General features: G+C 38.1%; 3 protein-coding genes and 1 pseudogene across 4 annotated transcripts in view; 2 read left to right on the top strand and 2 right to left on the bottom strand.

Moving 5' to 3' along the window:
* The window catches only part of ash2l (ash2 like, histone lysine methyltransferase complex subunit), a 10,229-nt gene extending 6,475 nt beyond the window's left edge, over positions 1-3,754 (top strand). For both annotated transcript variants that reach the window (XM_054612578.1, XM_054612577.1), the window contains 7 exons: positions 68-285; positions 529-696; positions 1,304-1,497; positions 1,728-1,820; positions 1,907-2,005; positions 3,071-3,130; positions 3,240-3,754. In XM_054612578.1, coding sequence (XP_054468553.1) covers positions 68-285; positions 529-696; positions 1,304-1,497; positions 1,728-1,820; positions 1,907-2,005; positions 3,071-3,130; positions 3,240-3,347 — 940 coding nt within the window. In that variant the 3' untranslated portion in view covers positions 3,348-3,754. The remainder of the gene's footprint in view (positions 1-67; positions 286-528; positions 697-1,303; positions 1,498-1,727; positions 1,821-1,906; positions 2,006-3,070; positions 3,131-3,239) is intronic.
* A 1,460-nt stretch (positions 3,755-5,214) lies between these two features.
* LOC129102366 (G protein-coupled receptor kinase 5-like) lies at positions 5,215-16,226 on the bottom strand (annotated as a pseudogene).
* A 13,144-nt stretch (positions 16,227-29,370) lies between these two features.
* scarb1 (scavenger receptor class B, member 1) lies at positions 29,371-47,553 on the top strand. The gene is given in 15 exon segments (XM_054612047.1): positions 29,371-29,680; positions 32,044-32,092; positions 32,095-32,203; positions 35,243-35,384; positions 36,150-36,353; positions 37,099-37,194; positions 37,276-37,391; positions 37,470-37,636; positions 38,617-38,735; positions 43,163-43,236; positions 43,404-43,455; positions 43,755-43,901; positions 45,002-45,046; positions 46,211-46,283; positions 47,467-47,553. Coding segments are annotated over 14 exon segments (1,512 nt in total). The 5' UTR covers positions 29,371-29,560; the 3' UTR covers position 46,283; positions 47,467-47,553.
* Positions 47,554-54,394: 6,841 nt separating this feature from the next.
* LOC129102563 (substance-P receptor-like) lies at positions 54,395-63,242 on the bottom strand. Its single transcript, XM_054612770.1, has 7 exons — positions 63,024-63,242; positions 60,338-60,513; positions 58,348-58,542; positions 56,103-56,253; positions 55,523-55,719; positions 55,283-55,379; positions 54,395-54,580 (listed from the first exon to the last, which is right to left on the bottom strand). The coding sequence occupies exons 1-7, from the start codon at positions 63,240-63,242 to the stop codon at positions 54,395-54,397; spliced, it is 1,221 nt and encodes a 406-aa protein (XP_054468745.1).
* Between the last annotated feature and the right edge of the window lie 8,847 nt (positions 63,243-72,089).

Genomic DNA, 72,089 nt, shown 5'->3' with positions numbered 1-72,089 from the left:
CACACACACACACACACACACACACAAACAAATCTAACGTGTCCTCCTCTTCCTCCCTTTATCACAGCGACCCCCTGTTCTCGGCTCAGCGCCTGCCTCCTCACGGTTACCCTCTGGAGCACCCCTTTAATAAAGACGGGTACCGCTACATCCTGGCAGAACCGGACCCTCACGCTCCGGACCCGGATAAACTGGAGCTGGACTGTTGGGCCGGCAAACCAATACCTGGTGATCTGTACAGGGCCTGTCTGTACGAGAGGGTGCTGCTGGCTCTACACGACAGAGGTACTGCAAAGTCAAAATACATGTCTGGGAAATCATAACCAGTTATAAGCAAGGAGGGTTTGTTGCGTTTAGCTTTATGTATAATTGTTTTTACAATTTCTTTCCTCACTTTTATAATACTTACGCTGTGTTCACACCAAACGCCAAGTATACAAACCCAAGAAAAACAAAATCCCCTTGGAGACAACTAAGTATATCTTATTGTTAATCTTATTTCAAAACTGACATTTTCTCTTGTTGCAGCGCCGCAGCTGAAGATCTCTGACGACCGTCTGACGGTGACCGGCGAGAAGGGCTACTCCATGGTGCGAGCCTCCCACGGTATCCGGAAGGGCTCCTGGTACTTTGAGGTCACTGTGGAGGAAATGCCTCCAGATACGGCGGCCAGACTCGGCTGGTCTCAGCCACTCGGTCAGTGGTGCTTCTCTGTTATGAAAACCTCTTTATATTAAGGAATAATATCAGGAAGAAACCTTTGGTTCCGATGAGTGAAGTCAAAGCTTCATGTGTTAAAGCTGCATTCTCTCTCCTGTCCACCAGGGGGCGACTCCTCTGGTTGAATAGAAGTCTATGAGAAAATGACTCTACTTCTCTCTTGATTTATTCCCTCAGTAAACATTGTAAACATGAGTTTATGGTCTCAATCTCTAGTTTCAAGTCTTCTTCAATACAGCATGATGTTCATTTAGTAAATGATGCTCCATTTACAGTCAAACAGACCATAAAGCAGGGGATGCTTTAGGGCGTATGTCACTTCTCCACATTACAAATATGTCTTTAATGTGTCCTAATCACCTCAGGAATCATGTGGGGACAAAATAAATTGGTCACATTACATTATTTAATTTATAACCATAAATCCTAAACATTTCTAGTAAAAAAATACATTTTCATTTCATTAAAAATATCGTTAATTGAGAGCTTTCAGGCTGAAAACTTTGACATCCTATGTTCTAAAGTATAAAGAGGGCTTCATAAGAATAATCCTTTAAACATCTTTGCCTTTTTCTTCCTGTAGGCAACCTGCAGGCGCCTCTGGGTTACGACAAGTTCAGCTACTCGTGGCGCAGCAAGAAGGGCACTCGGTTCCACCAGTCGATAGGGAAGCATTACTCCTCTGGTTACACTCAGGGAGACACGCTGGGCTTCTTCATAGAGCTGCCGGATGCCACGGAGACGGCCAAGGCTCTGCCGGACACGTACAAGGACAAGGTAACACCTGAGACGCTATTCTTGTTCCCAAAGACAACATTTTTAGCAAAGGCGTTTCCATAAACAAGCTAGTGCATTAACTCTTTGTGCAATTGAGGAAGTTTTGTATATTTCACCTTTTGCCATGCAGCTTTTCTAATGCAAGACTTCCAAAAACATGCATGAAAGTGCTTTAATGGAAACCTGCAAAACACGTGTTTATGTACATCTCAAATCTGCTCTCTTTTCAGGCGCTAATTAAGTTCAAGAGCTACCTGTACTTTGAGGAAAAGGACTACGTCGACAAAGCAGAGAAAAGCCTGAAGTCCATGAGCTCCAGCAGGGTGAGAATTCCTCGTTTAAACGTTCTACATCCCTGGCACTGTGTTTGCTGCTGTTAACTGGTGGATCCTGTTTTGTTTTTCTCCAGATGATATTCTTTAAAAACGGCGTGAGCCAAGGTGTAGCCTTTGAAAACCTGTTTGAAGGCATGTACTTCCCCGCCATCTCTCTCTACAAGAGCTGCACGGTCAGTAAGCCTGTTGTGTGAAGGTTTTTTCCCTGCTTTCTTAGGCTACATCCACACTACTACGTTTCCATTTCAAAATGCATAACTTTTGCTACGTTTACACTGAGTGTCCACACAATCCGGAGGTTTAAGGCTACGAAAGCGGAGGAGTTTTTGTTGGAGTTGACAGGCAGAACCCCATAAGTTTGGAAACGATGATGTAGAAACTAGCGTTTAGCTGCTTGATTGGGTCTTCGCAGTCACAATGTGTCCTTCCCTGATAAGTCACGCCCCTATCACATGACCCTTTTCTTGAATAAACCAAACAGCCAGGTCTACCAGTGATTCGTTTCAACATGGATAACAGATTGCAAGCGTTACTGGCCTTGTGGTCTATGCTAGCAGCTGCTGTGCAGTTAAATTCTGCTTTTTTATAATTCTGCTACTGCCGACAATCGGAGGAAGCTAGCTGTTGTCCGAGAAATTAGCAAGCAATTTCTCAGCCCCATGGAGCGGACGTCTGAAGTCACCGTTTGCGGCTTTGAGGATGGTAAAACAGAGGACTTTCCTTTTCTTAATAATGCTTATTTTGTTCTTCACAACGTATGTGTAGTTCACAAAGAAACTGTAAACAAACAAAAGCATAAATGCCCTCCGGTATGACAGGGGTTTATTGACCCATAATCTAGTAAAAGTTAGATTTGTAAGTGTTCATTTTAAAGTATATTTGATGCGTGTGAGAGAGAGATTTCCATGATATTTGTCTGTGTGAGTATGAAGAAGAAGATTAGAGAGTAAGATGTTAAGTATCAAGCACGACCTTTTACTATCAAAGTACGATAATACTCTGTCGTATTTTCTCTAACTAAGTAACCAATCAACTTCCTGTTTACTCCACCACTCGCATGCCCAGTGTACGTGAATGGTCATGTGATATTGGTTTTCAGGCGTGTTATTATGGACAGAAATCATTTCTGAAAACGATGCTGAAACACCTGTGTGGACAAAGATCATTTTAGGAAACATATTTGTGTGAATGTAGCATAGTTGTTTCTTTGTGTGCTAAACTTTACCCTCTATCTTCAGGTTTCAGTCAACTTTGGACCACATTTCAGACACCCTCCAAAAGACCTCAAGTACCAGCCGGTGAGAGCTTCTTTTAAACAACCACATCTTTTACAAAACCGCTGTCCACTGAGCCGTCGTTTCATTAATCCATCTGTCGTTGTTGTTCTTTTTTCTTCCTCCATCTCAGATGAGTGACATGGGCTCTGGAGCTGTGATCGAACACACGCTGGCCGACATGTTGTTCCACGTGGAGACGGATGTAGACGGACGACGCAGCCCCCCGTGGGAAGGTTGAACAGGGCCGTGAATTCAGTACGCACACCCCCCCTTTAAATGTCCAAACATTGTCTCACCTAAAGACAACGGTAACATAAAAAAGCACGACACGCTGCAGTCAACATGTGGCTCAGAGAAGGCCTGTCTGATTTCATTAGTTTTGCAAGACAGGAAGTTAAAAGCTAATAAAGATGATTACAGCGAGCTTGATGGCGGCTCATCATCGTTTGTTATTGAGCCATCAATAGACGTCCCCTCTGAACATTTGACGACTAAATCAACCTTTTCTTTAAAATATGTATGTTTTAAAGTTAATGTCTCACTGGTTTATCAGAGTTTAGTCTTTTTGCTAATTGTATTTGTTTTATTATGTGTGTCAGTTATTTACTGTTTTATACTCTGGGTTAAATAAATAAAAAATGCTACATGGAGAAAGTTGAGTTCTTTCATGAATTCTGGATTTGACGTTAAATGAGTTGTTCTTGACCTTTTTGGCTTTTGAGCATTTAGAATGGAGTAGAGCTGCAACTAACGATTATTTTTAATAAGTGATCAATCTGTAGATTATTTTCTCAGTTTGTTCCATAAAATTTCAGAATATATTGAAGTCCAAAGTGACTTCTTTGAAAGTCTTGTTTTGTCTGACCAGCAATCCAAAACCAAAATGTATTTAAATAGAAATTAAAAATATTCACATTTAGAGCAAAATGTAAAACCAAAACATTTTTGCATTTAAAAATATTTGAGAATTAATCAGGTACAAAATATTTTCAAAGATTATTTTCTAGTTTCTGCTCAATACTCGGCCGTCTGTCTCGAGGATTAACTGATTAGATTTTGGTGCCCAAAGGTCACTGTGGCCTCACAAGACACATTTTATGGCCATAGCTCAAGAATTCAAATGTCCTAAACAGGAAGCAACCTTCGGTTCTGAATAGTGAAGTCAAAGCTTCGTGAATGAATATCGTCTGATAATAATCGCTGGACGATCGAACGTAGCACCCAATATTTCATGAGAAATAAAGAAAAATGATCTGAACCACCACACATAAAAAATAATCTTGTTTATTCAGCCGTTTGGGCCAAAACAATGCTACTGGTGAGATTTAGTTTTCCTGTCATGAACAAGCTTCATACTGTGCTACTTGTATCAAAATTCATTAACAATTCTTCATCTCTTTTTTTACTAAGCACTGCTGGTGAAAGTGAAGCAGTGAGGAAAAGGAGAACAATACAAACACAAAAAAACATAAAAAAAATGCTGTGATTTACACGCAAGAACAGATTGTTGCTGCTCCACTGGATGTGTTAGGTGTCTTTATAGCTGTCTGTCTCTCTGTCTGTCTGTCTGTCTCTCTGTCTCTCTGTCTGTCTGTCTGTCTGTCTGTCTGTCTGTCTGTCTGTCTGTCTGTCTGTCTGTCTGTCTGTCTGTCTGTCTGTCTGTCTGTCTGTCTGTCTGTCTGTCTGTCTGTCTGTCTGTCTGTCTGTCTCTCTCTGTCTGTCTGTCTGTCTGTCTCTGTCTGTCTGTCTGTCTGTCTGTCTGTCTGTCTGTCTGTCTGTCTCTCTGTCTGTCTGTCTGTCTGTCTGTCTGTCTCTGTCTGTCTGTCTGTCTGTCTGTCTGTCTGTCTGTCTGTCTCTGTCTCTGTCTGTCTGTCTCTCTCTGTCTGTCTGTCTGTCTGTCTGTCTGTCTGTCTGTCTGTCTGTCTGTCTCTCTGTCTGTCTGTCTGTCTCTGTCTGTCTGTCTGTCTGTCTGTCTGTCTGTCTCTCTGTCTCTGTCTGTCTGTCTGTCTGTCTCTGTCTGTCTGTCTGTCTCTCTGTCTCTCTGTCTCTCTGTCTGTCTGTCTCTCTGTCTCTCTGTCTCTGCCTGTCTGTCTGCTGCGTCGTCCTCAGAGCGTCGAGCTCACCAGTCCTGACTTCGTGTAGGTTTCATTGGAAAGCAATCCATGTTTGCTTTCATCTGACGGATCTGGAGTGTGCTGTTAGAGGAAAGAAGTATTCAACCTTCAGATAAAACACAAACAGTAGAACAGTGATGAAATGTACTTATACTCAAGTACTGTGCTGAAATACTGTGCTGAGGTACCAAGTTGAGGTACTTTAGGATTTCTATTTTCTAATTTATACTTCTCCACTACATCTCAGAGGTACATATTGTACTTTTTACTGTACTACATCTCAGAGGTACATATTGTACTTTTTACTGTACTACATCTCAGAGGTACATATTGTACTTTTTACTACATTTGTCTGTCAGTTTTAGTTTCTTCTCAGGTGACAGTTTTTCATCCCCTTCCTGTCCAGGTAAAACCTCGTATCTCCAGATTTGTAGACATTGAATCTTTGTGATACACTGAAGGATGAAGTGTTTCCTTTGTGTTGAGAAAATCCTCCTACTTCTTCAGATGAATAAACTCTTTAAAAAGCCTCTTGGATCAGCTGGAAAATGTTTGTTCTTTTTAGAGATACGAGGTTCTCACAGGAACATGTGATGATCTTATAGAATATGATGATCTTATAGAATATGAAGCATTGATGGAGATTAAACCAGACAACAGGATATAAAGGAGTTAACATGAAACATACACATTAATGCAGCAGAAACATCAGATAGAATAGGAAAACATTTTACTAATGAATCAATACTTTTACTCTAACTAAGGTTTTGAATGCAGGACTTGTGCTTGTGGTGGAGTATATTCACACTGTGGTAGATTAGTGCTTTTACTGCAGTAGTAAAAACTTACGTTTCTGCGGAAGAATCGGTCCAGCAGGCTACGTTTGGGGATCTCGGGGATCTGGGACCAGTCGAGATCGGGAGATCGAGATCCCTCCGGGCCAAACACATTGAGCTCCCTGAAACATCCCGTCTCGATCATCTGCAGAGGAGGAGGAGGAGGAGGAGGGTGAGGTTTGTAGATTCTTGACGGACATCATGATGTAACGTAGATATGACTGTACCTCATTCTGCCATGTTATAGGGATGCTTCCTGTGTTGAACTTGGAGTAGAAGTCGTTGTCTTTCTGGCCCAGAATGACTCCCTTCACTGTGGAGAACTCCTCAATGTCCTGCACGTCGCTGCAGTACACCAGTCTGGGCTGCAGGAGGAAAAACACACCACACCAAACAGTAAGCACAGACAGAAACTCAGTTCCTCGTTCTTCTTATTTGTCAAATAACAACATTTGATGGTGTAAAGTAACAGAACATTTACTGGTAAACTGTTCGTACCTCAGAGAAAATTCTAAATACGAGAAAATTGGTGAATGTCCTTTGGGGTGCTATAGAGGATTTGAATATGTTCAATATCTCATGTATTTTTTTATTCCATATTCAAAATAACACTATTTGGATTTCTGTAATGGGCGTTTAATAACAATTCAGATGTAGTGTAATTAACCCCCCAAAATTTGTAACGTGACTATGCTGATGATGACATACTGTAAATTCCTATTTGTGAATGACTTTTTGGCCAACATTTAATCCAAATTTGTTCATGATTATACAGAAGGTACGAAGAGCAACTAGTACGAAGAGATTCGTTCTTAAGTGGCTAGTTCTCCTGAATCATTGGAACTACCCGCTTAAGAACGAATCTCTTCGTACGACTTTGTTCGCTCATGAGAGTTTTTAAGCGGGACATCTTGCCCCAGTTTTCCCTTCTTCTGTATTTTTACTTTGTAACAGAGTATGTTTAATCTGTCCGCGTGGGATTATGTAACGGGATAGAGCACAACAGTTAATATACACATGTACAGGGACATTATTTGTGTCTAAACCATGTTTTAGTTGGATAAATAATCAGTGCACTTGCATCTGGTTTGAATGGAGGCTTGACGAGTCCGGCCTCCAGCATCCTGAAGTTGATTTTTCTGAAGAAAGGATGCGACTGAACTTCTCTGCCCCCTGAAATCCCGCAACCCAACCTCTCTTTTGGGTCCTTGTTGAGCAGCTGCAACACAGGAAAATAAAAACTGTTAGGATTCTTGAGAAGACGAACTTTGAGTTTGATCCGGTTTCTGGACTCACCGAGGAGCAGAGGTCTTTCAGCTGTTTGCTGAAGTTTTTGCCATAATCAAGCTCTTCATTTTGGATCCTTCGCTCCATCTCGGGGGCTTTAGGATGCTCTCCTCGCTGCCGGAACGGAGGCTGCCCCGCCGTCATCTCGTAAATCAGGCAGCCGAGGCCCCACCAGTCAACGCTCATCCCGTAATGCTTGTGGCCGATCACTTCGGGAGCTGAAACAAGGATGCAAAAATCAATAAACTCTGCTGCTGCTGCAGTTTGTGATGTTGATACACGTTTCCTGTTGAATGTGGTTAATGGAGGTTTTAATCACAACTAAACACCACAGATTTAATATTTATTTATATTTTATTTATTAGTTAACAGAGACAAAAAATGCTTCATACTTCATTGCCTTTGCAAATTTAATGTAAATTGCTTATAAATCTGAAACTAATCTCATGTTACAGAACTGGTCCTTTGGAGTGCTGTAGGGGATTTTAGTATTTTCTATTTCTGCGGTATTTTTTACTCCCCCATATTCAAAATAAGAATATTTTGATTTTGGTAATTAGAGTTTTATAACGATTCAGAGGCGGTGTCATTAACCCCAAAAATTGGCAACATCACTTTGCTGATGATGACATACTGTACATTCCTATTTATGAATGACGTTTTGGCCAACAATCTTTCTAATTTTCTTTAAAAAATGTATCTGAGAAAACAGGTAAAAAACAACTGGTGTAAAGGTGATTTTGTTTGTTTGCGAAGTGTTTGTTGTTGTAATACTCATTTTAGCCACTACAGGGAGATTTGTACCACTTCCATAATGTTCTAAAAAGGACGAAAGGCATTTATATTCAGTTAATTAATGACATTAAACACGGGGTTACCAGAGAAAGCGTGAAGACGTAAGAAAAAAAGGTAAACATAGAGGACGGCACATGTATTTAGCCTGGTATATTAAATTTACTCGAAAACAGAAGGAATTAAAGCTGGAACATAAAAACACATGGAATTCTTATCATTATTATTCATCAAACATTTCTTTTACATTTTTTATTAAAGCTGTTTTCCACAAAAACGAATAAATAGATTATTAAATTATTCATATGAAATAAAACCCCGCAATTGTACATAACACTATATGAAGTTGTTATGGTGACGATTGTTCCAGCGATTGACCCTTTCGTATTTACACCATTTCGAGCCCTCACGGCCTCTCACACTGACACGATTTCGAGTGTTCAGGGTTTAGGGCTTCAGGGGGACATTTGGGATCTGGTCTTGGTCCTCTGAACATCAGTACTGTGAGGCACATACATACCCATGTATCCCAGCGTTCCCACCATGCCTCGCACCACACTCCCTTCAGACAACCTCACAGCCAGGCCCAGGTCAGAGATGCGGATGTGTCCTTGAGGGAACAAATACCAAAGAAAGAATCTGCTGTTATTATGATGTACTTTCCATTTTGCTCAATCAATTACTTAAATTCCCTTCCCATTCGGCTCCCCTGACGTGCAAAGCAGGAGTTGTTGTTGTTGTTGGAACGAATACAATAACCGTGTGACAACTTCTAACCTGTAATTTTAAATAATAAAAAGGTAAAACAAAAGGTAGTCAAAGATCTTCAAACATGTTGCCAAGAATGAAGGAACAGGTGCAGAGTGTTTCTGGAAATAGACACCACACCTGATTCTCAGAGGCCTTTCACTTCCTCAACCCGCCTTTGTTTGAACCCATGTCAAAATACCGTCAACACGATCGTCTGGCTCAACTCGAAACTGTTATCATGAGATCATTCAGACTATTTTTCCAGAGCTAAAAATAGCCGAGCTAAAAGGAGGCTGACGTCAAAAACATTTCATCATGTTCTGTCTCTGGAGTTTGGAATGTGATCTTCTCGTAGGTTATAATTGGGTTAGTTGCTGAACAAACAAACAGGAGGTGATTACTCACCGTTGTCATCCATCAGAATGTTTTCTGGTTTCAGATCCCTGGAAGATTAAAAAAACAGCATTAATTCAGAGATGGGACTTAATGTATTGATAATAATCATAACTAATAAAGTACTGTACAAATGTGAGGTACTACCCACTACATCTGTATTTATTAGACAACTTTAGTTACTTTAAAAATCAAGATGTTTATGAAATATGACGTGTTCTTATAAATTAAACATCTTGGCAGTAAAGTAAAGCTGAAAAGTTAAGTCAATTAAAATCAAACTAATGTTAAACTATTTGGATGTTTATTATATTTTTCATTTAAAATCAAGATTAAATAATGTTAAATTATTAGTAATAATGTTAAAATTGTTAATGTTTTAGTAATAATGTAAATAATGGTAATGTTTAAGTAATAATGTTAATCATGTTAATGTATTAGTAATGTTACTTATATTAATGCATAGTAATAAGTTAATCATTTTAATATATGAATGTTAATATTAGTAGTGTGAATGTATTTGTAATAATGGTAATAATGGTAATACATGAGTAATACTGTTGATAACATTAATGTATTTGGTAGTAATGTTAATAATGTTGATGTAACAGTAACAATGTTAACAATGCTAATGCATTAGTAAAAATTTAAATTATGTTAATGTATTGCTAATAATGTTAATACTATTAATGTATTAGTAATTATGTTAATACTGTTAATTTATTAGTTCTTATGTTGAAGTTTGGACAAAAGAAATATGGGTAATTGTGACGACATTTCTCTCTATTTTGACTATTTTTTACAAACAAAACAATGAATCAATTAATCATCAGATTAATCCATAATGAAAATAATCATTAATTAATAGTTAAAAATGAGCTCCAACTCAACCAACTACAACAATAAAATCCTGCTTTTACATTAATGCATGATGAATAATAATGAAATAAATTAACATTTTAAATGAACACTTATACTTAACTGAAGCATCTCAATACTTCCTTCACCACTGTTTTAAAGGCAAAAAACCCCACTGACCTATATAATATTGAGTTCTGGTGGAGGTGGATTAAACCACAGCAGACTTCTGCAGCGTAGAAGCGAGCTCTGGCTTTGTCCAGGCCGGGCTCTCCGATGTTGTGAATGTGAAACTTCAAGTCCCCGCCGTTCATCATGGTCAGAACCATACAGAGGGCGTGCTTGGTCTCGTAGGCGTACACCAGATTCACCTAAATGGAGAACGAGGAAGTGCACGTTAAGTTGTAGATCTGTTCAAAAACTATGAGACTGGATATATTTGATATAATGTTTGTTATTGTCAACAAATCCTCTAAAAAGACTCTAAAGCAAAGACATGTTAGTCCATCTCTAAATAGGTTCTGATTTCCTGTCTGTGGCCCTAAGCTCATTGTGACTCAAGACTTAAATCTTTAAATTTATCTTCTAAAATAGGAAATAGTGCATTTTTTGGGGGACTACTTTTAGCGGTGGATTAATCCACATTTGGTGCACTGGTTAGTATTTGTGGCACACTGTATTAGGAATTGGAGTCAAAATAAAACAGTGTTGTTTATACGACTTCATAAAATGGCTTAAATCTGTATATTCCGTTTGTTGACTATAGAAAAATACTTATTTTTTTGCTTTCTTAAAACAATGGAAAAGCTTAAGTATTAAACAAAAAGCATAACTGTGCAAGTCTCACCACAAATCTGCTGTCCAGCCCTTCCAGGATCTGTTTCTCGTTGAGAGCCATGGCTTCTCCTTTCCTCTTCTTCACATGAGTCTTCTCCAGCTTTTTGCAGGCGTACATCACTCCCGTGGCTCGCACCTGACAAGCCCACACCTGGGAAACCAAAACAGAACCAATCAAAGGACGAATTAAGATGGTGGCGCATGACTTAGTGTCACACTTCCATAAAGTCGGAGCACTTTTGAGATACGGAATGAAATAGAATTTGTTTATTATTAAGTATTAGTGGAGCACAGGCAGAAACCTCTGGTTCTGCTGAGTGAAGCCAAAGCTTCATGTGTTAAAGCTGCATTCTCTCTCCTGTCCACCAGGGGGCGACTCCTCTGGTTGTATAGAAGTCTATGAGAAAATGACTCTACTTCTCTCTTGATTTATTCCCTCAGTAAACATTGTAAACATGAGTTTATGGTCTCAATCTCTAGTTTCAAGTCTTCTTCAATACAGCATGATGTTCATTTAGTAAATGATGCTCCATTTAGAGTCAAACAGACCATAAAGCAGGGGATGCTTTAGGGCGGGGCTACACACTGATTGACAGGTCGACACCAGAGACGTATACGGCGTCTCTACGTCACTCCTCCTCAGTCCTAATATGGTCACTTCCTGTTCACATTTTGCAAAGAAAAACCATGGCGTCGGTCGTAATCCAAGATTGCGACGACGAAATCGGCAAACGCGGGTCTTCATAACTGCAGACCACAAACCAAAGGGTGACGTCACGATAACTACATCCACTACAATCTATGGTCGAGCTCCTAAAACACTGGTTCCCACATTTCCCATAATGCAACTAAAAAGCATCTTATTGGTAGACCTTCTCTGATTGGTAAATGCCCTCATCTTTTAAAATCCACCTGCCCTGTCTTTGGTGTAGACTGTTGGTTTTAGAATTTGTTCACCTCAAACTCGAGATATCTAAGTGACATCACTGGAGTAGCTTTTCTTGACATTGTGGCCTTGACTTGACAACACTTCTACAGATGATACCTTAAATAACACAGGCTGAATATTACTCCTTGAATGACCTTTGTCATGCAGATTTGGTGGAATGCCGCTTCAGAGTTATTTTCAGCATTTTTATCAGATGGTTGCAAGAGAGAGATATAAAAGGCATCTTTGGATTTCAGAGACGGTGTTGATTTACAGAAAGGAATGCTTTAATGCCAGACTCGTTCCTTCCACTTCCTCAAACTGCTTTTTCCACTGCTTGAAGATACCACCGACCCTCTGATTGGAGAACTACCTTGCTCTCCACTACGCCACAGCCGCCCCAGTCCAGGTCCCAAACAACCTAAGCCAAGTCCTGATGCGCCCTTTCTGAGTCCTCTAACAGTTTGCCAGAATTTCCTTGTCGGCCTACTGAAAGTCCTTCACCATCGTCTTCCTGAACAAGTACCATATCCGTGTTTTTGCTCTGGGCGATGGCTGCAGCCAATCTGGCCAACCGGTATGCGTCTGCAGTTTCTGGAGACCCATGGCCCCGACAAAGCCTGAAAGGCCTCCTTCTTCAACATTACAGCCCCTGGGTTCAGATCAACAGGCCGTTCCTCGCAATCACCCCCTTACAGGTTCTCCATCGTTGTCCTTGTGAGCGTTGGAGTCCCCAGTCGGCCTCCTCTCCAGAACACCACCCAAAGACTCCAAGGAGGTTGCATAGAGGCGACCCTCTTGTTCACCCAGTGAGAACTCCCAACACAGGGGCGCTAAGCCGGGGGTTGAACTCCAGACAAAAGGTGAAGTCCAGCCCCTCTCCAGGAGTTTGGTTCCAGAACCAGTGCTATGATTTGAGGGGATTCTGCTCCACCTCCCACATCAGCCCCGGTTCGACAATCTGCTATGCAAGGGGGTCTGCCCAGCTCACAATGCACCTGACCCTCTAGCCTATCCTTGCGAGCGGTGGGACCCCTGGGAGGCCGTGCCCAGCCGAGCATCATGTGTCAAGATCTGCCCGCCGGATGCTCCCTGGTGAGCTCCCTTGCCCAGGTCCGGCTCCAGAAAGAGGACTACTACCCCTCACTGATACTACTACTCATGAGGTGCTAAAACTCCTTTCTGCCCAATTCATACAGGATCGTTGAATCGCTCTTGATCAGACCCGTCCCCGAGACCACTTTGCCTTTTGGAGACCCTACCAGGAGCTAACGCCCCCGACAGCACAGCTCCCAAGGGTCAAACAAACTCCTCCACCACGTTAAGGTAGTAATTCCTTTTTTTGTGTTCTTAGATCGACAGATAATGTTGTTGATCCTTTAGTACATATAGGTAGACGTGTTTTTGTTTTGCTTCACTTTTCTGGTCGAGCATAACCAGATCGTCAGAATTTCAACACCATCCTCTTCTTGCATAGCTACTTAGCACATGGGAGAAGTTCGCAGACTGATTCTGGAAAAACATGCTGCTCTTGAGTTGTTCAATGACATTTTTTAAAGCTGTGAGTATCAAAAATAGAAACTTCCCCTCCTTTTTCAATCTGTTGTGGGTCAATGTAGAAACATATGTTAAAAACCTCACAAATAAAACCAAAATGATCTGATTCCATGAGAGGTAAATGACAGAGAAATATCAGGGGATGTGTCTTACCTCTCCAAACCCTCCTTTCCCCAGAAGTCTGTACTGTCTAAACATCTGCTTGGTGATGGGCTGCCTTGAGGAGAAACACAGGTTGTTGTTTTCATTCTGAATTGATCCGTTTCAACAAAAAAAACAAAAAACTGAGTTTAATGTGGGACAGAGTCAGCAGTGAGCGTAGCGGAGTGTTTTAAGTACAAGCAGATAAACCAGATAACCAACCAACCGCCACACATTGTCTTTTATTTCCTTGTTTCAGGACACACACATAAACACAAACACACACACACACTGACCTCTCCAGCATCTTCCACTGTAGGAAACGGTCAAAGAACATGCTGTCCTGGTACTGGTTGAAGGGCTCTCCACTGAGGTATTCATGTAGGTCTCTAAGACACCAAACAGAGAGGTTGGTTTTCTAAAAACAAATATATATTCACACATATGTAAACAGAGAAGGTCATGTGTGGACTTACTCCCTGCAGTCGTGGAAGACGTCCATGCAGGGATCCAGCATCAGACTCTGGATGCAGCTCTGTTCATGCTTCTGCACGACGGACACATGCTGATTGGACTGAGGAGACAAAAAGAGGGTGTGTGAAAAAAATGTAACAGGAATATTTGTTTATAAAGTATGTTTTCTGTGTTGTCGTCAGACCTCACTCCAGAGGAATCTCTGAATGATGCTGATCCCGAAGTCACTCCTCTCCTCATCCGACTTTGTCTCAAAGGCGTCCTAAAGGAGACGAAGAGGAAACAATTTCAGCTTCAGCTCCAAGATGTTCTTGATAGATAGTTGTTACCACGTCACTGACATTTTAGCAGCGATCGTTGATGTTCGAAAATTATAGATCTGACTTAATATCAAAGATATCTGACCCCAAAAGTTGTTTGGGGATGTCTGTCCAACATCATTTTCCCTCTTCTTTTCATTCCTTCTACAAACAAATGTTGGTCATCTGCAAACTTCTTCATAGTTCTTGTATCATCAAAAACTTGAGTAAATGTTTAAATACACTGATGATGCTGTCCTCACCTCCGATTTTCTCCTGGATATATATATTAAATGAATTATTGAACACTACAAATAGTTTTTTATAATTTAACTAAACTTGCAGCTGTCTTTATGTTGCATATATTTCCTCCTTTTTTTTTAGTTATTCCATAAATGTTTTAGACGGTGCAAAAACAAAAATACCCAGCTTGCACTACCCACTCAGATCAGTGTGACAGAACTTAATTAAAAAAGCTTTTCCTGCACTGCAACGATGTACGTAGTTGCACAATTTCTGGACTTTTTTCTCCCACATTCAAAACTCTGCGTTGCCATGATTTCACTTCATAAAATACAGCATTTTTGCATGTTTGAACAGTCACAGATAGAGTTCACGTGAGCAGGCATTAGTCTAAAATGTGCTCTTTCTAAATGTTTATGCTCCACGGTTTAAAGGTGTACCAGAGCATCCTGGAGGGAGATGTAGGTCAGCAGGTCGGGTTGACTCCGACAGAAGAGCTGAAACAGTTTCTTCCCGATGGGCTGCTTCACACACAGACTGTGGTAGTCTCTCTCTGATGGAGAAACAACACACGATGGGAACTCATGCAACAAACCCACAACATGTATGGACTGATGAAGCACACACACACACACACACACACACACACACACACACACACACACACACACACACACACACACACACACACACACACACACACACACACACACACACACACCTATGTCCAAGTCCACACAGTGACTTATGTGAGGGAGGCGGAGCATGTTTTTCCATTTCAAGCTTTTGCCTTTCCCGCCTCCACCTGCAGAAAATCAAAACATGATTTTTTAGGCCCTACAACTCAAGAGTGACACGTCTGTCATCCACAGTGTGTCATCAGCGGACATGCGCAGTGCAGCTCCATGCATGCCTAGCCCGTCAGGTTTCAGACAATAGAGTGCTCCACTACAGTGAATGAAGTATTTATAGCAGCGGAACAGGTAAGCAAAGCCTGTGGGACCGCATTGCTCTGCACACTTACTTTCAAAATTAGTTTACCAAGAAAAAGGTATATGCACAGAACATTCTTGTGGTGCTTTCAGGGGTGAATTTAATGCTTCACTTTGACGACAAATAACATGATTCTGTTATTAAATGTTGAACAGAAATGTTAAGGACAAGTGAAGGTAAATGACTGTAATGTAATGTAATGTAATGAAGGCAGCATTGGATCGGATTGATAAAAATCCTTATCAGTGTCGTCATATCTCATCCTTCAACACCTTGTTGTTTAGGAAGTCACCGTCATCAGCTCAACCAACCAAAACAAGCTGGAGACACCTGAGGTCCCGACAGAGAGTGTGCCATAAAGAGTGAAACAAAAGTCTGTAAATATGTCTAAAAACGTATTTATCTAAAACTAAATGCACCAGGTGTTAAAACCAGCCTCTTGTTTGATCTAATATAAATATATACAAGATCATTTTACATAAAAAAAACATGTATTTTCTGGTCATCATGAGAAAATAAGTTTTACAAACATTCTTGGACTTAGAAAAACACATTTCACTTACCTTCTCTGGCTTTAATAAGCGTATTATTTGCCATAATGCTTTCAATCTCCATGTTGGAATGAGTGTTTCCCGGTTTATTTGTCCCAGAGCTGCAGTCTAATCCGGTATTTGTGCACAGACTTTAATAAAATAAAAATAAAGAGTAATTAACAGCCACATAAATGCATATCGACAGTCCAGTTGGTTGGGTTAAGGTAATGAGGTGTGTCTGTGCTGCTGCGGTCTAACCTCGTCCCTGTCACTCACTGATGAATGGAGGTGCAGACACTTTCTGGTGCCACAGCGTTCTTCAACTTAAAACACTCCCTCAGTTCAGAGGCGGGACAAACAGATCAATTATCTGAGGCACGAGCTCCCATCAGCTGAGACTCAATACAGAGTTTAAGGTCATATAAAGGATGCATAATTCATTTAAAACAAAATGCACTGGAGGGATGGATTTATGTGCAGGTCATCAAATGTTGATTTTCCAGAGTTGGATGAAGTGCTCTGGTCTTTTACTGAATAAAGTGACTGTGAGGAGCCTTTATCTGGTCCTGATCCAGTCTCAGTTTAGTCCTGATCCTCTATAGACCTCCATCAGTAAACGAGACCATCAGAGAGAAGATCGTCTGTTTCTATAAAGTTATTCTTAAAGCTCGTCATCGGAGCCACCGGGTCGGATTCTGGAGAAACCAGATGAAATCATGAAGGTTCACCAGGAACTCCTTCAGTAAATGAAACTATAACACCAGTACTACAGTGTATAAATACTCTGTTATAAGAAAAAGTCCTGCATTGAAACGCTTGCATATGTAAAAATACAAAAGTAAAAGCATCAAAATAGACTTAAATTACCTTAAAGGACTCATTATGCAGACTATTATGTATAATATTAATGTAAAATAATTATTGATGCGTTAGACATCATCATTTATTGGTTGATATGTTTTGTTTTGATAACCAGAAACTGCAGAGTAACAAATTATCAAATAATGTTATGTTTTAGAAGTATGAAGTAGCATAAAATAGAAATACTATTGTATTTCTATAAGTAAAGCAGTAGTATCTCAAATTTAGTTTCCTCTACTGAGATTACATTTAATTATTGAATAAAGTGTTTGACATACATTTTTGTTTAATACTTATATAGTGTAGCATAAGAGAGTTGAAGAGTTTATATCCGATGTAATGAGACTGACTAATGTATCATATTATTATGTTTTCTTTTGACTTTACAGGTAATGTACTGTAAAACAGCAGTTCTCAGCCTTGATATCACATTTTATTTTGTGAAATGTTGAGGAGATTAAGATGACCCCCAAAAATATATTTTTTAGTTTAGTCTAACTATTTGGCAGTACGTCTGCGGGCCACTAGATGGCGCAGTGGTTCAGAACAGCTGCTGTTAGGAGTTCCTTTCAGTTGTTTCTTTTTTTTGGGACAAGGATGACAGAATTCAAGTTATTTTCTAGCTTGAATCTAGAGCTATAAAGATTAAAACCCAAGTTTGAAGTTCTGAGGTCTTCATCTCATATAAATAGCAAGACTTAAAGGTCTGATGTCAAGACAAGATTTAGAGAAACCGTTAACATTTTTATTACCAGCAGGGTGCACTATTGTAATAGTCTTATGTTCTTCTTGTTCTGTGAGTTAAACGCTGCTATCAGAGTTCTATCAAGAACCAGGAGAACTGAATACATAAGTTCTGTTCTTAGATATTGACACTGGCTTTTTAACGTGCTGCATTTTACAAACAAGAAACACATTTTTTGAATAGTTTTTAAGGAAACAGCAGAAACCAGCTCAGTTAAGTAGAAACTGTGATTTGCATGTGAAAAACATTCAATGGTTGATTGTCTGCAGGGAGATGGGAAGCCTTGATCACACCATCGGTTTCTCTTTCATGAGGGAGAATTTGAATGGCAACAGAGAACACCACCAACAAATCAGCCGATCACTTCTGTGTTGAATAACGGAAGTCAGAGAAGAACCTGACATTCTGTTTCTTTGTGTGGAGGCTTCCAGTCTGAAAGAAGTTCTCTGTCACATTTAGGATCCGTGTCAAACTGGTAGATTAACCACGTTAATGGTTCAGTTTCCTCGCAGCGCTTTAAAACAAAGCTCCTCCTGTCTGCTCCGAGCTCCGACCCAAACACACAACACAAGAGATCTGTGAGAGAGGGAACGTTAATTAGCTCTTGTTTAAAAACAGAACCTGAAAGATGAAAATATATATTTGAGGCTTTTTTTGTATCTTAAATTCACCCTTTATCTATTTAGAAAAGTATTTCCATTTTCTGATTTCTTTATTCTTCTCCTCCACTACATCTTAAATGTAAATATTGTACTTTTAACTGTACTACATCTCAGAGGTAGATATTGCACTTTTTACTCTACTGTACCCTTTATTTATTTAGATAAGTATTTCCATTTTCTGATACTTAATTTTCTCCTCCACTACATCTTAAATGTAAATATTGTACTTTTTACTGTACTACATCTCAGAGGTAGATATTGTACTTCTTACTCCACTACAAGTATAGTTTGAGTTTAATACTTTTGTACTTTTACTGGTAAGATTTTGTCATGTACTACTTTTACTAAAGTACTTTCCCCTCCACTGTTATCAAAGTTATTACAATTCCTCTTGAGGGAAACACGAATGTCTGAACCAAATTTCATGGCACTCTATCCAATAGTTGAGATATTTCTCTAAAAATAACAAATGTCAACTCCTCGTGGCGCCGGATAAAAAGACAGATCCTCATTAGTCATCAGGATTCATCAACTTTTCAAAAGTGTCCTGGACAAGAAAAGACAACAATAAGTAACAGACTTACAACATAAAGAGTGTCACAAAATCTTATTTTTTATTAGAATAAATAAATGACACCTTTAAGAAAACCTATATGAGTAGTTGCATGATGAATCTTGTAATGGCAAATTTAGGTTTTAGTTATACTGTGGGAATTCTATTGTTTTAGTTATACTGTGGGAATTCTATTTGTGTATGTTTGAAGATATCATATCCACAGGCCAGGTGTAGGGAGGTGTTTACTCTCCTTTTCCCAGGCGCCAGTAGCCTTGATCGCCCCACTTGTTTTGTCCTTTATATTCAGAGTGTGAAGCCTTTCTCTTCAGTGCATTACTTTGCAGGCTTGCCAGAACATACTTTGTTGTGTTCTGTGTGATCCTGTAAACCTGCCTCTTTCTTATAAGAAATAAAATATCACAAAGACACTCTTTTTCATCTGATTGTTATTTCAACGCTCACTTCGGACTCATCCCAGTCAGTATTAGTATAGTATTATTTGTTTCCAAAACAATCTGCAGGCTCAAAAGATGATTAAACATGAGATGAGACAGAAAAATTGATATTTGTTGCACTAAATTATGCATTTCTTACTCAAAAGTTTCCTTTTTTAATGAAAAATGTAATTATTTCACCTCTTCCAGCCTCTAAACATCTTTGGAATGGTTGAACAATCTTAAAACCCACATCCTGTGATGAGAAGTCACACGCAGATATTGCTTCATTTAAATGGCTCGCGTGTCAAAAACAAGAAAATGATCAAACGACTCTGACACCTGACCTTTTTCTACTTTCTTATTGGTCCTTCACTTTCAAAGTCTTTGTAAACCTAAAACTTGTGGGAACTGTTAAACATACATGATGTTTATGATGTTTATGATGCATGTGTGTTCAGAAAACATGCTTTTGGAGCTCCAGGTATTTTAGGAAATTGAAAGTGTTTTTTGTCGTGTGTGAAATGTGAAGAAAATCAGCCTCACTCTCAGAAAAGTGACAGAAAATCACCTGATGAAAAGCGTTCTTTAATGCAACGAAACATATACATCAGATCAGAATCGCATGATGCACAAGAGGAAGCTCAGGGCTTTTTATGGTTTGAACTTCCTTTTTGTTTAACACCACCATCAGCATTTAGGAAGGAAGGCATGTGAGGAAAATCTCTGTTCAGTGTGATATGTCGCAGGAGCACAATTCTGTCTTTTTAAGGCCTGTGCTGGTCTGAGGGACAGAGATTTCACAGAGCAGTCAGATGAGGGTCTGTGGTGGGCTGCTGCTCTGTGGGCCTATGTGTCTTTAATCACTATGAAGCGATCATGTGTACGCTCAGTAAGAGAGGAACTCTTCATCACCCAAATCCACCAAATCCATGAATAAAGATATGGGAGGCATTAAATGTCATCTGTGGTTCAGCATTTTGAACTTCTATTTCCCGGAGCCACAGAGGCACATTTTACCCGACAGAGAAGAAGGTTTGGCGTGACCAGAAAGGACGTCCAGAGTTCCTAATTATACATCCAATTAGCAACGATTACGACGGCACAACGTGATCACTTCATACTCAGACTGCAGTCGGCAGGTCCACCACTGGGGTCCAGACTGAAATAGTAGAATCATTTATTGTCACGCAGGGAAATTTGTCTTTGGCTTCAAGTCGCTGCATCGACCAACACGCACAGATCATAGAATATATACACTCATTCATAAACATGCTTAAATTCACAGGTTGAGTGTGAGACGGTAGCTCTTTAAAATAATAATTAAAGGTAATAAAAGACAATACATTTGAATATTAAAAAACAGGTGTAATCAAACCAGATGATCAACTCACAATATTTAATTATAATAACTCTATTTATATAGCACGTTTAAAAACTGAGTTTACAAAGTGCTTTGACAGGCAAAGTAAAGCAAAAGCGAAGCAATTTAACAATAGAAAGCTCAACATCCAGGCCAAAAAAAAGCTAAACAAACTAGGGTCAAATTAAATGTAATAACACTGTTAGAAAGAGTTTACAATAGATTAAACAATAAAACCAACCAATACAATAAGATCGACCCAATTTTAATTTTTTTAAAGATTGTATAAAATAAATTAGAATTAAATTAAATTAAATTAAATTAAAAGACAAAATCACATAAAAGCCAATACAATCATATCATAAAATACCACTTCTAGTTGCTATTACATCTATTTAATGGATTGAAATGGAATGAATTAATTGTTGTGCAGATTAAGTCAATATAACGCCCGCAGATTGTCATGTTCTTTCTTCCCAGAATTGACATACCACACATAAAAAGGATCAAACCTTCTCCTACACGCTTGCTGCCTCACCGGTAGATGTCACCAAACCCTACACACTGCATCTTTAAGAAAAAGTACATACGTATACCCCAAGGATCAATAGTCTTATGTTCACCTATTCTGCAAAGTGATGAGTAACTTTTAAGTCATCAAATAAATGTATACTAGTAGAAAGTACTAGTTTACTAGAAGTATAAAGCAGTAGTACCACAGTGTACAATCACTCTGTTACAAGTACAAGTCCTGTATTCAAAAGCATGACCAAAAGTAAAAGTAGCAGAATAATCTATATTTATTATATTATTGTATTACAGTCTTTGGTCCATTTATGTGTTCATCACCTAAATGTTGCAGCTGGTTAAATTGAGCTATTTTAATTAATGTATATACTGCTGAGTAGCTTAATCTGATAATACTTCATATAAAGTGGAGTAAAGAGTAAAAGCTACAGTATGATAATACTGACTGTAGACTGCCGTTTACTGCTCATACGTAGACCTAAATGTTAGCATGCTAACACACTAAACCAAGATGGTGAACGTGGTAAAAATCATATTTACATTATTATTAACATGCTGACGTTAGCATTTAGCCAAAGCACAACATGACTGTAGACTCTCAGTCTAGTTCATCTCAATGTGACTTTGTAATTTGTAGCTTAAATTATTCATTTAACAACAAATAAAAAATGTGATTTCGTAAACGTGCAGTTATGGCATTCACTCTAAATGACCTCCTCAGTGTGCCTCTCCAGACTCTGACCCTTTGATGACAAACAAATAGATACAATAATAATTCATTTGGCTCTGCACACCTTGAAGACCTTGTGTTCTTCTCTTCAACAATGAATCATGCAGACTGTCAACAAACATGGAGTCAGTTCTGACCTCAATCTTTCATTTACGGATATGAAATCACACCTGTTTCCTCCACTTCCTCACATCTCCAAAATGAAGCACCTCCTGTCCCGAGCTGTCCTTGAAGAACTCGTCCACGCCCGCTGTCTCAGTTTCTTCTGCTGTATCTTCTTCCTCTTCCTCTTCCTCTTCAGTGTTTACTGAGTCCTTTCCCCTGATTGTGCTCGTTGGAATCGCACCTGAGCAACATTGTTCAAAGAAATCTTTTTTCCACATCATCTTGAACACCTCATATCAATTATAACATACTAATACTTTCTTACTTGTTGCACTGCTTTTACTAGGTCAGAAGAAACCACAATACTGTAATAAACCTGATTACGACAGGACATATTTAAAAAAAAACAACAACTGGTTTATATGCAGATGATCAATAATTGTTCAACATTTTGGGAAATTAGCTTATTTGCGTTCTTGCCGAGAGTTAGATGAAAAGATTGATACCAAACTTCCATATCTGTCTGTTAATTAGAAGCTACAGTCAGCAACTGTTCAGCTTAGTTTAGCTTAGCATAGCATAAAGACAGTTAGCCTGGCTTTGTCCAGAGGTAAAGTAATCAGCCTAACAGCACCTCTAAAACTCTAATTAACAAGTTATTTCTCGTTTGTTTATACACAAAGGTAAGGGTCAGAGCCAGGCTGCCTGTTTCCAGTTTTAATGCTAAGCTAGGCTAACATCCCCTAGCTGTAGCTACATATTTTCCATATGGACGGGAGAAAAAAGGAGAACGAAAAGGAACATGTGCTTTTTTTAGGGGGAGGTTATGGGTTTAATAGTTTGTGGATCTTTGTTTTGATCATAAAATAGTTGTTTTTCTTAATATTTTAGAATTATTGTAATCCTATATTTAATTATTATTATTATTATTATTATTATTATTATTATTATTATTATTATTATTATTATTATTATTTGGTTTAGTTCCTTGGGCTGCATCCCTTTATGAAGGGTGCTTTAAAAATAAAGTAATCTATTGGCTAGACGTCTAGCTCTAATGGGATGGAAATAAACAACTAATATGAACCATTTTTAAATGTAATCACAGTCTCTATTATGTATAATCATGTTTTTTTCTGTTGCATTCATGACTTTTGAATTCCAGTTTGTTTTTGTTTTGTTCACCAGCTGGCATGAATAAGTGGAATCAGAAGCCATCTTGAATGTTTTGAACAGAACAGAAAAACACTTGATGGTGGAAACCACAGTGTTCCGGCCAACGGGCTTCAACATTAGTTAAATCTAATGTCAATGTTGGATTGTAATCATAGCCAGCTGGTCGAGGACGACCCTGATGAAGACAATAGGCGGAAATGTTTTTGACTCAACAGATGCCTACAGACCCTTCAAAGTAAAAACTAGGATTAAGGTACATACAAGGACATCTTGGCAATTAACCCTCTAACTGCCGACGTCTGGGATTATTGCAGATGTATCGTCCAGCTTCCTAATCGTATATATTCGAACACAATTTGTCTTCTTGAATGAAGACATTCGCAATTAGATTTTGTTGGAGGTTTAGGCACCATTTTTGATGGATAATTATCATTAAGGAAGTAAACTCTGGGGAACCCGATCCCCCACATCCATCGGTCCTTCTAATCCCTGAACCAGGTCACCCCCTTGTCATTTACCTGCTTTGTTCCTTTGATTGAAAAATATGAAAATGGCCGTGGTCATTATCATATTTTTTTTGCAACCAGTGATCAGGAAATTACCATATATGGACTGAGGAGGAGTGACGTAGAGACGCCGTATACGTCTCTGGTGTGGACCTGTCAATCAGTGTGTAGCCCCGCCCTAAAGCATCCCCTGCTTTATGGTCTGTTTGACTCTAAATGGAGCATCATTTACTAAATGAACATCATGCTGTATTGAAGAAGACTTGAAACTAGAGATTGAGACCATAAACTCATGTTTACAATGTTTACTGAGGGAATAAATCAAGAGAGAAGTAGAGTCATTTTCTCATAGACTTCTATACAACCAGAGGAGTCGCCCCCTGGTGGACAGCAGAGAGAATGCAATTTTTAGACATGAAGCATTGGCTTCACTCGGCAGAACCAGAGGTTTCTGCCTGAGCTCCACTAATACTTAATAACATTCTGATTTCCTTACACAACCTTCCTCCTGTAAACGTCACCGGCAGAGAAGTTGGCTGTAATCTGCATCGTGATAAGGTAATTGGAAATTGGGGCTATTTCACTGTTAGTGCAGTTGTTGTTCAAATTAAAGGTTGTAAGCAAACCTTCTATGAATCCAATAAAAATATATGGTAACTGATGCCGTGCAGATTACAGCTGGTGTATAACGGTTCCAAGAAGAAGAAAAGAGCAGAAATCTCATGACGCATAGGTCAATGTCAGGTTAATGATTGAAGGAAGAGACTTGGCGTTGGATTTTATGAAGCTATTTCAAATGTTGAAGGGAAAACTTTGGGAGTGTAAACTTCACACCACAGATTCCTGATGTGTCTAAATCATTAAAAGGACATTTAAATAATACATTTTCCAAATTTATAGATTAATTTAGAGGCTTAAAAAACACTTTTGTTCAGTTCAAACAAGTGAAACCACTGCTGAAGTTCCTTAAAACCTGCAACGAGACCTGTCAATCAGTGTAGCCCCGCCCTAAAGCATCCCCTGCTTTATGGTCTGTTTGACTCTAAATGGAGCATCATTTACTAAATGAACATCATGCTGTATTGAAGAAGACTTGAAACTAGAGATTGAGACCATAAACTCATGTTTACAATGTTTACTGAGGGAATAAATCAAGAGAGAAGTAGAGTCATTTTCTCATAGACTTCTATACAACCAGAGGAGTCGCCCCCTGGTGGACAGGAGAGAGAATGCAGCTTTAAGACATCCCTCCTGGGCTGAATGAAACGATTGGACGGGCTTCTGCAACAGACACAGATACCTGATTTTTTTTCATCATAGCATTTGATTTATTGATTACTGTCAGGATGGAAGAGAATCTCAACAAAAATATAAAAAATGTTTTTGTAGATTACCAGCCCAACCTTTAATATTGTATTAAATTACTAGTAATAGATCCCTTCAAATGTTACACACTGTACCTTTAAATAACACTTTTAAGACTTTTAACAGAGTATTTCTACACTGTGGTTATGCTAATTATCTTAAGTAAAAGAGATCTGAGTACTCCCACCACCCTCTATTATCACTGATCTATTATCACCTTAAAAAGTTACTAACCCAACATCCGACTCATTGTAAAAGCCTTTCTGCAGAGTTTCAGAGTTGCTGATACATATCTGTAGGGTCTGGCAGATTATTTGGGGGGATATCCGGGGCAAACGGCCTGTCGTCCACTTTACACAATAAGATGTTAACATTTCAGAACGTGCTTTTGTTATACGACATTCTAATTTATTCATTCAGAGTGGGCGTGACAGAGTCAATCCCTTGAATGTCCGGAATAACTGGGCAGAGAAACCAGAGGCATCAACCTGTCAAAACACCAAACTAGTAGCTTGTAGCTCTGCGGTGTAGTCACTAAGAACCAGAAAAGCATCTTTTCACAAATAAACCATCTATAGGACAACCTTTGCTTGTCACAAATATTGGGGTGTAGAGAAAACACCTTTTTGTACTTGCAGAGGTCACATATTGGGCTTCATGCAAGAACATTTTCCTGCTTAAATTGCTCTTACGTTTTACCCTAAAGTTTGGTTTTACAATAATGACTCATTGCATTTATAAGATTTAATCATGAGCATAATCAAGCTAATTGTTTAGTTCTATTTGTGGGCAAGTTTCATTCACAAAAAAATGATGCTACAGAACGTCTTGCTAAAGAAAAGCGACGGATGACTCATATTGTTTGGGGTTAAAGGGATGTGACAGTGAAGGAGATGTAGGGCTACAAGGATGTGACCTCCATAAAAACCCTGACGTCTGAGCTTTAAATGTCCTTTTGTATGTCTTTCCTTTGCACTTTGTCTTTTAATATTAAGCACTTTGAATTGTCTTTGAATTTCCTTGCTTTGAGTTTCTTTGTCTCTGTGCCGAAATCATAAAATCTAAGCAGAACAATAAGCAAGCCGTGATTCTATTGCAAATAAAGTCTTATGAAATGCATTTTATTGATATATTTAGTTAGATATTTACTCCAGATTTACTAGATAAAGACATAGAGTGTTCCAGGGATGAAGTATATTTGTAGTCCAACAGAAAGTTAGCATCAAAGTGGTTACTGACCTATTTTATGGAAGAGAACTGAACGTTAGAATCTCTTCAGCTTGTGATAAAAAAAAGACCTTATTTCAGACATAACTCCCAAAAAACATACAAAAAAACAAATTGGCTTCCAGATAAAGGAACAGAAAGTGTCAAATACAGATGTTTTTGCTTGGGTTTTGGTCTCATTCTGTTTTACTTCTTGTTTGCAGCCTTCAGCCTCAACCCGTTGGTTCCTTCTGAAGACATTCATCATTAAAAACACAAATATATATGTTTTTTGAAAAAGGCTCTGTTAATTCCTGAATCAGATGGTCAATGTAGATTTTTTGCAAAACAAACAGGAGGAAAAGGCTTAATGTTTTTTTAACTTTACCTTTGTACCTTTACAATCAATTAATTATCCACTTTATTCATTATTAGCGAATGTTACTTAAGCAGGAGGAAATTGTGCTTGTTTTTTGTTTGGGACTATTTCTAGCGGCGGATTAATCCACATTTGGTGCTCTAGTGAGTTTTTGAGACAGCAGGATATATAAAAAAACAAAAATATACAAAACGAAATCTGAATCTTAATTTGTAACTTATCCATTATGATTACTCATGCTTTTTTAAATAAATATTTATATCAGTGAACACCGTCAGCAGGATTTTGTTGCTGCTGATCAAAACTTCCCCTAATTTAAAATACAACAATATGACTTTGAAGTCATCTGACTAAAATGTGACTGTATGAATTTACATGACTTTTGGAAACATGTTTTTTTTCGCCCCGCCCTCCCTTTTCAGTGTGAGCAGGAGGGGGGGTCTGCAGAATATAAACACATAGACACCCCTGACTCCTGTGCATCCATCACTGATCATCCTCAGACCTTAAAGCACTCACACCCGTTGGCTCTGCAGAGGAAAACTGGAGATAACATTTTCTTCTTCTTCTTCTTCTTATTATTATATTTGGTGCCGATCAATAAAGATGCCGATCAATAAAGCCAAAGTGGCCATTGGATTTATAGTGGCAGGGACTGTGACGGTGGTCTTTGGAGCCATGTTTCTATTCGTGGGGCCGGCGGTGATGAAAAGCAAAGTGATTGAAGTAAGTCTTCTCACACACTTCCTAATTTCATTTCAGTTTTTATTTAATATAGAAGGTTTCTTCAGAACAATTTCCTTTTTCTTTTGCATGCAAAGCAAATTATTTAACATTGTACAATTTATTTTTTAGTTTAAATAGACTTCACTGAGGTCTTGCATGTTAATTAATCTAATATTTCATCTCATAGTCTGAATGAAACCTTATTTGAGCAGCAGTTTCTTGGCAGCACAGTGGCATGATTCTCTGCAGCTTTCACGCTGCCTGCTGCACCGTCACACGGAGGTCTTCAGTGTCGGTTTATGGCACATTAATGTATCGACCATTAAGTAAAATATAAAAGTTGCACAGCTGGTGACTTTGAGGCGCAGACAAAAATGTGTGCAGCAAATCTTTTCTTGCCAAAACAGGATGCTGAATTCATAGTTTCCCATTTTATTACTTTATTTCTTATATTTTTTACTATGTTTTTGTTTGTGGTAAAGCCAAAATCTCTTTTCTACAATTTGGATATAAACTTAACTAACTAACTAACTAACTAACTGAGTTTATTCTACATATAGCTTTGAAGTATCCTTCTGCTCCACGCAATCAAATGTTTGGAAAATAAACAAACAATATAAAAGAAAAAGAGACAATTAATTTAGGATTGATGTTCAACAGTTTTAAGATGTTAAACAAAATAAGTGTGTATAACTGTGACTCTGGACTTAATTCTGACTTAAGGTAAATACTTGGAGCATTCAAAGACTCTAATGTGTCAAAAATACATTTTAGTTTTCATCAGCAGTTGAAGTAGTTTGGAGGAACTTGTACTTGTACTTAAGTATATTCATTTTACGTTACTTATACTTATATTTCTAAGTTCTAACATTTACATTTATACATTTCGGATTAAGACTTTACATTCTAGCTTTTAAATACAGCACGTTCATAAAGATTAAACCAGTAATTCACAAAGATATTAAGTTATCCAATATTTCACAGAAAAAACGTCTGTATCAGAACTTAGTTTCTTCTTCTTCTTCTTCTTCTTCTTCTTCTTCTTCTTCTTCTTCTTCTTCTTCTTCTTCTTCTTCTTCTTCTTCTTCTTCTTCTCTCTCATTAATCATCACTCGACCCCTCAGATTTATCTAGTGACCCTTTGGAGGGCCCCGATCCCTAGATTAGGAACCCCTGAACTAAACTATCTGACAGTATATAAAGTATTTAAAGTATCTCCACCTGGAGCAGCTACAACAGTAACAAGCGGCTCTAACATTGATGCTTCAGTATTAAATATCTAATAATGTCACCGTTTTTGGTGAAAGTGCTTTTTAAAGTTTGGTGTGATTGTAATCTAGATTATTATATAAACATGCAAGATTTTAAAACGGGATTAAAGATCATTTGAGCTGTGAATGTACTTGTCTACCAGTGAATGAAAGTTGTTTAATTGATGCAATTTACTGCTTTGTTTATAAGTCTGTCGTCTCATAAACGTAAATCTATATAAAAAAAGCTGTTTTAAACTATTTTTCCTTTAGTTTTTTAAATCTATTATCTGTGTTTGTGTGAGGTGAAATATCTACTCTGCCATTTTAGCCAGAACATAAAAAGATTCCAAATCTCAATGGGTTCATAAATCATAAATAAAGGTTATAATAAAGGTAAGAATAAAAACAAAAGCTGCAAAATAAGTATCTTACTGCCGATACTTTAAGTATGTCCTGCTGATGTATGACTATTATATGCAATGGAGTATTTTTTACAGTAGTCACTTTTACATAAGTAAAGAAGGAGCAGGGACTACATTTCCCAGAGTCCTCAGCGCGGTGGAGGCGTTCCCAACAGCCTATAAATACAGCAGCAGCAGCAGCAGCAGATCAAATACATCGATCAGTCAGATCAGAAGCAGGCTGGACCCCAGACTGTCCCACAGGAGGACAGAGCAGAGGACAGGGGACAGAGCACAGAGGGGACAGAGCACAGAGGGGACAGAGTCTGGGGCTGCCACGTGTTTGTAGTCCTTCAGCAGATCAGCTGTTTATGCAACAACAAGCTGCAGGCACTGTGCGTCAGCTGTCAGTCACAAAGCATGGCAGTCAGTGCAACCAGAGCCGCAGTCGGGTTCATAGTGTCCGGGGTCCTCATGCTGGTTTTCGGGACCCTCCTGGCCTTTGTGGGACCCATAATCATCGACGACCAGGTAGTCAAGGTAAGCTGGGGACGAGGACGTTCTGCAGGAAGACACACAAAGTGCTGAGTGGACTCTGTGACCACATGAGCAAATCAATACATGATAAAAAAGGTGCATGCATGCAAATATGTGCTAATAACTGATCAATGCATGGAGTCTGGTTACAGGTGATAGAAGCTGTGTTTGAGGCTATATCTCATGTGAGTCTGGTTAGCAGGTGAGTCTGGTTACAGGTGAAGCTGTGTTTGAGGCTATATCTCATGTGAGTCTGGTTACAGGTGATAGAAGCTGTGTTTGAGGCTATATCTCATGTGAGTCTGGTTACAGGTGAAGCTGTGTTTGAGGCTATATCTCACTGGGGACAGAATGGGGATAAAGGGATGTGACAGTGAAGGAGATGTAGGGCTACAAGGATGTGACCTCCATAAAAACCCTGACGTCTGAGCTTTAAATGTCCTTTTGTATGTCTTTCCTTTGCACTTTGTCTTTTAATATTAAGCACTTTGAATTGTCTTTGAATTTCCTTGCTTTGAGTTTCTTTGTCTCTGTGCCGAAATCATAAAATCTAAGCAGAACAATAAGCAAGCCGTGATTCTATTGCAAATAAAGTCTTATGAAATGCATTTTATTGATATATTTAGTTAGATATTTACTCCAGATTTACTAGATAAAGTAATTGATCTTTAAACAGTCAGAGAATGGTGACAAATGTGCATCCCAGCTCCTCACAGTCCAGGGTGATGTTTTTTTAAATGTCTTGTTTCGTTCAAAATCAAAAGATCATGCAGTTTAATATGATGTAAAACTGAGAAAAAACATTAATTTTTGCATAAATAATCACTTGAATGACTAATTGATACCGTTGTAGAAAAATGGGTCAATGATGGAATGTAGATCATTTGCACAATAATGAAGATGCTTAATGAATTAAATAGAACACAACAGGAATACTTCACAGCAGAGGAAGGAAGCCTGAGAGCTCATTTGTACTTAAATTTAAATTAAAAACACATTATACTACAAAGAACAGAATATCTAAACATAAAAAACCACAAAAACAAGCAGAAACCGTAGTAAAAGAAAGAAATGAATAGAATAATGTGTACATTTACATAAGTACTGTACTTATGTCTTGACATATTTGTACTTTACTTTAGTTAAAACATGTGTTTTTCTATGTAAAAAGTAATCATGATGTACTTGTATGATATGATGCAGTACGATACTACTAATGTACAAAGTATTCAGAACTGTCCACATCAACAAACACGTATAATTAGAAATAAAACCTGAATAATGTATTTCATAATAATATAACTCTCTGAAAAGAAGCCCTTCTGCATAATGAGTACTTCTACTTGTAATACTTTAAGTACATTTGGCTAATAATACTTCTTTACTTGCACTTTAAGTTGTAATAGAGTATTTTTAGATTGTGGTATTTCTACTTTTACTAAGGTAAATGTGAGTACTTCTTCATATGTGTGTAGTACATGTGGAGGATTTCATGTACTACATATTCTCTTTAGCTTTTCTACAGATGTAATACTTAAGTACTTCACATTATACTGCTGTTATGGTCCAACTAGGAGTATTTTTTATTTGTAAGACAGAACTGAACCTGAAAAGGGAATATGACTAGTGCGAATTCATAATGAAATATTAAATATCATGTCACATTTTACACTATTACAGAGAAGATTTATGAGAAGAATTCAAAATAGCTACTTTTGTACTTCGAGTACTTGAGTAACTAAGTAAAATCTTCCAGCTCCAGTTTCTAGATTGTGAATATTTGTTGTTTTTCTTTCTTTTATATGGTTATAAACTGAATACTTTTTGAGTTTTTGACTGTTTGTCAGACAAAGAAAGACTTTTAAAGATGTCGCCTCGAGCGTTTTTCCACAATTTTCTGACATTTAATGAACAAAACAAGTATTTGATTAAAGGAAAATAACTAAAAATAAATCAGATTATCTTTCTACTTCTTCTTATTCATATCTGCTTCTTTCAAGATTAAAAGCTACTTGGGAACAAATATGATGCTGAATTAAGAAATGAAACCATGTTAAGTGAATATAAAGGTCACATTTTTGGTACTAAATTTAATTCTTGTCATAAAAAACGTTTTACGTGTCTTCATGTCGATTTTTCACAAAACATATTTGCTGGTTTTCTCTTCTTAAATGTAAAGATTTGATGCTTTTATGTAATGCGTATGATAATAAACGGAATATATTTTGGGTTTTTGGGGTTTGTCGTTCGCCAAAACAAGAAATTTATCACAATTTTCTGTCATTTAATGCAAAAATGTTGAATTGAGACAATAATCTGTCATTGCATACCCTCTTTTTAACGATTTTCTCTCCCTCTCTTGTCAGAACACGGTGATCGACCCGAAGAACGAGATGTCCTACACCATGTGGAAGGACGTCCCGTGCCGTTCTTCATGTCCGTCTACTTCTTCAACGTCCTCAACCCGAAGGAGATCCTGAAGGGGGAGAAGCCGATGGTGGAGCAGAGAGGACCCTTCGTCTACAGGTGCTCCCTTTAAATCTACATCTTTATAAAAATATAAAACATCATTTGTTTTAATTGCAGATTCGTACATTTTGTCCTGCAACGTGTAAATATGTTGCAAGAGGCATCATCTTTTCATCAAATTCTGCAGAAAGTTCTAAGATATTAAGACCCAAATTTCCTTTTATTTATTTGTTGCATCACCTTTAAATCCACTGTAAGCGGCTGATTTAATGAACTCCAGCTGTGTTTCTAAGTGGGCTTCGCCCACTTTTGGGAACACTCTGTACCTTATAGAACAGTATAATAATTCCACATGTTCGAGTTCAGGGGGTTTGAACGTTCTCTAGGAACTCTTTGGCTTCCTTACATTCACCAAGACGTTATGTAAAGGAGTCGGGTGGATTTTAAAAGGTTTTCTTGCAGGAAAACAAAGATTGAATTACCCTCCTTCTCGCTTACTTGTCACTTTCTGCACAAATGTGAACCTTCAGAGTGACTTTGAGTTCATTTTGCAATGTTCAAAGGGACAAAAAAGGATGCAAATAATGTCCTTAAGTGTCTAAAAGTTGCATTTAAAAAGCTTCGTTTGAAGGATGTAATGTTCTTATTGTTAAAAAATGTCATGTGAAGACTCAAAGGGACAACATGTGTCTCTATAGAAAGCTGCAGGGATGAGGCATTGTTGTTCACACTGGTTTTTTTAGGGACTATTTGCAGCAGCGGATGAATCCACATTTGGCGCTGTAGTGAGTTTTTGTATGTGGGATGGAGTCAGAATAAACTAGAGTGTGTTCACGGTGATGAAGGATCATTAATGTGTTTTTAAATGGAGATATCCGGCTCGTTAGGAGACACAGTCACGTGAGAGAAATAAAGAATAATCTTATCATCAAGTCAGAGAGTTCAAATTAACGTCCTCACATTTAGTGTTAAGTATGCTCGTCTTATCTAATCTCCTCCGTGGTTGTTTTTCGTAATGTTTGCTGTAATGGCCTCAGAGTAAGGTCAGCCGAGTCTCTGTTGGAATGTTTATGTAATCGGGAGACTTTTCTGAAGTAATATAGTTTCATAAAAGCTTCATGTTTATCTACATTCTTAGAGGAACGTAGAGAAAGGACATAAAGGATTTTTGTTTTGAAGTAGAAGACGTTAAATATAAGTGTGCATGTTAAGTTTATCCATTAAAGGAAGGCTTTTAATGAGCTTTCTTTATTTTCACCAAATTTCACTGATATTATTATTAATAACTGATACGTTTCTTTAAAATAATTTATAAATTATTTCGTAGAATTTGCAGTTAACAGTATTTTTTTTAACTTTTTCTCATAATCCTCAAATGTAACACAAGCAGCCTTACAAAACCTTCATTTAAATAATAATAAAACATTCATTTATTTGAAATAGATAATCTGTCTGATCATAGTATTGATCAAAGACACGTTTCAGACAGTGGTGACAAAAGTTTCCAGTTAATAATTGTACTTTCACTGCATTTAGTGAAATAGTTTTCCTTCCTTTTATCTATCTTATCGTGTAATTCTCTTATCCTGTCACTTTATCACATTACTAGCATTCTTTGTACAACGTGTACTTTGATCTGAAGGACGGAGGTTTGGTTTCAGACACGAGGTGAATTTAAAAAACAATAATGCAATAAAATAATGGTGGTAAATTACTAAACAATAATGCAATAAAATAATGGTGGTAAATTACTAAACAATAATGCAATAAAATAATCGTGGTAAATCACTAAAGTCAGCAACAAGGAAAAAAAAAAGTGCAGAAGAAACACATTATAAAATGGACATTTTAAATACAAAACAGTCACTAAAGAGCCAAGAGAAGAGAACATTTAAAACAAGCTGATATAGAATAAGACAGAAAAAAAACCTATTAAAAAAAGCTGTGTAAGAAATGATTTCATAAAAAAGTCTTCAGCCTTGATTTAAAAGAAGGGAGAGCTGCAGCTGACCTGCAGTTTTCTGGCAGTTTGCTCTGTAAAGTGAAGTCAAAGCTTCATGTGTTAAAGCTGCATTCTCTCTCCTGTCCACCAGGGGGCGACTCCTCTGGTTGTATAGAAGTCTATGAGAAAATGACTCTACTTCTCTCTTGATTTATTCCCTCAGTAAACATTGTAAACATGAGTTTATGGTCTCAATCTCTAGTTTCAAGTCTTCTTCAATACAGCATGATGTTCATTTAGTAAATGATGCTCCATTTAGAGTCAAACAGACCATAAAGCAGGGGATGCTTTAGGGCGGGGCTACACACTGATTGACAGGTCCACACCAGAGACGTATACGGCGTCTCTACGTCACTCCTCCTCAGTCCATATATGGTCACTTCCTGTTCACTGGTTGTTGGTAGCTTTCCCTGCAGCCTTTTACATTCCTCTCAGATCTTGGGGGGTTATCAGGCGGAGCCAACCTGTTGGAGATAATGCCGGCTGGTTGCATCACATGATAGATAATGTTGTATTTGCATCTTAACTACAAAGAGCTCTGAGCTGAGAGGAGAGGCTGTAAAAATGCAAATATCCAAATATATTTAGCATTTGGAGCCCCCTTTTATTACAATATTCATAACCTGTGTGCGCACTTAGGAAAATATTATATATATGAAATTATTTTCCCAATTTTTGTAAAATAAATCATCACAAAATATATATATATATATATATATATATATATATATATATATATATATATATTCATGCTATAATTGTTTTATACCGCACAAAATACATCCATACTTCTACCATGATTGTGCTGTTCCAATAAAGGTGCAATACTTGTATTTATTATCTGGTATATTAGTTGTATTGCAGACAAAAGCGAGGCCACAAAGAACAATGTTTGGTGTTTAGAGGGTTGAAAACAATAAGCAATAAAAAAACTGAATAAAATCACTTAAGATTGAATCAAATTGGATTTTTTAAAAATAGATAAAAAGGGAATAAAAGACATCACTAGCTGCTCTTGTTAAGCTAAATGCCGTGAGTGTATCAACATTTTTATGAACTTTAGATTTTGAATATTTTCTTGCCTTTTATTTCAGGAAACGCATCCAGAAGGACAACATCACGTTTCACTCCAACGGGACGGTTTCCTACAGAGAATACAGACGGTACTTCTTCGAGCCGTCCATGTCTTCAGGGAACGAGTCTGAAGTCGTCACCATTCCAAACATGTTGGTGCTGGTAAGAGTTCACTTCTCCTGCAGCAGCATCATCAGCATCAACAGTACACATTCTCTGGGGTTGTGGTTCTCAAAGTGGGGGTCCGGGGACCCCCAAAGGTCCGTGGCTCTCGGCCAGGGGGTCCATGAGAAGTTTTCAGATTTAATAATTGGAATTATCATGATACAATTTATTTTCTTTTTTTATTTAACAAAATGATTCATATTTCAACACATATTATTTAGATTTTTAGACCTATAACAGTTAATCGATCACATTCTTATCTAACAAATTGCATATTATTTATAATAATCTATTTATATTTACAAGGACTGTGACTCTCTGCCAGGAGATCCATTAATTTTTCATAATATATAAATGTATTTTTTTCATTAATAGTTAATTGATCACATTCTTATCCAACAAATTATGTATAATTATGTATAATTTATTTTTATTTATATTCCAAAAGTCCGTGGCTCTCGACCAGGGGGTCCATGAAAAGTTTTCAGATTTATTCATTTAAATTATCATGATATCATTTATTTAAATAATTTTAATTAAAAAGCTTAACAAATTTGTTAGTTGTGAAGTTGCAAATATATTTAATACATGTCTAATATCTTTCATATACATTTCTCTTAGGTTGTTCTTTCACATAACGCTAACTCTAGAAGAGTAACAAACCGGTCAAACTGTTCGTAAAACATTTGAGAACCTCATCAGTCGTCAATCGATCGTTCTCTTAGTGTTCTGCGTTTTCACTCACACCTGTGTTTTTTTCAGGGCGCAGCAGTGATGATGGAGAATCTTCCCTTCGCGGTGCGTTTAATGATCAGCGCCACCTTCAAGACCTTCAAAGAGGGGCCGTTCCTGACCAAGACGGTCGGGGAGCTGATGTGGGGCTACGACAGCGGACTGGTGGATTTCCTCAACAAGTACCTGCCCGGCATGCTGCCCTCCACGGGGAAGTTCGGACTCTTCGCTGAGGTGAGTGTTTATGTCAGAGACTACAAACATGGAGACGAGAAAAACATGAGAAGAAAAGTTGAAGGATGTTGTATATTCACACTGCGAACTAAATAAAGTGCATGAATACACAGTTTTGCTGCAGCGTTTATTTATAAATTGATACAAATTTAACAAAATAAAATAAGAAATAAACTATGTGAGAACACAAAAAACACAGAGACTCAATAATCAATAACAATAAGAAGCAAGACGAGACCAGACTAATAAAGTGTTATTGCTTTCACACATTGAGCAGTAAAGCCTCTGTGAGGGAGTTCCATTCCTGGAAATCCATTTATATTTGTTTAGTTCAATCAGTGAAACTTACTTTTAAATTACAGCAACTTCCTCCTCATCATCGTCATCACAGTTCAAAGGTTTTGGTTGCTTAGCAACAGTACAGCCTCCCCAAGCACCTGAGATGAAAAGGATGAAAGTAGAACAGCTGGCCTTTTCTTTTTAGACGCAACATGTGAAACTTTTCTTCTGGAGCACTCTATTGCTAAAAAAACATTATTCAATTAATCAATTAGTCATTTACTAATCCACATAACTGAACTATTGGCTCATTCCATTCTCTGAAACGTGAGGATTTGCTGTTTTTTTTCTGTTTTATGTGATTGTGGATAGAATATTTTTGAGGTTTTTGACTCATAAAAAGTCCTGTGATATTGTGCATAATAAGCTCATGCATTAAAAAGTGTTCATATGCGTCTTAATTAAGTTCAACAACTCCAACACCGGCCTGTTCACCATCCACACCGGACAGGACGACATCAGGAACGTCCACAAAGTCGACTCCTGGAACGGCCTGACGAAGGTGACGACTCCACACCTGCAGGTTTCTTTTATGTTTTCTCCTCTACATTGACCCGTTACTGACCGTCGTCTCTGTTTGCAGCTGAGCAACTGGAACTCTCCTCAATGCAACATGATCAACGGAACGGCTGGACAGATGTGGCCTCCCTTCATGACCAGAGAGAGCACGTTGCCGTTCTACAGCCCCGACGCCTGCCGGTAGAACTCTCCTCAGTTCCTTCTCACTTCCTGTCTCTCTGATTCTTTCTGCGTACTCAGATCTTGGTGTTGTTTCAGATCCCTGGAGCTGGTTTACCAGAGAGACGGCGTGATGAAGGGAATCCCTCTGTATCGATTCGTTGCACCCAAGACCATGTTCGCCAACGGGTCGGACTACGCTCCCAACGAGGGCTTCTGCCCCTGCAGACAGTCCGGTCTGCTCAACGTGAGCAGCTGCAGACACAGTGAGTGAACATCTCCCCTGTTTCCTCTTCAGACACCTGGTGTCTCATTTAAGGGGAGAACATGTGTTTTTGGACGATCTCCTAAACTACATCGTTTATCACAGCCAGAAGCTGTTAAAACTGTCATTATGGTCAGATTTTCATCGTTCTAACGGTCCTTGAACACATCATGTGTGACGAACGCTTCCGTCAGAAAAAGCAGCCAAAACTAAGCTTAAAATTGTGATATCTCATCAAAAAAAAATCTAATCTACATGTCTCATTTAAAATCTCGCCACAAATAAACCGTTTGCTTTAATCAGTTTCTGTAAAAAACATTAAATTCTGAGCTCCTCAGTGAAACTATGAAGACATGATTGATTCATCTGAGACCAACAGTCAGGTGACAACAATTCAGTGAAACTTGGACTAAACTGCTGCTGAACACAAAGCAGAGAGGAGAGGCTGGAAAACATTTGAATAATTCAATTCATATAGCCTCCATTTTTTTTTTCCAACATTGGTAACACTAAACATGTTGGACATATAGATTCCATTGTTTTCCAATTTTTGTAAAATAAATGATCAGAGAAATTCAACTTCAACTTTTTAATTTTTTACGATTCATGTCATTATAACTGTGTTATTCTGCACTAAAGACATGTTTGAGTTCTCTCTACTTCTAGTCATGATTGTTCTGTTTCCATAGAGGAGCAGAACTTTTATTTTGAAGGGGAAAATCAAGACCACAGAGAGAAAAATGTGACAATGTGTGTATATGTTGTAGTTTTAGACGCCTGAAGAAGCAAATATTAGATAAAAGTCCCAAAAAGTTTTATGTAGCAGGAAGTTTGTTTTCAACTTCTAGTTTTGACGCCTGAGATTTGGATAAAAGTCCAAAAAGTACCAACAACAAATGCTCTGAGTGAACTCTCCCATACCAACTAATCCTTTTTGTCACTATGGAAACTGGTGGAGTAATTTATTTTTCCATTTTTCAGACTCTCCGGTCTTCATCTCTCATCCTCACTTCTTTAATGCCGATCCGGTGCTGCTGGACTTCGTGCAGGGACTTAAACCGACAGAGGACGAGCACGGCCTCTTCATAGACATCCATCCAGTGAGCACACACACACACACACACACACACACACACACACACACACACACACACACACACACACACACACACACACACACACACACACACACACACACTCACTCACTCACTCTAACTTCCTGCACACATCAAAGGCATGAAATGAATGAACAGATGCAGCTCCTCTAGGTTTATCAAATCAATTTAGAAAAACTTTTGGTGATGACATAATATTTCTATCATTTACATAAATTCAGGCGCTTGTCTTTTCATAATTTGAACTCTTAAATATAAATCACTTCATGGTTTGAAATGTCTTTCCTGTCGTAGATGCATAAACATGATTTCTGTAACCATCATTTAAAAACTGTGCGTTTTCAAAACAGAAATCCTTTTAATTATAATTATACTTTATTTTTTATTCTCTATATTTATGTTGGTATTCTCCCAAATAATGCATTTTTTTTAATAAAACAAATAGGAGGCTTGACGACAATTATTTAAATTTCTAAAATCATTTTTTCCCAGAATGCAAAACCAATTAAGACTAAATGAAGCATGGTCTTCATCACATCCTCTCTAAAATGTGATGTTCTACATATGTCACCTCATTGGAGCTGTTTTATATCAATTCATATCTGATTGGTTACATTTATGCATCAAAGGTTAAGTTATCAAAAAGGTATAACAGGAAGATGAGAGCGGTATTTTGATATTAAAAAAATCAATCACAGTTAACAGTTTGTACTTTTGGTGTTAAATTATTGCAGATTTAACGAGCTGTGATATTGTTTAAAAGCCTATAAAGATACTGAACAGTTTAAAGAGTGTAAGAGGTGACATAAGATCTGATGTCGAGGTGGAGTGATCACGTATCACTGAGCTTCAATCTTTGTGTTATGTGTCACGTTTTTATCTTTTTGTAAACACAAACAGGAGAATCTCAGATGGACAGTGGGTGAAGGGTTGCATCTGATTATTACACGTTTACCTCCAGCTGTTTGTTAATGCATTCTTTAGTAATTTAAAGGTTCAAATGTAACTTATCCCCATTAAAATCACTATAAACATCTAGACATTTATTATATATTTAGTTGAGTTTTGCACATATCATTATTATTATTACATTTTTAAACCAGAAAAATCTGTAACTTAATCAAAGTAATGGTGCGTTTCATTCGGTCGCCTGTCAGTGGTGCATATCAGCGTTGTGGTTGTTAACAACAACATAATATAAAGTGACTATTTATACAGTTTTAAGGCACATTTTTTAGATCCTGGTGTTTTTTAACTCTATATTTTAGTTATCTGACGTCTGGATCTGAAGTCATCACTGCTAAAAGTTGCTTTATTTAATGTTTTACTGTTTTCATTACCGGATTTAATTGTTCAGGAGATGAGGAGACCTCTCCGTATAATTATGCTTCCGGTAAAAACCTCCATTAATGTCTGGATCTTAAGTTATCAGAGAAACAAGCTAAGCTAACGTTAGCAGCAGCTCCTCCAGGATGCTGTGCGTCCTCCAAACAGCGTCAGAGAAACTCAGATCTTTAACATGAAGCTGCTTTAAAACAGTGTTTTAATCAGAGGAGGAGGCCTCTGTAGTGAAAACCTCCTGAAACATGAAACCTGAAGGAATCCTAACGACTGCAATGGAGACAACAACTCCCATGATCCCACGCTTCTTCACCACGTCACCAAACTACACCTGTTGGTATCGTTTTGATTGAGATTCCAAATACACCTCAATACAGCCTTCCCAAACTTATGTTGATCTACGTTTATATATATATATATATATATATATATATATATATATATAATGTAAAGTGAATTAAACTATACAGTGGATTGATAGATAGATAGATTGCTAAATGTTTATATATCTCACTCGCAAGTTTTAAAGGAAGTCCCTTTGACACAGATTACTTACCCAAAGATCGTTAGCATCGTGCAATCGTGTGATTATCAGCAAGTCCAGCTGATAATCACAATCATCCTATTTGTTTGTGTTGACCTCCAGACCTCTAAATCTACCAGATTGTCTTATTTTTATTGCTGCACAGTAACAGTGAAAGTGCACTGCCTGAGAGTGGATTCTGAGAACTGATAAGTTTGATGTAATGCTGCCATGATTCAGCTCGTTCTGATTTCCTTACACAACCTTCCTCCTGTAAACGTCACCGGCAGAGAAGTTGGCTGTAATCTGCATCGTGATAAGGTAATTGGAAATTGGGGCTATTTCACTGTTAGTGCAGTTGTTGTTCAAATTAAAGGTTGTAAGCAAACCTTCTATGAATCCAATAAAAATATATGGTAACTGATGCCGTGCAGATTACAGCTGGTGTATAACGGTTCCAAGAAGAAGAAAAGAGCAGAAATCTCATGACGCATAGGTCAATGTCAGGTTAATGATTGAAGGAAGAGACTTGGCGTTGGATTTTATGAAGCTATTTCAAATGTTGAAGGGAAAACTTTGGGAGTGTAAACTTCACACCACAGATTCCTGATGTGTCTAAATCATTAAAAGGACATTTAAATAATACATTTTCCAAATTTATAGATTAATTTAGAGGCTTAAAAAACACTTTTGTTCAGTTCAAACAAGTGAAACCACTGCTGAAGTTCCTTAAAACCTGCAACGAGACCTGTCAATCAGTGTGTAGCCCCGCCCTAAAGCATCCCCTGCTTTATGGTCTGTTTGACTCTAAATGGAGCATCATTTACTAAATGAACATCATGCTGTATTGAAGAAGACTTGAAACTAGAGATTGAGACCATAAACTCATGTTTACAATGTTTACTGAGGGAATAAATCAAGAGAGAAGTAGAGTCATTTTCTCATAGACTTCTATACAACCAGAGGAGACGCCCCCTGGTGGACAGGAGAGATAATGCAGCTTTAAGACAGGAAGCTTTGACTGCAGCTTTAAGGTACTTCCACACTGGCGTTGTAGCAGGATTTGTGGGGTCCAACCGGTGGTTTAGTATGTTGACAGGTGTGTTTTACCTTTTGAAGACAAAAGCCAGATGTAAGCGGGTGTTTAGTCCACTGGGAAACACACTTCTGCTTCTTCCTGACCCCCAAAAAATGAAAGATCTGTGCTCAGGTTTGTGTGAACTGGACATGAAGCAGGAAGAGATAAGACAGGAAGTCATTAAGGTCGCTGCTTTTGATCCGAGTCACTAGAGGCTTCCAACTGTTGTGAGAAAGCCGTGTGACACAGGGTCGATTCTGAAACCCGGCTATTGTGCAGCCGTTCTTTGATAACTTCCTGTGTTTTACACGCACAGTTTGTGTTCATCTCAGGTCAAAAATATTGCTACTATTTTATAGAATTATGTGACTGCTTATTATTTGGGAGAAGGTCTTGGGGACATTTAATTTCCTGCAGATTCAAGCAGTAAATGGTTTAATTTGGTCTCTATATTTTAACATTGACTTGATCTAACATGAGAACCTAGTTTTTGTGTAGCTGAAGGCCAGAGAAAACATTGTGACTAAGCTGCAGCAGGACTTAAAAATCACACCGGAAGTAAACTGTTTATCTGCTCTTTTTTTCTATTTATTGTTCTATTTATTTTAAATTTTCTATTTATTTTTCTATTTATTTTACTAATTTTATTTATTATTATTTTTATTTTTACTTTTTATTATTTTACATATTATTTTATTATTATTTCCTTTTATTTTTTTTCATTATCATTATGCTGTTTTGGGTTTTTCTGCCTCGGATGACACCAAACTTTCCAGTTTCATTCCTCTCTATATTCTGAAGGTCTTTAATGAGGGTTTGTTCATATCTCATTCATAGCCTGATTTATACAACATATTAGTACTACAAACATGGAGAACATTGATTTTTTTATGACTGTATTTTCTGATTTAAAGACTGATACAAAGAGGTTCCCTCTGTAAAAACCTTTGACTCTAAAATGTCAACAAAATGAAACAAGAATATTGAACTTGGCTTTATCCAATGTTCACATGTATGTTCTGGAAATGTATAAAAATGAGCACATGTTTGATAAGATAATGCCTCATTTACACATTTAGACATAACATCATCCATATATCATTCATTACATTTTAGTACAAAAAATATGCAGAAAATTGATGTTTTTATGACTGTATTTTCTGTTTTTATGGAGAGGTAAAAAGATAATAGACATAACCCTGGAAAGGGCGTTTGGCAGTTAAAAGTCGGAGACAAAAGAATACAACAATGTTGTTTTCAGTGTTGCGTCTCTGGTGTGAATTTGACCCTAAAACTGGATTGTTGTCCTCAAAATCCTCCAAAAGGTGATCCCCAAAGGTTCACTCTCACACGAGGATTTCCTCCTTTTGTTTACTGTGTTTGGTAACATGGAAACATTCAATTTTCTGACAGTATACATAACATTATCGTTAAAAGAAAGTGTACATTTAAGGCTTTCCGTCGTTGCAGCTCACGGGCGTCCCTCTGAACGTGTCCATCCGCCTGCAGCTCAACCTCTACATGAAGAGAGTGTCGGCTATTACGTAAGAGACTTCTCCCCCGAGCACCGTTAACGCCATCAAACATCCGTCATGTATTGTGTTTGTGTCTATTCATCGTTCAATATGAAAGGGTGGCGCCCACTTCCTGCTTTTCTCACCGTTTCACTGTCTGACCTCGGAGTTTGACTTTTTTGTTTTTGTCCTTGTAGAGAAACTGGCAAGATGGCTGAGGTGGTGATGCCGATGATCTGGTTTGAGGAGGTAAGATATCTTTTATTAAAATATATAACTCTGCAAATAAAAGTGTATTTACCTGGTAATGTTTTAAAATAAGGCGATATTTTTTTCTTTATGTCTAATAAAAAGCACTAAAACATCAGCACTCTGCATTCTGAGGATTGAACATGTGACTTTATAAGTTCAGCACTTTGTGTTTTAAAGACAAGAATTCAACACTTCAGTTTCTCTCTTTACTTTCAAATTGAGTTGCAAAAATTGAGGCAAAGCTTTTGTATAATCCTGTAACACAATGTATTTATATTTACATTTACTTCCTGCAGAGCGGCTACATCGACGGGCCCATCCTCTCCACCTTCCACACCAACCTGGTGGTGCTTCCTGTTGTGATGGAGGCCATGCAGTACGGCTTCATCGCCCTCGGCCTGGCCACCATACTGATCGCCGCCCTGATGCACCACAGAATGAAGGTTGTGGTTGTGGTTGTGGTTGTGGTTGTGTGTGTGTGTGTGTGTGTGTGTGTGTGTGTGTGTGTGTGTGTGTGTGTGTGTGTGTGTGTGTGTGTGTGTGTGTGTGTGTGTGTGTGTGTGTGTGTGTGTGTGTGTGTGTGTGTGTGTGTGTGTGTGTGTGTGTGTGTGTGTGTGTGTGTGTGTGTGTGTGTGTGTGTGTAACTGCATGTAGCATGTTGCACAGTGACGCATGTTCTCCCACTAACAGAGGAGAAGCTGAAGGTGCTCTGATGTTTAGAGGTGTGGTTGTATGAGGTTCTTCTACATACTCAGTGTATTACTACAGTAGATGGAGCAAAACAAAGTACTGCTGTGGACGTATTTAGACACCTAAAAGAATCAATATCAGTTTAAGTGAACACTATATTTAGAATATTTTCACCTCTTTACCTTTCTGTCAGACAGACCTTTATGACGAGGAACTAAATCCGTTAAATGCACCAGACTCCATTGACAAAAACAGTCATTTAACTTTGCAGAATACAGGAGTTTCTGGTTATTGTGTGACTTTTGTGAATTAAAACTAACAGTTTAAAGTCACTCAATCCTTCTACTTTACTGAGAGTTGCATGCTAAGACCGATACCTCTCGCATGCCTGTAAATTCAAAGCTGCAGCCAGTTAGCTTAGCATCTTGCCGCTAGCCTAGCTTTAACATTAAGACATTTAACAAAGAGCTAGAACATGATAAATAGTGATCTTTAGAAGTGTTGGTAGATGGATTTGTTGACTTTGGACAGTGCAAGGCTAGCTGTTTCCAGTCTTTGCGCTAAGCTACGCTACGCCCTGGTCTATTATTATTTAAGCTATGTCCCACGTAACATTAGTTAGTGTTATGAAACGTGTTACACTGTTAATAAATCCATGAATCAGCCGGTTAATGAGTACACGGCTGTTTCCTCCTCTAATCGCCGCTGTAATGTTTTTTATGATCGGGTTTATCAGCAGCAGCAGTCAGCGGTTCTTTAAGAACAGTCACATGAACTGTTTGCTAAAAGATTCAGTGAAATAATTAGTTAATAATTTCATTAAAAGTGTTTTTTGGTTCCTTAATGTTTCCAGAGGTCTCGTGCAAATATGACTTTAACGGGAGTGGACAACCCTGGGGTTTGTAAAACCGTCCGCTAAGCAATCTGACCTCAATCATCCAAATACAAATTACATCGTCAAATTTTGAACTTCAGTTGATTAATAAACTGCAGTAATCAGCTTGATTTTTGATTTTTTTTCATTACAATGAATCAGTGCAGTAATATATTTTTTATTTCTTCCGAATTTTAGGAGTTTTTTAAATGGTATTTGATTTTCTTCTTTAGCCACACATTGCTTTTGACGTGCTTCATCAGATTTCAAGTTTTCAGGTGTTTGTTAAAAAACACCCCATTCATTTAATTTATTTAGTAAAACTTTTTATTTTGCAGCAGCAATATTGTAGAGCAACTTTGTCATCCTCTCTGCAATTGTCAGCTATTTTATTTTATTTTATTTTAATGTTAAAGTCATTTTTTGGGCGAAACTCCCAAGAAAATTCACTGGATTCAGCTTTTTACATTTTTGCTTTTCTTATTGTCTATGACATTCAACTCAATATATTTTTGCACAACTGGTTGGAAAATATGAGAATTATGAATATGTCAGCTTGGACACTGATATGCATTTTCCTACTATTTAGAAAAAAAAGAAATTACAGCCCAAACAATTATTAACAATTAAGTAAGTAAACACTAATTAGTTGCAGCTCTAACGCTCAGCTAATGAAAAGTGCAAAATGTAAATAGATTTTTAGAAACATCTCATATTCAGGTCCAGCTGCAGTTATCTTGTGATCTTTTATGAAGCAGACATTCTGACTGTCTGAACGTCACATTCACAGTTTATCGAGTATAAAAGTATAGAATGAATTTACTCCCTTCATGATGTAACATTTGTTGATCCATATCATAAGTTTCAGTTGTTTAATTTCATTGTGTTTCAGATTCTCTCATCTTTTTCTATCTCTTTAACTTTGCTGCATGATGATCAGTCCATTCAAACGGCTGATTTCACATTAAATTGTTTTTGAACTAAACAATCGCACGTTAAATTAACTGCAAGATCGAACCGATTACCAACAGAAATCTCATCCTTGCATGAATTCTAATATCTTGGCACATCCACAATCTAAAATCAAACGTAACGCTGCTGGTTTTCAACGCCGTCACAACTCCAATCAGACCAGCAGCTACGTCCTGTAATATTAAATAACAATAAGATAATGTGGTCGTCTCTTAGGTCACGGATAATGAGCGGGAAAAAGGCGCTCATGACCATGAAACAAAGGAGAAATGTATCATAAATAACTAAGGTGGGTGCACACAAATAAATGTATAAATGTTTAGTTTAGTTTTTTGCTTTGGAGGTGAGCACAGAAAAATTAGATCTACCACTTAACGTATATAAATAACATGGATTCAAAAGCAGACACGTTAAAACTACAAAAAAAAGAAAAACGGGGATGATGCAAGACATCATAAGCAGCTTTCATTTTTGTTTTCACGTCACATTTTTCCAGTTATTCACTTTGATTTGAATACTGTTTTATGACTCATGATACTACTCTTTCTTTTTAAAAAGCAGAAATGTTTGTGGAGTGAAGTTTAGTGAACGAATGATCCAGATCTCTTGCGGATTTATTGTACGTTTCTGGCACTTTACTCGTCATGTTAATGTATTTTCCAAACAGAGGTCAAACGTGGAGTTATGTTCTATTACAGCAGTTTTCTATATTCTCTATATTTATTGAAATCGATACATTTTATTTTTAGTATTATTTTATTTATATTGGTTTAAAAGCAAATTAAATGCAGGAAAAAGGTGTTCCCTTTAAATGTATGAAAGGAAAACAGGTCAGAATATGAAATACATATTTCCTGCTTCATCAGATTTCCAGTTTTCAGGCGTTTGTTAAAAAAACACCCCATTCATTTAATTTATTTAGTAAAACTTTTTATTTTGCAGCAGCAATATTGTTGTTGAGGAACTTTGACTTATTTTATTCTATTTTATTTTATTTTATTTTATTTTAATGTTCAAGTGATTTTATTTTTTTGCAAAACACCCAAGAAATGCACCAGATTCCAATTTTTAAATGTTAATTTTTGCTTTTCTTATTGTCTATGACATTCAACTCAATATATTTTGCACAGCTGGTTGGAAAATATGAGAATTATGAATATGTGTCAGCTTAGACACTAATGTGCGCTTTTGAGGAGATAAACATACTTTATGCTTAATCATGTCAAAATGTAACATTTCAGCAGTTTTTTATCATTTGAGGTTGAAAGTCTGAGGGTTGAATTCACAAAGAAAGGACTGTAGAATCCCTTCCTGCTGCTATCTGCTCCATCTCAAGGTCCATTTCACAGCAGATATTACAGCAAAACACGCCCATAAAGTTTCCATCTTTTTGTGCAAGTTGCACTTTTTTTCACAAGTAGGCATAATTTATCTTTTTCTAACGCTTCGTCTCTCTTCTGGTTCTGACACAGAGAAGTGAATGTGAAGATGACAACACGTCAGACGGAAACAACAGCACTTCAACTGAAGAGAGAGACCCTCTACTCCAAGATCATAAGAACTGACACACACACACACACACACACACACACACACACACACACACACACACACACACACACACACACACACACAGCTGGTGTCGTGGACTCTCTGAAGGTAGTCCAGTACCTTGAACTGAAACACTGATAGACATTATTTCATTGTGAAGAGAGGACATGTTTCACTATTCTGACACTTGATGACTCACTCTCACTTCATTAGATGTGTTTGGATTGATGCTGTTTTATCTGTTGCCGTGGTTACACTCGTCTTTTCAATGCGACTTTTGTGAACTCGGACATATTTCTTGGTCAAAGGAGCGGCTGAAAATTGCTGGATAATCAGATTTCATGTCCAATAAACCTTTCACAATAAAAGCCCCCTGTTAGTTCTGCTGCTTACTCTTACTCCCTGCAGTAATAGTAGACTTGTTTTATTAAAGACTAGCTGCTAACACACTTCCACTAATTCAGTGATTAACTAATTTTACTTTAAACCTTTCACAATAAAGTCCCCTGTTATTTTTGCTGCTGACTTGTTTTATTAAAGAATAGCCACTTACAAAAGTCTGCTAATTCAGTGATAAACAATTTTACCCCAACCTTTCACAATAAAAGCTTCTTTATTTTCTAGCAGCACAATGAGGATATCTTGTGTTTCCATCATCATAGACCTTTGTTTGATAAATTGTCTGGATTTCATCCACATTCTGTCCAAAAAGACAAGTGTAACCTCGACCTCTTTCAGACAGAACGAGTCGCTTTAAAAACGACTTTTTTTCTACAAAGAACTACAAAAAACTAAAAAAATCCAGTGTGTTCATTTTGCTCTGCTCCGTATTCAAAGATCAACTGCGCTGATCGGGAACATTTTATAGTTTTGTCTCCTCATCAGTGTTGTGTTTTTACTGTAATGTTTCTGCGTCAAAAACAAGGGAACTCACGGCAGAAAAGCCAAATGAACTGTACTTTACTACCGATGTGCCTTTCATGGAGGAGGAACACTCCTTCGTCTACATAACCACTAACCCTCAGGTCCTTCTATTTCATGTGCGCTAAGGATCGCAGAATAGAAATTGAGGACTCAAACACTCCTCTGTTGATCATTGAGCAGAGCGGACTCATTCCTACTATGTTTTCTACTGAAGGTGTGAATGTATATCCTTGAAATGGAGATGAATGATGACGTATGCCGTCTAAATGCCTCCTATATTATAGATAAGTGAATGAATGAAGAAAAAACATGGAGGTAATAAATGTTTTTTGAAATCCTATTCGTAAACGGGTGATCCTTTTTTTTTTTTTTTTTTTTTCCTCTGTGTTTTTAAATCGTCTGTGAGTTTAGTCATATAATGAACTTAATGATATGACTGTACTGTGATGAAACAAGCAATTGAGTCATTTTGACATTTCCTTTCCAAAATAATCAAAATCTCACGGCAGCATTTCATGTTTGAAAATGGCTCCAAACACTAATTATGTTGGAAACCAAAACTAATATTCAAGACCGATTCCGACATGGAGTCGACCGTTTGGTAACGATCTAAATCATGAAATGAAAGAAAGTTAACGCCCTCTAATAAGACCCCCCCCTCCTCACTCCTCACCCAACCTTATTACCAGAAAGCAACTTGCCGATTCTGAAAAGTGAAGTCAAGTCTTCATGTGTTAAACCTGCATTCTCTCTAGTGTCCACCAGGGGGCGACTCCTCTGGTTGTATAGAAGTCTATGAGAAAATGACTCTACTTCTCTCTTGATTTATTCCCTCAGTAAACATTGTAAACATGAGTTTATGGTCTCAATCTCTAGTTTCAAGTCCCTGATTTGTCCTCTAGCGCCACCATGAGGTTGACATCTGTGGCTTTGAGTTAAATATCTCAATAAGGAGGAAGAAGAAACAGAGACTCGAAAAGCGGGAAGAAATGGTGGGGGTTCTCAGGGTGACGCCTCTAAAAACACTGCCTATGTGGATCGGCCTTTAGTCTCGTTCTGTCACAGTCTTGCTGTGTTTTGTCTTTACTTGCACTGGAGTACTTTCCTGCTGTGGTATTAGTTATTTTACTGCAGTAAAAGAACTGAGTAGTCTGTATTTAAGCTACACAGTTTATTATAGACTTATTATAGGAGCTAAGGTTGAATTTCTATTTCCATTATTTTAGACACATGATTGAAGACTTAAAATGTCCCCAGTGAGAGGCTTGTTTCTTGTTATTTAAATCGACAAAGTAAGAATTCAGATACATAGAAGGATTCAACCTGAGCTTAAACATCATGCACGTAACTTTCTGTTAGGAGGTATTTTACAACCTCAGCGTTACTGTAATCCTAAAATCAATAAGTGGAGGTTGTCCATCTGTCAGCTTCCCTTTCACTGTGCTCTTACTGTTCATATAAAAAGCAGATTGCAGTTATTGATAGAAGAGCTAGGTGGAGCTGTGGAGACGTGTGTTTGGTGCAGCAGCATCTGTTACATGAAATAAAAGATCATCAGAGAGCACAGAGGGAAACATATCAACAGGACAACACAGAGCTGAGGTTATACTGAGGACAGCAGAGGCATGGTTGTCAAATTTAAATTTATATTTCTTAGTTTGTTGTTATTGTATCGATGGGTTATATTTATTGTTTTATCAGAGTTTTAATTTATATTAGTTTGTCCTGCTTTTGAGCTTTCTTGTTGTTTTTTTTGCTGTTGTATTGCTTTGCTTAGTCTGTCTATTTTTAATTTCATTATTATGCTCTAAATATATAATCTTTTTATATATATACATTTTATACATATATATTTTTATTTTATTTAAATATATAAATGTAAACATATATACATTTTATATATATATAAATAAATATAAACATATATATACATTATATATATAAATGTAAACATATATATATATATATTTTTATATGTATACATTATATATATATATATAAATATATAGGTTTTTTTAAGGCCGATACCAAATGTATATTCTGGAAACACATGTTAGTTCTTGATGACTTTCTTTCTGCTGAAATTGCAACTCATCTCTCTTCTTTAATCATTAACGCTACTGGCTGGAACTTTACTTTGTAAAGAGTGTATGTGCGTACAATGTGCGGAAACTGTGTGTTTCCTGTGACTCAGAAGTTTATTTTGAAAGGACAAAAAATCCTTGTTAGTGAATTACTAACTTTGCAGTAAACGTTATTCTGATTCTTGTAGTTTAGCAGGTTGAGCTGATATAGTTTTTCAGTAAATATATCATCTTCATCATCTGTATTCGGAGGAAAGCTTAGAAACAACTCACATTATTAGAGTCACCAAGGTTAATAATCAGCAGCCACTATGATGGAATAACATTTATTATTTATTATACTGACAAATAAACACTTTTTTTTTTATATATATGGTCATATTCATCTTTGTAAAAAAAACCACAAAAAAACAACTTCACTTTCATCATGAACGGACAGTTTAGCTTTAAAAAAAAAAGTCACACTTATATTCGGGCGTGTATTTACATGATTTTTGAGAACACACACACAGCGAGGTGCCGAGCAGCGTGAGCTTCAATACAAATCCATCCAAAAAAAATTTAGAACAATTTGATATGTTCGGTTCAAAAGCAGAAGGACTCTAAAATTAGTTATTGGTGATTAGTAACTGAAAAATTAGATTCAGAGATTACAGAATTTGTTTGTTTTACATTGAAAAACAGAATATTGGACCTTTTTCACCCACTAATGTGTTAAAATTATGTTTTTTTTCTCTGTTTATGTTCATTTATTTTTCCTCTCTCCTCATTCTGACGCAGATGTTTATTTAAAAAGTCACATATCAGCCCATATAGTTCTTATTTACTCACAGTAACGTCACACTCACTGAACACATTTTCAATGTACAGCATGTAACAACACAGCAACACTGATATAGATCTGTGTATAGAAATGGAAATTAAATAATTGAATATTTAAATGCTATCAGTGGTTCTCAAACACCATAAAAAGGGTAAAATTGGTACATTTGAACCTGTTTTCTCATGTTTTTGTGTCTAAGTGACTAATGGAGACAACAGTGTTTTAAACTGGTCCAGTATTGAAGGAGAAGGCTGCATTGTAAACTAAAAGAGCTGTTTGTTGTCGCCGACAGGCTCAGATTGTTATCGTAAGTGTCTTACAACAATATGGAAAGAAATCCTACAGAGAAATACAACGTTTCTCTGAACCTTTATCTTGACCCCGTCGGTTTATTAGTGTCAGAAGTCTCGTTCTAAGAAGTCTCGTTCTGAAATACATCACATTGCATCCACATTATAGAAATCAGCTAAATATTCATACATGACATTGAAAGTCTTTTAGATAACATTTAGCTACACTTTCTGTTCTCAACTATGACAACAGAGTCTTTCTGTTTGTTATTGTGTCATGTGACTTGTTGCCTAAAATCGACGATGGAAAATGTGAGTGAGAGTCGGAGAGATGAGAGCTGGTGTTGTCAGAGTTTGTTGTGTTGGAGAACAGAAAGCATAGCTCAGTGTTATCTAAAAATATATTCAATGTCAGGGCTGAACTTTTAGAGGATTCGAGAATGTGGATACGACGTGATGTTTAGGAACGAGACTTCTCAGAACGAGATTTCTCAGAAGCCAGAAACAATAACAGACAGATCGGATCATCTAAAGATGAAGAGAAACGTTGTATTTCCACGCAGGGATCTCTCCATCAGTTTTATCAAAAAATATATTCAATATCAGGGCTGAATATTTAGAGGATTTCGACAATGTGGATACAACACGATGTTTAGGGACGGACTTCTCAGAAAGAGACTTCTCAGAACGAGACTTCTCAGACCAAGACTTTATCAAGACACGATATCGGACAGATCGGATCAATCTAAAGATAAAGACAAACATTTTATTTCTCTGTAGAGATCGCTCCATAACTTTATGAGAACACTTGTAATAACAATAGCTCAGTTTCATCTACAATTTCAAGTTCAGGGCTGAATATTTAGAGGATTTCGACAATGTGGATACAACACGATGTTTAGGGACGGACTTCTCAGAAAGAGACTTCTCAGAACGAAACAGAATGAGACTTCTCTTTGAGTGAAAAACACGATAACGGACGGATCGGATTGAGCTAAAAATGAAGAGAAACATTTGATTTCTCTGTAGGTTTTTCTCCATAATTTTGTCAGACATTTATAAAAACAATCTGAGCCTGTAAGTGGCAACAACAAGCTCTTTTAGTGGACGTAAAAGACGGTGAAAAGTTGCTCCGAGTGTTTACATTGCAGCCTGTTTAGCGACTTCTGTCTGCAGCTTTCTCCTTCAATACAGGACCAAAAACTAGATTCTGAGGGTGAAAAATACCAAAGTTACCCTTTAAAAGACACCATTAAAGGGTTAGTTCACCCATAAAACAACTCCTCTTTGTTCCTGAAATGCATAAAGTCAACCGCACCTCATTTCTCGTGCACGCTCCTGTTATAACACTGAACCGTGACATGATAACATTTGGTCCTCTGTGTGCTCCCCATGCACTCACATCACAATACACAGAGCGGTGGGACTGCATCATGTGACTGCAGCTGCTGTCTGCGAGGCTGAAATAGCATCATTCCTCACCGTTGACGTCCAGCCTCTCCGGCCGCCCGGCCTGTAAACGGACGCGGTGGCGTGCGGCGCTGAAGCTCCTCCTGTGTTTTCCTGTCCTCTTCTTTCCTCTCAGGACTTCATCGGTGATATGTGCAGGTTTCTATATTTGGCTGACCTCTGACCCGGCCGCTGCAGACTGAACCCCGCTCAACACATTGTCAAAACAAGGGGATAATCCTGGCCAACAGGTGCAAGATCCCCCGCACACACACACACACACACACACACACACACACACACACACACACACACACACACACACACACACACACACACACACACACACACACACACAAAGCGTCACTGTTGCCAAGCGGAGGGTCACGCTTTCCAAAACCAGTCCGAGAATGCTGGGGGTCAAATGACAGAGCAGCACAAACACTGAATGATGAAACGGATCAGTGAGGTGATTCTATCTGCACAAACTGTTTGGTAGAAACTAACTCTGTGTTCTCAGATGAGGAGGAAGAAGAACTCAAATGTTTTACTTAAAGGGTCACAAGATAAATCTGATTAATGGATGAGGAGAAGAGGAAGATGGAGAAAATTTAGAGTAAGAAAAAAGAGAAGGTGAAGAAGAAGATGGGAGGACAGGTATAGGAAGATGTAGAGGAAGAAGAAGGTGAAGAAAATGAAGGAGTAGAGGCAGGAGAAGAAGAAGGAGAAGGAGAAGTTGAAGACAATTAAGGCGTAGCTGGAAGAAGAAGACAAAGAAGAAGAATGACAAGAACAAAAAGGAGAAGAAGAAGAAGAATATTTTGACCTGAGAAACTAATGTTCTGATATGAATAACCATAAGCCCTGATCTGAAACTGATTTTTATTTTATTTTTTGTTTATGTATTCTTTGATATTATCATGTGTTTTTTTATATGTCAAAACTTAATTTAAAAGTAACTAATAAATACAGCTGCCAGATAAATAGTGCAGTAGAAAGTACAATATTTCCCTTTTGAAATGTAGAGTAGAAGTATGAAGTTGTGTTAACATAAACTGTGGAAATACTCAAGTAAAGAACAGAACCTCCACCCCTGGTTTCCACTTCCAGGAAGAGTTCTCCACCCACTGACCATCTACTGTGTTCATCCATGTGGTGTTAATGGACTGGTTTCACTGGACCAGCACCACAGCCTCTGAACAGGACTGGGTGGAGCTGAAGATGCTGCTCCGTCACACATCAACACCGTTGTTCCCAACGCCACCTGATGGTGTTTGCTCTACTGTGGGGGGTTACCGGGGCTCTTGGTTAACGTCTCCGAGCCCGAGCCGTTGGACGTGACCTCTACTCGAGGCCGGCTGTGAGGGCTGCAGGACGGCAGCTCCGCCCTCTTTTGCTCCGCCGCTGAAGGGTGGACGGCGGTGGAGACGACGGTCTCCATCCGACTGGCTCGGTATATGCTCACCTGGAAAGACAAGGTAGAGATAAGTTCATTTAAAATCATCCTATTTTATGATTTATTTTCTTTATAGCGACTACAAGGAACTTTAATCTTGTGTTGGTTTTGGCGCCCCCTGTGGACTAAAGTGGTAGTGTCTCTGAGCACCAGAGTCCCTTTAGAAAACCTCTCATTTTACTGCAGCAGGGTCTGACAGTCTTCTCCTCTAAGTCCTGGTTCTGGTTCTCCTGTGCCTCCCTTCACCTCCAGAGGGTCCAGCAATACGGTCTGGTTCTCCAGCAGAGAGGACAAGCTCTGCTCCTGGAGGAGGAGGAGGAGGAGGAGGAGGAGGAGGAGGAGGAGGAGGAGGAGGAGGAGGAGACGCTGCTACTGCCGGGAGCTGAGCTCTCCTCCTCCCTCCTGAGCTCCAACTGCAGGTCGACGGCTGCAGTGAAGCCGGATCTGGGTCTGTCTACGGTGGACTGGTCTCTGCTGGATCTGGGTCTGTCTACGGTGGACTGGTCTCTGCTGGATCTGGGTCTGTCCACGGTGGACTGGTCTCTGCTGGATCTGGGTCTGTCTACGGTGGACTGGTCTCTGCTGGATCTGGGGACTGGACTGGTACCTTAACTCTCTTCTCAGTTAGACATTCCTCCACTACATCTTGTTTTTTGCTCCTTTAATTCTCATTAGTCATAAAAACACATTGATCTGTCTCTTCACACTCACCTGTGTTTGCAGGTATCGAGGTGACTTGAGCTCCAGCGCCTCCTTGGCGACGGTCGGAGCACAGCAACAGAACACCTGCTGGAAACCTGCTCTGAACCTGCAGGCGGAGGACGGATATTTCATAACAGGATGGATTAGAACGGGCCGGATTACAGACCGACAGACAGACAGACAGACAGACAGACAGACAGACAGACAGACAGACAGACAGACAGACAGACAGACGCTTTGACGTCCTACCTGCTGTTGAGGCAGTAGTAGATGATGGGGTTGTACATGGTGGAGCTCATGGCGAGCCACATGACGGCCAGGTACACCTGCTGGATGTAGCGCTGCTCGAACAGGTCGGGGAAGAACTGGTGGAGCAGGAAGTAGATGTGATACGGCAGCCAGCAGAGAGCGAACGTACACACCACCACGATCATCATCTTCACCACCTGACACGGGAAACACACACACACACACACACACACACACACACACACACACACACACACACACACACACACACACACACACACACACAGGGTTTACAATAATCTGTTCACTGTTTTGGTTTTCATGTGGAGATTAAAAAGCCATTAAATTAGGAAGACAGAAGTGTGTGTTTGTGTGTGTGTGTGTGTGTGCGTATGTGTGTGTGTTTGTGTGTATTTGTGTGTGTGTGTGTGTGTGTGTGTGTGTGTGTGTGTGTGTGTTTGTGTGTATTTGTGTGTGTGTGTGTGTGTGTGTGTGTGTGTGTGTGTGTGTGTGGGTGTGTGTGTGTGTGTGTGTGTGTGTGTGTGTGTTCGTGTGTGTGTGTGTGTGTGTTTTGCGTCACCTTGCGTTTGGCGGTCAGCTGTTCTTTGTAGTGGTCAGAAGAGTCTCCGGGAATCTCGCTCGCCCAGAGGGTGAAGCCCACGATGGTGTAGGCGCATCCCATGATGCCGAGGGGCAGGAAGTAGATCAGCAGGGTCACACACACGTAGTATCTGGGAAATAAACAGAGCAGGTATGGAGGGGAAATATATTAATATTGCTCTGGAAATACTGCCAGTAATACTGCTGTGGTATATTTTCAGGTCTTGCACAATACAGCGAAGGCCACACGTGTCTTTGTTTTAGATAAGAAGCAGATGTGCAGGATACCAGGGTCCAAAGGGCAAATGTGTAGAATGACGGAGCCCCATACATGGTCTGGACTTCAGCCCAAATGTGAATAACATGTACCCTATATAAGGAGGTGTGAGAGCCCGAAAGGCAGGACTCTCACATTCGACTCGAGACCTCCGGGCGCTCTAGACGTCCGTCATGACATGTGTTGCTTGTTTGTAATAAACTTTATTATACCAGCAAGAACAGTGTCCGCGAAGCATCCTTTCTCATCACTTCAACAGCACGGTCGCATGAAAGATACGACACTGCGTTTTTCAGAGACAGAGGTTTCACTATTTCAGTGTGTAATTTGTTACATTTTCTGCTTTCTGGTGAATTTTTCTGCATCAATTTATGGTGGAAATCTGTTTATTTATTCAAAAGAAAATACACAATATATTCAGCCATGAGGGTGACAATTCAAAATCTAATGGAATCAAATATTTATTCTCCTGTAGATCAACTTCTCTCATCTAATGTTTTCTCTGCTGAGTGAACTCACATGATTTACTCGTTTTGTGTCTTTTGTTTGGGAACCTCTTTAAATGTGCATTTCAATGAGACATTATTATTTTAATTAATGTATAAACATCTGGAATTCAATTTTAGAACGATTCCTGCTCATGTTCAGAACTCTCTGCACATTAAAAACGCATTAGGTCGTAAAAATTTCATGAAAAAAAGTCGTACTATGATGAGAATAAATTTGTAAATGAATGAGAATTAAGTTGTAATATTTTAAGAAAAAAAGCTACTAAAACTATGGGAATAAATTCATAATTTAATGAGAATGAAGTCAAAATATCTCAAGATAAAAAAATCATGATATAAGGAGGAAGAATTTGTAATTTAATAAGACTGAGGTCAGAATGTTTCAACATAAAAATATTTAATATTATGAAAATAAATTCCTAATTAAATGAGAATGAAGTCATGATATTTCAATTATAAAAAAAGTCATAATATTATGAGAATAAAGTTGTAATACTGGAATAATATGGACCCATAATGGATTACAAACACTAATTTATGGAAGTGGCATCTCCTTCTCTGCACAGCTCAGCAGAAAGAAATCCGACCCCCTAAATTAAAGATGCTTTAATTTGCATAAAGGTTCAGAAGGTCTTTTAGGGAGACCACAATAAGACACTCGTTTTGGACATAAATTCATCAAATGCCCTGTTTTTCCTCTTTTATTACCACAGATTATTTCCAGAAGAAATTGAGGACGACCCTGACAGACGATGTGTTCACCTGAACAGGACTGATTTCAGCTGCACGGTCTGTTTTTTCATATATATTAAATTAAAAAAAGACTGATTATGCACCGGTTCATCCAGCAGTATCCTGTTCAGATGACAACAAATCAAACTTTATTACCCAGAAGGCTGTGTTGCAGCCACTGGAAATATCTAACAAGCATGAAATAATACTCAACATCATATATTTAATATACCAGCAGCCTAAATAATCTTCTTTTTAAGGGTCTAAGAAATAAATGAACACCTGAGCAGCACGAAGAGGAGCCAGAAAATACACTAAAGTATTGCATTAGTTCAATAAGTGTCTTAAAGCTGCATTCTCTCTCCTGTCCACCAGGGGGCGACTCCTCTGGTTGTATAGAAGTCTATGAGAAAATGACTCTACTTCTCTCTTGATTTATTCCCTCAGTAAACATTGTAAACATGAGTTTATGGTCTCAATCTCTAGTTTCAAGTCTTCTTCAATACAGCATGATGTTCATTTAGTAAATGATGCTCCATTTAGAGTCAAACAGACCATAAAGCAGGGGATGCTTTAGGGCGGGGCTACACACTGATTGACAGGTCGACACCAGAGCTGTATACGGAGTCTCTACGTCACTCCTCCTCAGTCCTAATATGGTCACTTCCTGATTACTGGTTGGTTGCCCCCCCCTTTCAGGTACTCACATCTTCTTGAAGTCCACGGTGGTGTATTCGGGCCAGTCGATGTAGCAGACGGTGCGTCCCGGCAGCACCGTGGTGGAGGAGAAGTAGTACTGAGGGAAGGCCAGCAGCAGAGCCAGCATCCAGACCACCACCATCACCACCCGGGTCTCTGTGGAGGTCAGCCTCTGCTGCAGCGGGTGGATGATTGCCATGTATCTAACATGTGGGGATATTTTCTGTTACAATACATATATTACTTCTTTTAACTGTCTTTTGCATAATTTACATTATTTCGCAAAACTTTAATTTCCCTGATTTCTTCCAGGCGGCCATTGTTTTCTACTCATTTCACAGCATTAAGAAAATCAACGAGCAGAGACTTTAAACCTGCTTAAATAGGTGTTAAACAATTAGCTGCCTTTATTTTTACACATTACATTGTTATTGTGTTTTGGTAGAATTTTGAATATTCCCGGTTGTTGCATTCAAGGACATTTAGATCTCTTTTATCCATCCATTCCAACCTGCTTATCCAGTTAAGGGTCGCAGGAGCCGATCCCAGCTGTCTATGGGTGAAGGCAGGGTTCACCCTGGATAGGTCTCCAGCCTGTCACAGGACAGACATATAGAGACAGACAACCATTCACACTCACATCCACACCTACGGGCAATTTAGAGTCTTCAATGCACCTAAGCTGCATGTCTTTGGACTGTGGGAGGAAGCCGGAGAACCCGGAGAGAACCCACGCTGACACGGGGAGAACATGCAACCTCCACCTGAAGGTTGTCCAACCCGGGAATTGAGCCCCTCTTGCTGTGAGGCGACAGTGCTAACCACTACACCACCGTGCAGCCCAAAAGACGGGTATCGAACCGCTGATTCTCTGAATGAAGAACGACCCTGCTCTCCACTGCGCCACCTCCTTTCATGTGATAATTAATGTGTTGTTTTTCACAATCTTCATGTCTGCTTATTGTTTGTTTTTCTTGCTTTTTGACAGAGACTCACACTTCAATGCATCATCATTGCTCTCAACCACATCACCATCTGAGATTACGTACAGTAAGTTTTACAATAAAATTGAATACAAAAATGTATTTTTTTATAAAACATTACTCAAATAAGTTCATGTTTCTGCAAATGTGCATGACCTACTGGAATGATCTGAAGCATATCGCTACGTGGAAGGTAGAAAAATCACTGTGGAGACTTCAAGTATTCTTTTACAGCCCAGTATCATTGCAGGTTGTGAAATAGTCCCAAATGAAATCTATACAGACACACATTTTCTGTTTTTTTCGTCTCACTCAGGACTAAAATAATGCTAAAAGAAAGACTATTAAGAGTTTATCCGTAGTGCTTTTGTTGCCTAAACTTAACTAATTATGATTTTGTTATCTAAACCTAACTTTTATTTTTAACATAATGTCGTCCCGAAACATAAGTTGACTATTTCACAAACTGCCGTGATACTGTTTTTTCTTTTTTTAAATAAGTTAAAGGGCTTTAACATGCAAACCCACTGACTAAGAATATTTTCCACCATTCTGTGTCTGTTATTTCAACAAATCTCATGAGCAGAATGAACGTGTCCAAATACCTGCAGAACTATATCTAACATGCTAAACATGCTAGCATGTTAGCATTGTTAGAGCTGCTCGCATGGCTGCAGACTTTTTTCTACTAGTTCATAACCTTCATAACCTTTTCTGTCTCTAATCAAACATTGCAAGTGAGATATTTAGAAAATAGCATTTATATTAAATAACATTTCCGCTTTATTGCACCAATATAAGGGATCTTCTCCATTTAGCCTTCAGGTGCGACTCTCGTTTTGATTGATTTTAGTCCTGTGGTGTAAAGATTTCTGTCTCCATCGGATTTAAGATGATTAGAATATCTCTTATATACAAATAAAGACATATAGTCCCATGACACACACACACACACACACACACACACACACACACACACACACACACACACACACACACACACACACACACACACCTGTCCAGAGCGATGGCCGTCATGGAGTAAATGCTGGCGAATATGGCTGCGATGGGGAAGAAGTTGTGGAAGCGGCAGTACACCAGACCGAAGTACCACTCGTTGTGGACGGCGTAGGTGAAGTTGATCACCGTGTTGAAGGCCGACATGGCGGCTTCGGCAAACGCCAGGTTCACCTGCAGGAGAGCGAGAGAAGAGAAGTTTATGTTAAAAACTACAAACAGGACGGAAAGACTCTTCAGGGTTTCTTCAGGTTCAAAAAGTTGTCTTTAAGACCATCTAACACATAGTATGACCATTTAAAGGAAAACTATGTGGAGCAATATGGCCTACGATAAGTTTTTATCATATCACATATTTTTCAAATATGTTCGGTACTCAACAGGAGAGATACTGGTTGTTTTTTTTCTCTCTTTGTGGTCATTTTGTGTTTCTTTGTAGTTTTTTTGTGTCTTTTTTGTGTCATCTTTTTCTCTTTGTAATTGTTTTTTGTCTTTATTTTATCATGTTGTGTCTCTTGGTAGTTGTTTTGGTCTCTTTGTTGTTATTTAATGTCTCTGTCTGGTCATTTTGACTCTCTTCCTGGTCGGTACCAGGTCTTTTTGAGTTACATTTTGCAGGTGATGGCCACTCTTTGTCATTTTTAAGTGTTTCTTACTATTTTTTTCTGTCATTTTTGTTTCTTTGTAGTGGTTTTTGTCTCTTTGTTGTTGTTTTGTTTCTCTTCGTAGTTGTTTTGGTCTCTTTGTGGTCATTTTGACTCTCTTCCTGGTACGTGTCTCTTTGTAGTTGTTCTGTGTCTCCTTGTAGTTTTTTTTATCTCTCTTTGTGGTCAATTTGTGTCTCTTTGTGGTCGTTAAATGTTTCTTTGGGGTCATTTTGTCTTTCTTGTAGTTGTTTTGTGTCTCTTTGTGGTCGTTGAACGTCTCTTTGTGGTCAATTTGTGTCTCTAACTAGTTGGTAAGAGTCTCTTTGAGTGACATTTTGCAGATGAAGGCCCTGACACACTCAGAGCCTCTGGGCCTGAGCTCGTTAGACCAGTTCAGTAATCAAACCATGAGTTTGTGGACGTTCCATGAGACGCTCATTTCATTATTCACGTCTCGGTTTCTGAGAAAGAAGCTGAGTTCCAGGTGATTGTTCTTGTAAAAGCTTGACCTCTCTTGGCAGAAACCTTTCCAGACATTATCTACTGGAAGTCTTCTTGATGGGTGGTGATGCAGAGGTCACCTGGTCATATGGAGCTCTGGTTCATGAGACTGTTGTGAAGGAGGCTTTCGATGACTTGGCACAGATCAGCAGTATTTAAAAAACAATTCCTAATGATTTAATGACTTCAAGTAATGCAAACTGGCCCAGAAAATTAACAAATTATCGACACTAGCCCATCATGAGACGATGAGCTTCCCAGCTGATGTAGCAGCAGTAGTGATGGTGTTCGCTGCAGGTCTGATGGAGCTGAATGAAACTCCACAAAAACATATTGACAGACCTCCTGCAGCACCATCAACTAGCACAACAATATCAGGTTAGAGGTGTTTAAAGTCTAAACAGAAGATGTATTCAGTTTTTGTAAATTAAATGTACATGTTTTCAATATCTTTAAAGTCGTTTTGTTGTCGAGGAAACTGAATAAAACGCTCTTTCAGACCTGAAGATTCACTGCTCACAAACAACAAACTAATGCATCTGATTGGTTGCTGGGGGAACAAATTCAGGGCTCACATCTACCTTCTGACACGCTGCAGGAGATCAATACCAAACACACAGCTCACCTCTGATATCTCTGATATATGTATAATATAATATAGGGAGAGAGAGATTTAGATGTATACATATATATGCATGTATCATCATGTTTGAGCCCATTCTGTAAAGGACATTTTTACAAAACATCCTCTTTTTACAAAAGGTTTCAACTCAAAGAACTCCAAACTAAATATTTATAACTGTAAATACTTTTAAATTGAAATAGAGCTGAATTATTACTAAATTAGTCAACTGAAAGAATAATGATCTACAACTATTTGAATCCTTTATGTCATTTTTCAAGCAAAAATGCCAAAATTAGCTTCAGAAATGTGATCATTTGATGCTTTTCTGACAGTAAATTTAGGATCTAAAACAAGCATTAAGAGGAGATCTTTTTAGGCTTTAGGACGTTGTGATTTTAGATATTTGGCCTTTTTTTATCGACTAGGACAAAAAGCTAAAATGAGGTAAGTAAATTGCATTTTTACTTACTGGTATTCTTCAGTGATTGAATGCATCATGTTACTTCAGTTATTGGATGATCACTCAGTTATTACCTTTTTTCTGAACAATCATCTGTGCTCTCCAGAGAGTCAGACACTAAAAACTGTTTTGTGTTTTTATTGTGGGAGTGAAGAGAGCTGGATGCATTCATTCACTTAATTAGCCAGTCAGGCAATAACATTTTGTTTAGAAATTGCATTTAAATCAAAGATTGGTGGCTTGTCATCCTCTCTGTGCTGACTGTCATGGATGCACCTCATTTGTTTTCCAGAAGCATCTTCATTTCACCAAATGTGAGTTCACAATGATTTGCAGGTGATTAAACAAGATACATTTTTAGTGGGGACACAAATTCAAATAACATGCATCTCCAACAGTTCAAAAGTTGTACAATCAAACAAAAGCCTTCAGGTAGAAGCTCATCACTCACCAGAAAGTAATTGGTGACGGTCCTCATGCGTTTGTGCGCCAGAATGATCCAGATGACCACCATGTTCCCGACCACAGACACGGCCACGATGCTGCAGTACAACACGGCCCACAGTGAGATCCGCCACACCGGCTGCACGAACTGGTTGAAGCCGTCACCGGACCCGTCGGTCCCGTTAGTTCCACTGAAATCTCCGGTGTGGTTGTGGAGAGGGTCCATCTTCCCGGATCAGCTTGTTGGGTGTTAAAAATAGATCAGAGAGTCCTGTTACTGGAGAGGATTCCTGTCGAGGTAGAAAGAGGAGCAGTGCAATTGTAAATAATAATAAAAAATAAAAAAATAGAAAGAAAGAAAGCGCAAGTCCCACAGTTTGGGTTGGAGACGTTTTTACGCACCGCTCCAAGACGCAAATCATTGAGGTTATTCAGGCTGGTTACTCCTCCCTCCACTACTAACCCACTACTAACCTCCTCCCTCCACCTAACCTCCTCCCTCCACTAATAACCTCCTCCCTCCACTACTAACCTCCTCCTCCACTACTAACCTCCTCCCTCCACTACTAACCTCCTCCCTCCACTACTAACCTCCTCCCTCCACTACTAACCTCCTCCCTCCACTACTAACCTCCTCCCTCCACTACTAACCTCCTCCCTCCACTACTAACCTCCTCCCTCCACTACTAACCTCCTCCCTCCACTACTAACCTCCTCCCTCCACTACTAACCTCCTCCCTCCACTACTAACCTCCTCCCTCCACTACTAACCTCCTCCCTCCACTACTAACCTCCTCCCTCCACTACTAACCTCCTCCCTCCACTACTAACCTCCTCCCTCCACTAATAACCTCCTCCCTCCACTACTAACCTAACCTCCTCTAACCTCCTCCACTAATAACCTCCTCCCTCCACTACTAACCTCCTCCCTCCACTACTAACCTCCCTCCCTCCACTACTAACCTCCTCCCTCCACTAATAACCTCCTCCCTCCACTACTAACCTCCCTCCCTCCACTACTAACCTCCTCCCTCCCTACTAACCTCCCTCTAATAACCCTACTAACTAACCTCCTCCCTCCACTAATAACCTCCTCCCTCCACTACTAACCTCCTCCCTCCCTACTAACCTCCTCCCCACTACTAACCTCCTCCCTCCACTACTAACCTCCTCCCTCCACTACTAACCTCCTCCCTCCACTACTAACCTCCTCCCTCCACTAACTAACCTCCTCCCTCCCTAACTAACCTCCTCCCTCCACTATAACCTCCTCCCTCCACTACTAACCTCCTCCCTCCACTATAACCTCCTCCCTCCACTACTAACCTCCTCCCTCCACTAATAACCTCCTCCCTCCACTACTAACCTCCTCCCTCCACTAATAACCTCCTCCCTCCACTACTAACCTCCTCCCTCCACTACTAACCTCCTCCCTCCACTAATAACCTCCTCCCTCCACTACTAACCTCCTCCCTCCACCTAACCTCCTCCCTCCACTAATAACCTCCTCCCTCCACTAATAACCTCCTCCCTCCACTACTAACCTCCTCCCTCCACTACTAACCTCCTCCCTCCACTAATAACCACTCCCTCCCTCCACTAATAACCTCCTCCCTCCACTACTAACCTCCTCCCTCCACTAATAACCTCCTCCCTCCACTACTAACCTCCTCCCTCCACTACTAACCTCCTCCCTCCACTACTAACCTCCTCCCTCCACTAATAACCTCCTCCCTCCACTACTAACCTCCTCCCTCCACTACTAACCTCCTCCCTCCACTACTAACCTCCTCCCTCCACTAATAACCTCCTCCCTCCACTAATAACCTCCTCCCTCCACTACTAACCTCCTCCCTCCACTAATAACCTCCTCCCTCCACTACTAACCTCCTCCCTCCACTAATAACCTCCTCCCTCCACTACTAACCTCCTCCCTCCACTACTAACCTCCTCCCTCCACTACTAACCTCCTCCTCTCACGATGATTCGTCCTGATCGATATCAGATATTGGAAATCACTCCTTGTGACCCTGACATGAGACATCCCCTGTCAGGACTCAGCAGGATTAAATGGATCAGTCAATCTGGTGATATTGTTTTATGTAATGTTGTGGCTGTTGATATCCACAGCAGGTGACAGCACATGAATAATAAGTAGATGCTTTATAACACACTGTCATGTTGTTGACAGCAGATACATTGAGAAAGAAAAATGTTTTCTTCTTTATCCAGCAGTTGGATGTTCAAGCTTAGATGTTTAGAATTATGTTTGTGCATATTATATTTATGAACTTTCTATTTAACCTTGAGTTATCCAGGAGAATCCCATTGAGATCTTGAAGATGAACAGTGTCATCACATAAAAACACGATTTACAGACAAAACAACTACAAATATTCACATAAACGAGGCGACAGACTCAACTAAAAGGCTGTTTTTCACGTTCGTTAGTGGAAGTGTACATTTGTTCTGTGATTATTGTGAATGTGATTTTTAGTTTGAAAACCAATATTTAACTTTCACAAGTTTGATGTGTAAACTTCAGGTCACAAACACTGAGAGTGGACTTTACTCTTGCATATTTCTATATCCTGGGCTTTTTAATGAGGGAAAAGGAGTACTTACCATTTTGCGAAAGTAACATTGGATGAAAGTAACGTGGAAGGTAATTAACACGGGATGAGAGTTTAACACCTGGTACTGATGGGACACAGGTTATAAATGACTTCCTGTCTTTAACCTCATCTATAAAGAGTTCCTTTTGTTACGTCTCACCCTTAAGAAGATATTAAATACTAATTAAATATTAACAATAATTAAAATAGTGTTGAAGTAAAGTGTTATCCAGAAAGTAACAAATACATAAAAGGTTTTGCACACATTTTGCACCAGTCATCAAGTTTGGAAACTCACATATTTATTGATTTCATGCCACAACAGTTGATGAATACACAATATATACAGTATATATAACTCATATATATGTGCATTATATTAATAAACATATATATGAATGGATGTCTCCATCTAAACGCTGCAGCTCTGCTCGTCTTCCTGAGAGTGACTAAAGGTCACAGAGGTCACCGGGTTGACTTTGAACTTCACCAGAGTGATAGAAAACTCAGACGTGTGTTTATGTCTCTGCTCCTCCACAAACTCTCCGTCTGTGTGTCGCCTCACATCGCAGTTATTTAGAATCCACTGGAGGAGAAAAACACCAAAGAATTCAATTTAATTTGTCAGCTGCTCCCCTCACAACGGTGCAGGCGGAGATGGCTGCTGTCTGGACAAGTGAGGAGGAGACGAGGAGACGAAGTGACCTTATCTGCATCGCCACCTGCTTTCATATGAAATCAAATTAAAAAGTGAGACCTCGGTAAGGGAACATGTCGAGGCTTTGTACTCAAATCTCACAGACTTTTATTGTTATTTAAAGCGGTTGCCAGGCAACCAGGCGTCAGCTTTGGGTTGTCAATAATATGATTGGCTTTTTTATCCATAGGATGCAGTCCTCAGTTTGCTTTCTATCTTTGTGTTAGTTTGTATAATCTCACGTGTCCTGTAATCACTTTTCTGCACAATAACAAAAAATATAAAAACAACATTTAAAAAAAGCTGTCACACGTCAGCTTAACCATGAAAATGTGACATAAAGAATATTAATAAATAATTAATTTAATTTTAATTTAAATCATTTATATTATTTTAAAACTAAGTCAAATCAGCTTCTTTTGCCCCGAAGTCTCGATTCTCGCTCCTCTTATTACATCAGATATGAAACGTGTGTGTGTGTGTGTGTGTGTGTGTGTGTGTGTGTGTGTGTGTGTGTGTGTGTGTGTGTGTGTGTGTGTGTGTGTGTGTGTGTGTGTGTGTGATGGCCACGGTCACACCGGATCCTCCAGAAGACTCTTCAAACAAAAGCCTGTCGTCTTATCTTTCTGATATGCAGATCAGTTGATTCATTAAGCAGCGCAGCAGAAATTTCATACCTGGAGTTAATACGAACACGTGAGGTAAAAAGAGATGATGAGAACAAAATGAACAGATACGATGGAGGGAAGAGAAGCTGGAGTCAGGAATATAAAATGATACTCGTATGAATACATAAAAAAATTATTGAATACATGAAACAATTTGAAAACACGAGTCCATAAAAGATTTATTCAATAATAGAATATCTGGACATTCAAAGTGTTTCCTGCAGCAATGGAAGAAGCATTTGTTTCCTTTAAAAATACTAATACAATAGTATTAAATACAACCAGAGGAGTCGCCCCCTGATGGACAGAAGAGAGAATGCAGCTTGAAGCTAAAGCTGTCGGATAAATGTAATGCAGTAAAAAGTGCTATATTTTCCTCTGAGTATACAAGTAGCAGACAATGGGAGTACTCTAGCGAGGTAAAAGTACCTCAAGATGATGTTCAGTACTTGAGTTAATGCTGACGCTGGACATCTGGCTCCTCTGTTGGTTTAGCGCCTCGCTCTGTGGGGGTTCTGAGCTTGACCTCTGACCTCTCGGACTCAGGCAGCTGCCACTGAAATCCTCTGGAGATGAAACATGTTGCTGCTGCATGGATACCTATAATTTATTCACAATGATGACATATACTTTATCTTCTTATTATCTCCTGCTTTAAGCAAATAATGCAAACTAATAACAAGAAAAAGTTTGTTTATAGAATTTTGAGATATACTTTTATATAGTAGAATAAGAAGTAGTAACATGTTTTTTTATATATGTTTACAGTTACATTAACATTGCATCTTCTTTTCCCACACTATGCACACATACATACGCCACAGGTTCTTATATGACTTAAAAGTACTAACTATTTACATTGCATTATTAAAGTATATGGAACGCTCTTCAATTCCTATCATACAGCATATATAACACTGTATTAACGTCTAAAAGTACTCAGTTATGAGTAAATGTCATGACTTGTTGGTAATATTACAAGTAAAATGTACTTAAAGTATCAGAAGTAAAAGTACTCATTCTGCAGAATGGCTCATTTCAGTGTCATATTTTTATATAATATATCATCCTGTTTTATCACTGACAAATACATGTAAGAGTATATTAATGTTGTAGTTTGTAATAGTGGAGGCAAAGTTACATTCTGTGTATACTTTAGGGTAGATTAGTAGTATGATACTGCATCATACCATATAAGCATATCATCTGTTTTTTGTCTAAAAAGTAACTATAAAGGTCAAACAGTGGAGTAGATGTATAAAATAGTATAAAATGGAAATACTCAAGTACAGATAAATTATGTCAAAATTACACAGCTGCAAAAGATTAATATTTACTTTAGTAACAAGTACTGTAATCAGTTAAATCAGTTATTGTTGCAGTTCTGCAAAATGTCCACAAGGGGACGCCAAGTGGTGGAAGATGGTGTTGTAGTCAGCAGAGGGGAAACAGTGGGTTCTTTAAACATATTCAAAAGAGACGGGCCACCGTTTGGGCCCTCTATATATTGGCATTAGTACATTTTTAGGTCACAGTTTACAGCAGCAAATTAATGGTGTTCCCTGTCCAGGTAGCCGGCGGCCATCTTTGTTTTGATTAATTGGAAACGAGTTCAACTTCTTTTTTATTTCGTATTATTCAGTAAACCGAATATCTTTTCATGTAATGCTAAATGTTTGACCTTTGAGGATTATGGAAGTTGCTTGTTGTGCTGTTTTATTATTATATTTCCATTATAATTCAATATTTAGTGGAGGAAAGTTCTTGTTCTAAACATTCTTGAGGTAACTTGTACTTTACTTGTGTATTTCCATTGTCTGCTATTTCATACCTTATACTCCATTCATTTCAGATGCAAATATTGTTCTTTTTTACTCCACTTCATTTACTTAATAACCTCAGTAACTATGCACATTTAGATTAATTATACAAAATCTAATCAACAAATAAAATAATCATGCTTGACTGAATTGACGCTGGAGCAAGCTTACATTACCCAGCTTTATATATATATATATATTACTTTACCCCCTTGAGGATCAAGTAAAACTTTATTACCTTCTATTTGGTAATTAACTTTTAGAGCAACTGATAATAACCTTTGTGATTTGAATGTTAATATAGAGACACAAACTGGGGCTAACAGTCTGCATCTAAGAATTTAGTCATGATTTGTGTTCTGTTTTGTGAATATTTGAAAGCAATAAGACTGATGAAATATTAGAATATACCGACAAGCAATATGTAGTGTAAATAAATGGACATTAACTGAAGTTTAACTTTATGATGTGCAGGTTTTGTTTGTGGAGGAGCCGAGGATTCGTCCCGTCGATTTGGATTCAACCAGATTCTCCAACTGGATTCCAGATAAGATTAAACAAAAATACTTGATTTAACTAAGGATTTCTTCGAGGAAAATACAACTCCTTTATACTCCTAAATACAACTAGGAAAAAAATATATAGAGAGTGTTAGGTATTAAAAGAAGTTAAAGGGTGGACAATTTGATGTCTCTTTGGTTTGGTATTTGAATTAACAGCAATGCACAAGTTTTCAACTTCCTTTTTTCTTTTGCTGGGTTGATTTTTCAAGCATATCCTGGTTGTTTCACATTTCCGCCACCTGGAGATGTGTGATGGCTATGGGGGTAAACGAATGCGCTACACTCTTCCTATTTCAGTTGCTCTTCCTTTTGTGTGTGCTGGATCCTTCATAGTGAATACAAGGTTTGCAGGGAACCAATATAAATATATATTCTATAACCATGACATTGTGAAATCAACATTTACTTCATAATGATAAGTTAAAGCAAAAAAACGCTATTGCCACTTGAATAGAGGCGGAAATTGCGTTCATTTATTTTATTTTTGAAGGCCAATTCTTTTAATTATTATTAAGTAGAGCTTATTTAAATTCTGAAGGATAAATTCACATATTTTCTTAATAAGAAATATACGTTTATGTTGGTAGTTGTGCTTTCCTTCCTAACAGATGCTGGTGTGTCACTACTGCATTAGCTTCTACACTGCACATATATTATATATAGCTTAATATACTTTACTGTATTATTATGGATATTGTACTTAGTATTCATAGCGGTACTTGTAAACTCAATAACTGACACATCATGGATGCACTACTATGTTTAATGCAGGTTTGAATATGACTTCTCTAACTTCTTTTTGTTTTTTCGCTTTGTATTTTGCTTGCTTGTGAATTTCCCCAAAGAAAGGGGATCACTTGAGTCTTATCTTCTATGAAAATCTGAATCATCTAGGTTTTATTATGGCGCCATCGTGTGGCATGTATGTGAACTTGAATCAATTTGTTGCCTCATTGATTGTGATCAGGGTTAGTTTGTATGACATTTATTTAAAGGTTGTTAAAGGATTATTCTGGTGATATTCTATATTATTCTTATGGTCAATAAATCCCATTAAAAGTCTGGTATATCTTCTTCCTCTGCACTAGCAAACATCATTGTTACTTTTGTTTAATTGTCTATGTAAATTGCATTTTTAAGTGTTTCTGCAAATTAATCTGATGATCATTTTCTAGATTAAGTGATTTATTGGTCTATAAAAGGTCAGAAAATAGTGAAAAGGTTTGTGTCAGTTTCTCAAAGCATAAGGTGACTTCTTAAATGTTTTGTTTGTCAGTACAAAACACAAAGATATTCACTTTAATATGATATAAAATAGAGAGAAAAGCAGGAAATATTTGAGAGACTGAAAACAGCATTTTGAAAATAACTTTAACGAGTAATTGATTATCAAAATATTTGGCAATTTCTTGACTTATCCTTGCAGCTCTACTGCTAATTAAAGCTATCAAATAAAGGCAGTGAAATAAATTGACTTTGTGACTCTCTGTAATGTGGCAGAAGTATAAAGTAGAATAAGATACTGTATGAGAACAACAAGTACAAGTATCTCTAAATTGTACTTTATCACATTTACTGGAGTTTATGTACAGAGTGATAGAAACCAAAGGAAAATGTGAATTGACACACACACACACACACACACACACACACACACACACACACACACACACACACACACACACACACACACACACACACACACACACACACACACACACACACACACACACACACACACACACAGAAAGTGACACTCCAGCAGCATCCAGTACTGATACTCAGAGTCTGTTGGTCAGTGAGAGCAGTTTGTTCGTGTTTAGTTGCAGCGTTTTGCTCTTTGAAGTTAAAAACAGAACGTTGGTGAAATCTTTGTTCTATGTTTTTATGCTTTGTTAGGATACTTTAAAATTATAAAGATACTCAGGTATCTTCATTTGGGGTTTTTCTCAGCTTCGTCTTTCACGTCAGGTAAGACATAAACTTTAATAACACTGATTATTATAATGTTTCTGTTTTAACATCGATATTGTCTTGTTTTCCAATTTATTTCCCCTCACATTTAATATTTTGCTCATTTAAACTACTGAATCAGACCGAATATAAAATGAGAGTCATTACAGGTTGGAAGACACTATTAAACAAATGTAGTTTTATTAATTGTCTCTTAAAAAGAGTAGGGCTGCACTTAATGAGGAAAATATGCAATAACAATATTACTTGTGATAAATAAACAGATGTTATAGTGTACTCAGTACTCCCTTTCTGCTGCTTTCAATATCCTGTTTAAACAAAACTAATTGTTTGTTAAAAATAAATAAATAAAATAAAAAAATATTTCCAGAATTCTTATATGGAACAAAATGGATAATTGAACAAAAGGCACCAAAAGATTATAACATCTTAAAGGGCAGTTTTCTACTGAAACTCTGTTCCAACGAACTAAAAAAATAAATAGTTTGAAAAAAGAGATATTTACTGCACTCTATTGTGTTTAAGTAATTGGCTGCCTGCTTTGATATTTCACAGTATATCTCCTATTATATCACAAATATATAACTTTGTCCTTTTATTTCAACAGGAGATTTGTCTTCATAATTATAAAAAAATAATGTGTTAAATGTTTTTCTATTACTTTAATGTCTGGTTTTGTCAGTCCAAAACCCAAAGATAACCAGTTTAATATAATATATATATTTTAAAAAAGCAG

Source organism: Anoplopoma fimbria, chromosome 14 (genome assembly GCF_027596085.1).
Source record: "Anoplopoma fimbria isolate UVic2021 breed Golden Eagle Sablefish chromosome 14, Afim_UVic_2022, whole genome shotgun sequence".
Classification (NCBI taxonomy): domain Eukaryota; kingdom Metazoa; phylum Chordata; class Actinopteri; order Perciformes; family Anoplopomatidae; genus Anoplopoma; species Anoplopoma fimbria.
The sequence above is the reverse complement of the archived record's forward strand: the minus strand, read 5'-3'. Positions and strand labels throughout refer to the sequence as shown.

Coding starts and splice junctions, on each gene's coding strand:
- LOC129102563 (XM_054612770.1), bottom strand. CDS start 63,242: ATGGACCCTCTCCACAACCACACCGGAGATTTCAGTGGAACTAACGGG. Junction 55,720..56,102: donor AGCTGACCGCCAAACGCAAG/GTGACGCAAAAC, acceptor TTCCCGTGTCAG/GTGGTGAAGATGATGATCGT. Junction 54,581..55,282: donor CTCGATACCTGCAAACACAG/GTGAGTGTGAAG, acceptor TTGTCTTTCCAG/GTGAGCATATACCGAGCCAG.